At 37.0% G+C, this 61,787-nt stretch overlaps 1 protein-coding gene across 1 annotated transcript; it reads right to left on the reverse strand.

Moving 5' to 3' along the window:
* Nucleotides 1-541: 541 nt before the first annotated feature.
* METTL14 (methyltransferase 14, N6-adenosine-methyltransferase non-catalytic subunit) lies at nt 542-29,383 on the reverse strand. Its single transcript, XM_004426546.3, has 11 exons — nt 29,181-29,383; nt 24,833-24,921; nt 23,870-23,957; nt 22,655-22,735; nt 21,665-21,752; nt 17,620-17,710; nt 15,896-16,037; nt 11,094-11,186; nt 8,469-8,585; nt 7,126-7,336; nt 542-2,086 (listed from the first exon to the last, which is right to left on the reverse strand). Exons 1-11 carry the CDS (start codon nt 29,244-29,246, stop codon nt 1,782-1,784), a joined length of 1,371 nt encoding a protein of 456 aa, XP_004426603.1. The 5' UTR covers nt 29,247-29,383; the 3' UTR covers nt 542-1,781.
* Nucleotides 29,384-61,787: the final 32,404 nt, after the last annotated feature.

Genomic DNA, 61,787 nt, shown 5'->3' on the forward strand with positions numbered 1-61,787 from the left:
TTCATTCTCAGGTCAACTTTGACAAATACAGTTCTATCTCCAGATAATTTATAAGTGTTGAAGTTGAAAATACACCATCATTTCAGTAAAAACTCTAACCAACTGTGATATATCATATCTACATCAAGAAAGGCATTAGTCAAATGCTATGTGTACTACAAAGTACCAGATAATTTATAAGTGTTGAAGTTGAAAATACACCATCATTTCAGTAAAAACTCTAACCAACTGTGATATATCATATCTACATCAAGAAAGGCATTAGTCAAATGCTATGTGTACTACAAAGTACTAACAAGTTGAGCAAGTTAAATTCTTCAGGCTTTTAAGGATTTCAACCCTATTTCTATAATTTAGTCCTTATCTTTGAACTCAGTTTTTAGTGGGTAAAATATAACATTTTAGGTATAACATGAGCTAGTGAGAGGCACAGAATGGCCACTAAAATGCATCCCACACCAAAAGTAGAGTCCGATGTTACGTCAGTCCTTTTTCATTTGGTAACAAGGGCAATTCCACTGATAGAAAACAGACTCCCAAATTTCAAAGGTTTTAAGTTTCTTTAGAAAAATCATACACAAAATAAAAAATATATTTATCAAGAACAATGATATTTCATTCAGCAAATTCATTTAAAACATGAGTTACAGTATAGAAAGAAATGACAGCATAAAGTTTTACACAACTAACTGATTGCAAAACCAGTCCCTTAAAAACAACACACCATGTGGTTTTAATAAAATGCAACTGCAGTTCCATTTCCCAAGCTGTCTTCTTAAGTTGGGGGTTTTCTGTAATTAATTTTACATTAACTTTTCTCCATAACAAGTTTAAAGATATATGTCATTTCCTCATCAGCAAGCACTTTATTCCCCAAAATGTTTCAACCAAGCAACTGATAACCAGGTGTCTCTGTTGTTGCCTCCATTTCTTTTATTTTGCTAAGGAATATGAAACTGCTTTGAAAGTCAGTCCAAGTTCAAGTCCACATCAAAGTTCTAGCACTTGGATATGTGTCCTCGTTTGCTTCTCAGGAAGCATGATTAAGAGTCATCTGTAGCTATGCAATTGAGATTATGATGAGCTTTCTTTCCTTTCTTCAAGTCAGCCAACTAAGTTCCACCTCTTCCTCCACCCACCTCTGGGAGCTCCACCTCCTCTAGCAGATCTAGAGTTGGGAGGCAGTGATTTTATTCAAAGTCTCTCAGTTTCTTCTGCAGTCAAATTATATCTGAGTTAAAGATTTTTTTAAAAAGAAAGAAAATATGTCTCTTTTTATTATTTCATCAAGAAAATGTTTTTAAAACCCTACCAGAAGTTTACCATCTGTCCCAACTCCATTCTATCAAGGCTCCCAAACAGCTTCATTTGCTGTGACTGTGCGGCAGGATGCCTTTACCAACTACCATCAGCACTAGCGCGATACGACAGATTGGGTTGCCTTCACTGCTCATTTCAACTATTTCTAAAAAGCAAAAGCCTCTATAATTATTTGGAATCTATCAGAATAAATTCAGTCTCTGAAAGTGAAGGTATTTGTGTTGTTTCTTTCTGTTGGGTTACATGCACATGACAAAAGGCAGGATGACTCGATTATCCCAGACAAAACTAGACAGTGTGTGTGACAACTGCAAGGGAGGTTGGCTAAGATACTCCTGCAGCTTAGAGAAACTAAAGCAAAGTGCAGGCTGGAATTGAGTTCTAAGCTAAGTCTCCCAGTTGAAATTCAAACTACAATAAAGAAGGCAGAGGGCCATTAATAGGATCAGTGTCTTAAAAAATTATCGAGGTGGAAAGCCACCTCTGTGTGCTCCTCCACGGCCTCCCCTAAAGCCACCCCGTTCTCCTCGGAAGTTAGATCGATTTCTCTCTCGTCCACGGCCAGCAGAAGTTCCACCTCTTCCTCCACCCCTGGGAGCACCACCTCCCCGATCAGATTTAGATTTGGGAGGAGGTGATTTTGGTCGAAGTCTCTCAATTTCTTCTGTGCATCCGGTCAAGTAGGAATTAGGGGCACTGAAGTAGGATGCATATGTTTCTGCATTATAGTTGCTGTTTGTCAGAGTTGGTCCAACTGTAAGCCAGCCTGAATAGAGAGAAAGAAAGATTATTCTTTTTTTTCAATTCTCTCTTATTGATCCTTTAGCAGCTATTTCAAATCTCCAATGCATTCTTAAAGATGTCCCTATCACTCACCCAATATTGATCTTTTTTACAGTATGCATGGCACTTAATCATGGTCATAAAGATTTCATATGTATATATTTTGTCTCTCCTCCTAAATTGTAACTTTTGTAATATATTTCCCTCATTGTCTCCATTCATGTTTCACATTCTGTGAGAACAGCACTTAAAAAAAAATATTATACACTACATTGAGTTTGGGCTCAGTGAAAATTTAATAAATTTTATATAACTTTCCTACTTGTGGAAATAGTACCATCGTTTTCTGATTAAAATCTTAGAACCAACTTTTGCCTCTTCTTTTGCCTCTTCCCAACCACAACATTAACCCAGGTGATAGGTCCCAGAAATTCAACCACTACCATGTTGCTCCATTCATTCCCATCTTTCCACTTCTACTGTCACCCTCAGGTTTAAGCCTTATTTTTCTACTAGGCCAGTCCCCTACACATGTAACATACATATATGGTGCAATGCTCTCCCAACCTCTCCTCCCTCTAAAAGTGGAAAGCCTTTGCTTAAAACAAGTCACTTCTCTGTACAACCTTCTAGGGCCACAAAGCCCAAATTCATAAATATGGAATCTAAGGTCTTTTATAATGAGGCCTGAACTAACTTTCCAATCACATTTCTCATTTTGCTTTTTACGACACCTTCATTTGAGTAAAACAACGAACCACTAGAGTAACTGCTTCCATACCAATCTCCACCTTTGTGCCTGTCTTCTTTTCTATCCTGTCAACCTGTTGAAAATCCCACCCTTCAACATCCAATTCAAATATATATCTTACATGAAATGAAAATAATTTCTCTATCAGAATTTCCACTGCACACTGTACTTCTGTAGGTAAAAAGGTATTTTTGTCAACTACATTGCTAGACAACTTTGCTTATAATAAGGATGATTTCTGACTGATTAAACTGTATCTGAAATGGGAGGAACTACAAATTAACTGTAAATGCACAATAGATACATCATGCCTGGTAATTCTTATAACAGACACATCTTTTGGGGAACACTGGAAATTGCCTACGGAGTGCTACAAAAGACATGGGCTCCTTTAGGGCAGGCAGGTCAAGTAATCTCTAAGAATCATGTTCTTCATCTGAAAAATTAGGTCCACAATATTTCTGCCCCATCATCCTCAAGGTTATTTCTTAGAATATTAGATCCACCATAAAATGCTATAAAATGCAAAATATTTTACTAGGATCACATTCTAAAATGTAGTAGCCATTTTTATACAATATTTTGTTCATCATTTGAAAAAATCTTCAGTATCTAATACTGCATGTACAGCAAGATTGTAATATTTCAAGGAAAAAAATAGGTAAATTATAATGTGCCTTTTATGTATCATCTAGTAAATACCCTGATCAGTAGAGAAGCACCTATCAGGTCAAAGAGCACACTGTACACCTATGTCGTCTCACTGACAACCGAACCTATGAGATTTTTGCTTGTTCTCTTCCAGTTTGTTTTGGGGCACATATGTGGTGGTGTGGAACACAACACACAAATAAGGGATAAGAAAGAAGAAAACTTAAAGATGTAATAAAAATAGCTACTACTGTCTCTTTCATGCCATATTGCCTCTTACACACATAAAACATGCAAATCTTTGCAGAGTAAACTGCAACGGACTCTACCTCCCACCTGCAAATTCTTCACTGTGACGTTTTATTACAATTTCTAAAGGTATTAAGAACCAAGTAAATTTAAAATAGCCTGGCTGCAGTGTATTTGACACATATAGCAATTTTTAAACCTTTTAAAGCGATGGTAAATGGTATTCCTAAGGCATATATGATATACCTTAGACTACCTCCTTGAGGAAGAAGCGTATTTCAGGATTCAACTCAAATAAATTAAGGCCTCTTCAGCAGACCTCTCTCAATTGCTCCCAGTATTATTTACATGGTTAGCCCCTAGCCACTTATAATTCCCCAAGCAGATTCTCCTTCCGAATTCTGTTTTACTGTAGCTAATATTAAAATAATTTTTGCAAGAATGGGGAAGAGTAAAGAATAAGATGGTAATTTACAAGCAAAAAATAAAATCTGTACCTCTAAGACTTTGTTCAACTGATACAGATACAGATAGAAGGATATCCTGTACGAAAGATATAATGTGTAGTCTAAAGTGGCCACAGCTAAATGACTGAGGAAGAAGCCCATCAAATATCACAGTTATAAATGAAAACTGGCATCAAGCAGAATCTCTATTTTGGTTGCTGCTTATGCTTATACCTATAACTACACTTAACTATTCTGTCTACTCCTTAGGTTCTTCTACTCGTGTTTAAAAACAAACACTTTCATTAAAATAATGCTATAAAGCCATTAAAATGATTTTAAATAATATTTAAAATGTAGAAATATATTTGACACAATATTGAGAAAAATACAGAATGATGACTACAATTATGTAAAAATTTGTATTGACAGGAGGACTGGAAAATATTATGTAAAAAATGAAAATAATTCTTGGAGGTAGTGAGATTGAATCTTTCTTCCTCTTCAAAATTTTCTTTAATGTTGTTACACAGATTTTTCAATTAGTATTAAAAGATTACCATCTGTTTGATGTTTCCTTTTACTCTTCAAATAGTTTTACATTTTCTTTAAAGTTTTCTACTTCCTTTAAACAGCAGTTGCTACTAGAGATTGTTCCCAGACTCGGGAGCTATTTTTGGGTAGGACACATTAACGATGGAAGAGAAAAACCTGTTCCTTATTTCCTCAAACACCAGAGCCATAATCTTGATATTCAATATATATGGACATCTACACTTCCTGAAAAACCCACCCTCCAGTTGAGTATCTAGTGGTGTCACTGTCCTGTAAGCCAATGAAGACGGAACATTTGCTTGCCACAAGTTCTGCTGCCCAAATATTTTTCCTTTGATAAGAGAGTAAAATCATCCACAAAACTTCCAAACACGATGTCCATGTATATGTGCAGAGGAAGTCTAAACAACTCAAAGCTTGTTTATAGTTATATATATATATATACACACACACACACACACACTATCTATATAACTTAGAATGAACTGTATATATATATTGAGAAAAACTGGTTTAAAAAAAATAAGGAAACTATAAAGTTTAAACCATAGCATTCCTACCCTTTAAAAATCAATATATTATTTTATGTTACACTTTAATAATTCAAGGATGCATGCTGCAATCTCCAAGAAACCACTAAAGGAGTAAGAACATCTAACAAGCGAATAAAAAGAAAAATGGAACAATAAAAGAATACTTAATCAATCCAAAAGAAATGAGAGAAAAAGGAACACAGAACAGGTGATAACAAGGTAAAGCAAACACTAAGATGGTAATTTATGCCCAAATGTATCAGGAATTATGTTAATATAGATGGGCTAAACAATTCAATTAAAAGATGAACTGGATGAAAAACCAACCATGTGTTTATTCACAAGAGATGCACCTTAAATGTAGGATATGAAAGATCGAAAGTAGAAGGATGGACATAATACGCCATGCAAACACAAACCAAAAGAAAGTGGAACAAAGTATCAGAAATTTCAACAAATTACAAGTGAAATTTTTTGGTGTATGTTGTTTGATCACAATATTAAGCCAAAAAGCAATAACAAAATGATAACTTAGGCAACACAACGCTGAATAACAAACTGCTGTGAGAAAAGACATTTACTTGTAAATATAGGGAACATTCTCTCTAAAGCCAAACCATAGAGTACACATTTCACATACAAAAAATTTCTTTGTAAAGAGACTTCAGTTTTACTTTTCTCTTGATTATTTTACATAATTTTATGAAATTTGAGACCATCAGTTTCTACAACTGAAATATTTTCAAGTTAATGTGTTCATCAAAGCATACCCACCAAGAAATAGCTGATGAGCTGGGGAGGAGGAGAGGGATGGATCACATTATACAAACAAATTAAGGCAACTTTAAAGATGACTTTTTTTAGAATGAACCTCAGAGTTTCTTCTAAATTCTCAGGTACTCTAAAGGCCAATTATTCTACTGTAACTTCTTCAACTTTTCTTCTTTTTATAAAATGTAGACTGTTCAAAACAAACAAACAAGATTCTGGTTCTTTCCATCTTTAAACCCTGTTTCTAACATGGTAAGGCCAAACAGATTGATCTTACATATTGTGACTGAAATGATCCAATGTTTTGAAAAATTACTTTTATATTTTCTGAGAAAGTAAGAAAACAGAATGTGCTGTCATTTCAACAACACTTTGCAAATAAAAGCTGTGCTCTCTAAAAGAAAATCCTAATCCATAATAGCCTAATTAATTTCTACTCACTTTTATTTCCAAAATAGTAAATTCACATTATACTGATTTAGTAAAAAGTTAAAATTTTGAAAAGGCACCACCAACATACATGTAAGGAAACAAGCCAGATATTTTAGTTTCTAATAAAGCCAAGATCTATATTTCACAAATGTATGATTATTTTTGCAGGATTATTCAACCATTCATTTATGCACGTCTTCCTTCAACACAATCTTTACTGAATGATCTGAACGCTGGGAAGAAAGAAGTGAAAAAGACAATCTTTGCCTTCTATGAGACCACATGCTAGAGAAACTGACTATAAACATATGCCCAAATGAATCTACAATTCAGATAAGTGCCAGGAAGAAAAAGAAAATAGATTAAGGGGAAAGAGTGGCGGGAGGAGGGGTGTGGGGTGGGAAGCCGGCTAGTTTAGACAGGGTTGTGAGAAAAAGTCTATCAGGTACTTGAACGGAAGGAGAGAGGGCTCTGGAAGAGCACTGAGACAAGAATGAGCTCGGGACATTTGAAGCACATCAAGAAGAGAAAGCAAAAACATCATAATTTTATTTTATACAGCTCTGTGTGCTATTTCTTGACACTTACATCCCAAGAAAACAGAGTTTTTAAAAAAATTTTTCTGAGGTCCTACCTGGTCGAATTGTACTATCTCTTCCAAATAGATGAAGGCGTCTTCTACCAAGACAAAAATGTTCAATTATATGAAAAATTTCTACGGGCTTTTCTATATTGCCAATTTCAGGTTCTTCTGTGATAATTAAGTCAATGTCAACATTAGCATGAATGAAGTCCCCGTCTGTGCTACGCTTCACAGTTCCTTTGATCCCCATAAGGCAGTGTTCCTAAATAATAATAACAGCAGACTCATTAATCTCTTTTCATCAACAGTCATATTTCACTCCATTTTACATTTCTGATGTTCCCAATTCCAAAACAATCCTCATTTCTCTGAATTTTGGGATATAGTTCTATGGGCAAAAACACAATAGGAAAACCTAGATCTCTGATGTGGGAAGATTGCCAGGGAAGCCTGACATGAGAGTCTTAAAGGTGGGGCCCACATTTTAGAACTGAGTCAATGACCATGGAGCCTTTTCTTCTGCAACACGTGATGACAACTTGTTTTCACCAGTTATGGAAACATGGCACTTGACTTTGGGATCTTAAAATGATGTTATATTGGGCCTCATATGATCCAAGATCAAAACTATATACAAGGTATAAGCCTTTTTATATGAAGAGGGAAACATTAAGCATAGGTATAGACTTCTAAACACTCAAGTAAATGGGAAAATCAAACAATTTTCTTTTTTTTGACCTTCTCTATTTAATCTGGATGGCAGAAGTATGGATTAAATAAAGTTAATCTCTCACTTGATTTCATGAACCAATAGTGGCACGGGTGGCATATGTCCCCTTCAAAGGAATTTTCCAGTCCAGGAAATACTTAATAAGAAAGACCTTCCCACCAGTGGCTCCCTACAGAATGAAAGACTGGGGAACAGCTGGTAAAGCCTCATACTAGCGGGGCAGTCATACAAAGCAGGGGATCTCAGGTGTTCTTAGGGTTCTGACAGAGGAAAAAGAAGAAGGGAAGAGGAGAGAAATATGCCTCTAAGCTGACCAGCTATGAGTCTTGCTGCCATCTGTTTTTTCTGGGCCTAGAAAAAGGGAAAAAATTGGAGGGATAGGGGTGGTCAGAGGTACCAAAAGCCCATATCCGACTTAGAATTACAGCAGTTTAGGACATACAGGAATACATATTACGTTCTCTAGCACAGTGGAGGTTGATCTAACATAGTGAATAAAATACTTTAAAATTAACTTGGATGTATTAATGTAATGCTCAATGCCATTTGTGTAAGCCTAAGAAAAGGACCTTTCCACCAAAAATAATTAAACACTATACAGTCATTTGGAAAAGCTTCAGAGAAAATAATGAAAACAAAGAAAACGGAACAGTAAAGGCAATACCTTTGTTCTCTGGAAGACAGCCTTTGGATCTAAAGTCTTAGTCTTCCCAGGATTGTTTTTATTGGTTTTAATCCAGCAAATATCTTCACATCTTCTGTAACCCCACTTGCGTAAACACTAGAAATGAAAGAATTTAAAAAAGAAATCCTTAGCGAAAAGAAATAAACAATACTTAAAATAACCAACCGGCATTAAAAAATTTCCTAGAGGTTTGAGATACTAAATTCCAAGGTGTCACAGTAACTTTGTTTTAGTGCAGTAACAGAAAAAAAGCAATTAGTACTAGTCTTCAAATATAGTCAGTATACAGAATACATATACACCTTTTGGATATTAATATAATATATATGGTTAAATATCAAAACACAGAAAAGACTACATAGTACTCCAATTCTTTAATACTACTTTCCATTGTCATCAATAGAAAGTGAGGTTTAAATCATAAGAAAACATTCAACTCCTCTTTAATCATAAAATAATTCAAAAGATAATCTGATTCCTGCCACCTCGATTTTCTATCCTCTGACAAAGCTAAACACTGTTGAAAATGTTCTAATTGATAACTTCTTTTCAAATGAGAGGCTTATAAAATGTTATTTTTATATATTTCATACCAACAACTCAAAAAATTCAAAGACTTAAAATTGATATGTATATCTCTTTATCAGGTAACACTTTACTTTCATCTTTACATAATCTAGAAAATAGAGAGATCTGAACCTTAGTGTCCTAGAATCTGTTATATATGAACATATAACAAATACTAGCTAATATGTCAGTCAGAGTGGCATTTTGAGGACATACCATATGTAGGTGCTGCCTAGCTGCTGGGAATAAAACATGAATAAGATACAGTCTTTACCACCAGTTGATTTAAGAGCAAAGTAGGGGGACATAAGAAAATTGCGCAGTACAATAATGTTGGTACTATGATCAAGTACATATAAAGATATAGCAGAGCATAAAACATACATATTTTTCAGGAATGCTCCTATTGTGTCAAGTGAGATATACCTCAAAATGAAACTTGGATTTTTATTTTAAAATCTCAAAAATCAAGGTAAGTATCTGTTCCTGTCACCAAACATTTGTTTTGCACTGGATGCTCATTAAATGTCACAAGGGCCTAAACCCTATATGCCCTCCCGAATCAATTTGCCAAAACCTCATGAGTATTTCTCACGCTGAATTAATGGTAATCATTTTTGGCTAAAATCTGCTTTCACCAATATGATAAACTGCTGCATAAGCAAATAAGATAAAACCTCCCAATCACTTTCAATATAATTTGGAGGGTGGGAGGAAAGCCCAAAGCCAGACATTAGAGCTAAAAAAGGTAAACACCAATATACCTATAAAAACATATAGTATGTTTCTATTTTCTTAGCTTTTCCATAGCATCTTGGAGAGGTGCCAACAAAAAAACAGATACCCAACTGGAATACAGTTATAGTCTTACCTTGGAGTAAATAAATGATGCAAGCAATGATGTTATCCAACAGTCTCAAACTTGCTATTTATACAAACAATACAAAGTAATTGTAGAATTTTAGGAGTTGAGCACAAATTTATCTCAATATAATCCTACTTAAATTCTTCACCTGTCAAATGGACACCTCCTAAAATTACCAGGATTAAATGAGGCCATTTGCTATATCACAAGTAATATATCCTAAAAATGGAAAGTATTAAGTGAGGGAACTGACACCCACAAAAGTATCTCTTCACCCAAAGTTTCACTGTTGGACAGCAGGACTGAGACCAAGACTGAAGACTCGTAATACCTAGCCACAATGCTCCCGTTACTCCTGGATAAAAAGGCAAATGTTATTTTGTCTTTAGAAATCCAAAATACACCAATCAAAAAAAAAAAGTTCGGGGCCGGCCCGGTGGCGCAAGCGGTTAAGTGCGCGCGCTCCGCTGCAGCGGCCCGGGGTTCGCTGGTTCGGATCCCAGGCGCGCACCGACGCACTGCTTGGCAAGCCATGCTGTGGCGACGTCCCATATAAAGTGGAGGAAGATGGGCACAGATGTTAGCCCAGGGCCGTCTTCCTCAGCAAAAAAAGAGGAGGATTGGCAGATGTTAGCACAGGGCTGACCTCCTCACAAAAAAAAAAAAAAAAAAAAAAAAAAAAGTTCTGACATACTATTAAGTATAAGGTACTTAAAATAAATTGAGGTGTTATAACTTTTTTCTCACTCTCATTCATTCATTCAAACTATGTGTTCCAGATGCTGTGCTATTTCTTCAATTTGATTTGGCTTCCATTGGGAATTCTGGAGCTAATTCTATTCAGAAGAATTTTTCTTAGCTACTCACCATGAGCAGTAAATGACACTAAGCAGCTTGTTTTTGTGCTGTAATTTGGTTTCAAATCTCTATACTGTGCTCTTCCTGTGGTTGTAATAAATCATATTTTGATTTATTCATCCCTAGCGCTAGTTACCTAGGGACTACTGCCATTTGTACATTCTTTTCTGAACATTTTTTTTCTCCGGAATATTTTAGTACTATTCAAGAAACAAAGGACAAAATAATATTAACCTTCAAACTTCTTATGCAACACACTGTGTTATATTTTTTCTTATGAATTTAAATATCCACCTTAAAAAACACCATCTTACCACTCTTCCAAGGTCCAATCCCTCTCCAGAACCACACCAGAGAAAAATAAATGATCGAGGTGCTGCAATCTCATCAATTTCTAACTTCATAATCTAGAAGAAACCAAAACAATATTGCATAAAAGTATTTTGTTTCCCATTCACCCTAAATCCAAAAGAATAACCACTGAGATTTATCAGGACTTTCAGTAGATGTGTTCTTTAAATGTACTAATTTTCATTAGGAAATATAACGAAAAATAAATTTTATTCTTAAAACTTTTCCTACAGTTGTTTTCTTATTCTGTATTAAGACAACACATACACATGTGCATAGATACACTTGATTTTATATGGCAAGAGGTTACAGGACATATATTTATAGAATTATGGCATTTTATAAGATGTAGCTTTGAGGGCAACCCTTTATGATTTACAGAAAAAGAAACTGAAATAAAAAGAGGTTAAATTACCCCAAAGTTAGGGGCAAAATTAAAATGAAATATAGCAACAAATGTTTGGGGAAGACTTGGTTTCCAATATCTACAGAACAGTCCTAGATAAAACAAATCAGTATATACATTTTATTATAATGACTACTTTAAGTCCGACATGCCAAAAAAATATAGTCTATAATTTTGTTTGCTTTGTATGTGTTTGAGTGTATCACATTAAAAAAAACTTCTTCAATAATTAAATCTATAAATTTTGGGAATACAATATACTCATAAATGACTATAAAAGCAACCATTCTATATGGTAGTCTTTTTCTTTCAGTTTTCTGTCATAGTTAAGAAGTTTCAGAGACCATGGTTCAAGCAAATATTATTAGTTTCATTTATTAAGAAAATCTTAACTTTTACTTGAATAACAGACCCATTTAAGTTATTATATCATCTCTAACTTATCTAGGTAGAAAAACATTATTTGATAGCAATAACGGAAATAAGTTACAATGTGTATAAACCTATTCAGTTTCATACTTCTGATTTTTTTTTTTTTTTGTGAGGAGATCAGCCCTGTGCTAACATCCGCCAATCCTCCTCTTTTTTTGCTGAGGAAGACGGCCCTGGGCTAACATCTGTGCCCATCTTCCTCCACTTTATATGGGACGCCGCCACAGCATGGCTTGCCAAGCAGTGTGTTGGTGCACGCCCGGGATCCGAACCAGCGAACCCCGGGCCGCCGCAGCGGAGCGCGCGCACTTAACCGCTTGCGCCACCGGGCCGGCCCCATACTTCTGATTTTTTTTTTTTTTTTTTTTTTTTAAAGATTTTATTTATTCACTTTTTTCCCCCCAAAGCCCCAGCAGATAGTTGTATGTCATAGGTTCACATCCTTCTAGTTGCTGTACGTGGGACTCAGCCTCGCGCTGGACGGAGAAGCGGTGCCTTAGGGCGCGCCCGGGATCCGAACCCGGGCCGCCAGCATCAGAGCGCGCGCACTTAACCGCTAAGCCACGGAGCTGGCCCTGATTTTTTAAGTCTTGAAATCTCTCCTCATCTGATATTCTCATAGGAACATGAATAAATATGTAAGACACACACACACACACTCACACACACACTCCTACAAACGTTTATATGTGTTATAGCTAAAGATAAGTGACGACTCATCAGTGAGAAACATTAAGCAAATTACACTCTTAACATTGCCATTCTAAATGCTAGGTGTTGGTGTTTTCTTGAAGTGATTATATCCTTAACCAAAACACATAGACCACTACTGACTCTCCAATGTGAAAAAGAATACTTGTGAAACCCAAATACTTTTCTTATTTACATATATTTATTATATTTACTGGCACTTTCTTTAGGATATTTATCACATAAAGAATAAGAGCTTAGGGCTCTGGGGCCAGACAAAACTTTTCAATATGCCAGCCAGAGCTGTTCAGTGAAATTAACTGAAATCGAGAATATGCGTATAAAATGGAATTCCTTTATTTCAGAAACTTTCTTAGTTTGTCACACATAATTGGAGTTCTTGTGCCTTCAATGACCAACCTCAGAGACTGGCTACAGAAAATAAAGTTCGACATAACTACTAATCAAAGACATAATGAGATTTATTTTTTCAATTTTTTTTTCTTTTGACTATACTGACATAGATTGTTTTTATATTATTAATCACTTTTGATGAGGATATGGTGAAATAGATATTTCTTAAACACTACTGGAAGGAATGTAAATTTGTGCAACCTATCTGGAAAACTTTTCATCAATTAATATCAAGAGCAATAAGTCTTTAACTGGAAGTCTTGGGAATACTATATGCTATATACTTTTCTGAATTTCAACAATAAGCACAGATTACATCTATCGTCAGAGGAGGGTAAAAACTTTTTTTAAATCATAAGAGCCATGAAAATGTAAATAAAAGTGCCAGAGGTATTGAAGCCGACAGGAAAACCTTCAAGGAGGAAGAACTGGAAGTATATCTTGAAGAATCAATAATGTGAACAACGGCAACTACCATTAACTCAGAAAAGGAAAGGCAAGGATTCAAAACAGTTTCCTAGGCAACACCAGGGTTAGAGTTCTGTAGTTCCTTCCTTTCCCTACCTCTCCTCTGTGCTCAACGCCCCTGGTTACTCTCCTTAAAATTCTCTATTCCCTTGGCTTCCTTGACTTCATACTCTGTTGGTTCTCCTCATTCATCTCTGACTCATTCTTTTCACAGCTCTTGACATGTGCCTCTTAAATGTAGTTTCCCGAGGCTTTACTGTCAATCCACATTTTATCTTAATTGAGACACTATGTTAGGACAAATTCATCTATTCTCATAGGTTTAATGTGCTAATCTTCTAAAATCTGTATTTTGAGACCAGATCCGTCCGTCCTTTGAGTTTCGTATTCCTATTACAACCTCCACTTGAATGTCTCAGATACAACTCAAAACCAACATCTTCAACATTATCTAATCCTGCTAATCCTGCTCCTCTTCCTAAATTCACTCTTTCAGCTGGTGATAACTCACCCACTCATCCCAAGACTCAAACCTTTGAGTCATCCTTAACTCTTCCCCTCAGGCCAATCACTAGATCTCACCAAAGTATCTACCAAACATTACTGAATTTATCACCTCCTTTCTATTCTTACTACATCACCCTCATTCAGGGTCCCTCCATCTCCTAACTAGGCTACTGCAACAGTTTTTTCACTGCTTCCTTCTCCAGACTTCTTTTCCTCTAGTCCATCCTCCACACTAATCTGACCATCTTACTAAACTGGTTAAAGTCCTTCAAAGACTCCTAATGTCTTCAGGATAAAAGCCCAAGCTTCTAAGACATCATCTCAAGATAGTCCCAGTCTGTGTTCCAACAACATCACCTACATACAGACCTCCCGCACCCACAAACCAGATATTACCTTTGCCTCCAAAGATAATATCCGCTCTTGCTGTTCCTTCTGCTTGGAATCCCTGTCCCACTCCTTTCTTCATCTGGCCAATTCCAACTAATCAATTTATACTGTCATGTGTCACCTCCTCTTTGTTCATGTGCCCATCTCCTAGGCTTGGTCAGTTTTTCTCGGATCAACTTATGCAGTCCTCTATTATTATTTTTTTTTTGTGAGGAAGATCAGCCCTGAGCTAACATCCGTGCTAATCCTCCTCTTTTTGCTGAGGAAGACCAGCTCTGAGCTAACATCTATTGTCAATCCACCTCCTTTTTTTTTCTTTTTCCCCAAAGCCCCAGTAGATAGTTGTATGTCATAGTTGCACATCCTTCTAGTTGCTGTATGTGGGATGCGGCCTCAGCGTGGCCGGAGAAGCGGTGCGTCGGTGCGTGCCCGGGATACGAACCCGGGCCGCCATAGCGAAGCGCGCATACTTAACCGCTAAGCCACAGAGCAGGCCCTGCAGTCCTCTATTATTGAACTAACAAAATGATAATGCAATTACCTGTTTAGGACAATGTTTATACCATTAAACTGTGTGCCCCTTAAGGCCAAGTACTAAGTCTTATTCATCTTTGAATCTCGAGCACCTAGCACACTGCCTAGTACAGACTGGCACTCAATAAAGATTTATTTTTACTATTTATCAGTAAAAACAGATAACTTTAGGGGCCGGCCTGGTGGCGCAAGTGGTTAAGTGCGCGCGCTCCGCTGCGGCAGCCCGGGGTTCGCTGGTTCGGATCCCGGGCGCGCACCGACGCACTGCTTGGCAAGCTATGCTGTGGCGGCGTCCCATATAAAGTGGAGGAAGATGGGCACAGATGTTAGCCCAGGGCCGTCTTCCTCAGCAAAAAAAAAAAAAAAAAGAGGAGGATTGGCGGATGTTAGCACAGGGCTGATCTCCTCACAAAAAAAAAAACAGATAACTTTACGTAACTGAAGTTATCAGCTTGCTTAATTTTATTTAGGAAAATATAACTTCATCACGATGCTGAAATTATATATCCTTTTTCTCTATTTTAGTGTAAGTTCCTTGAAGTAGAAATCATATAGATATATGTATTCATACGCTGATATTTACTAAAACTAACCCAATGCAGAACAAGTTATCAATCATTCTGTCTGTTTTTAGACTTTTCTAGCTATATATCCAAGAACTCTCAAGACCAGAATTATGAGTCTTCTACAGACTATTTACTCACTACCTGCTCAACTTTTGCCTCAAAAAGAAGAATCAGACTAAAGATATTGTAATATTTGTTAATGTACCTTGGACCTTCAGCCACAATATATACTATGAATCTATATTTATGATTCCTAAAAACATAGGGGTGATATTTATAATCTTACTTTCTGATCAAATAAACATATATTTATTTGAAAAGTAAATAATTCATTACAATGTAGAAAGTTTCATCATACATCATCCCAAGTCCAGCATTTTTCATTAGCAGTGATGCCAGTCTCTCTGTAATATTCTTCTAAAGGGGGTTCCAGAAGAATCACATCAAACTTGGGAGTGAGTTCTCTGATGTCAAAGGCTTCTATATCTGCTTGTAAGTACCTATTTGATTAAAGCGCAAAAAGTGAGTAAGAGATTTTCAAATAACTTACATATGGTAATGAAAGAAATTTCTTAAATATTTCTTAAATAATATATTTATATACTAAATATAAAGAAATGTATTAAATATTACACTATTTACAAAGTAATCATGAGGTAATCACTGAATACCTTTTTATGAAAGGGCATCTTTCTTCAGTATAGACAGAGCATCTACCAGTGCTCTTCCCTAGGAGATGGATAGATTCACACTACAAAGTGAAATCATATTCCCCCACGTACATCCAGAATATAAATTTCTCTCATTTTTACATTGAAAATCCACACTCAGACGTGAGTAAGTCTCAGAGCACTTTCCATTATCATTTGAATTTTCTAAGAAATATCACATTATTTGTTTCTCAACTGTTTAGTTAGGTTAGAAAAACTATTCGTCTGTAAGTTTTAAGTTCCTCCCTCGGAAAAATAGCTTCTAAAGAAGGACATAATTCTCTTTCATTAGATTGTTAGTAAAATTGTTTATATTAATAGTCTTTTCTGGCTACCTAGTATAAATTATTACTAGGCTTTACTGAAAGGTTATTTCCACATAGTATGAAAGTATTTTAAATATAAAATACTTTATTTAAATAGAATGAACAGTAGAGTCTGCTAATATTTTTCCCCACATACTCAGACTTCTTTGTGGTTCTTCTAATCACTAACAGCATACATTTTAGGAAACTGTTAAACGTACAAAACGTTCAAAGTAAGCTAAATGTGAAATAAACAGATTCTCCAATTTCAAAGACCTTATACACAGTTTTGAGCAAAACAGTATTTTGTTTACTAAAAGTTAAAATAAATTTTTGTATTCTAAAATGTTAAGAATAGTATCCTTGGATGCTGAGTTATAATGAGTTTTTTTTTTTTTTTTGTGCAGAAGATCAGCCCTGAGCTAACATCCGTGCTAATCTTCTTTTTGCTGAGGAAGACCGGCTCTGAGCTAACATCTATTGCCAATCCTCCTCCTTTTTTTTTCCCCCCGAAGCCCCCAGCAGCTAGTTGTATGTCATAGTTGCACATCCTTCTAGTTGCTATATGTGGGACGTGGCCTCAGCATGGCCGGAGAAGCGGTGCGTGGGTGCGCGCCCAGGATCCGAACCCGGGCCACCAGTAGCAGAGCACGCTCTTAACCGCTAAGCCACGGGGCCGGCCCTATAATGAATTTTTATTTTCTTCTTTTCCTTCACCTAAGTTTCCCAAACTTTCCTCAAAAAAATAAATTACTTTTTGAGGAAAAAATTCATTTAAAAACATTTTAAAAAACTCAAGAATACAAAAAACATGAATGATTTTCTAAGAAAAAATATTTAAAGACACTTTAAGCAAATTATCTAGAAAATTGAAAACAAATTAAATGAGAACCTACTGTGTGCTCAACACTGGAGTTTCAAACAAATATATTTTACTATAAAGAAGAGATAGAGTGTGTTAACCTTATAAAGGTGCTGAATTTTTTCAAATAGAAAGTTACAGGATAAAAAAATTGACATTCTTAGCCTGAGTTGGGAACAAAGAGTAATTGAAAAACAACACTTACATAGGCGGAGTGTTAGATTTAGCTATTAACTCATCCTTCAGCCTGATGAGCTCCCTCAGTTTAGGATATTCTTCAAATCTGTCAGCCAAACCTGAGGAGGAAAAACAGTAAATTCTAAATTTTAATAAAATTGATGTTAGTATCAGTGCATTCAGAGGTTATGAGCCACTCAGGAAAACAAAACAGTGCAGACACACCACTTGATTCTCAAGTTCTTTTAAAAAAGTTAATTTTGAGTATTTCTAAACATTTCGTATATACATTTCATACTTAATGACCCCAATCCCATATGCAGGCAAAACCCCAGATGTTCTAAAGCCCAGTTCAAGTCAATAAACCATTTAAATTTCTCATATTTATTAAGTTAAATAATCTGCTCATAGCATCAAGTTTAGCCACTCTGTTCTCAGAAAAACAACTGCTTTTCTATCATGCGTTTTTCCCCCTTTCTTTTAGCTAAAAAAATTCTTTCTCCTAAAGAATCCAGTGATTGTTGAGATTTTTACTTAGCTTCTTAGATAGTTATCCAAAGCAGAGAAAATGAATAGTTCTTTTGTTTTCTATGGTTAGATACAGGAAGGGACAAAGAATAGTGCGAGGTGAGATAAATACTGCTGATGATCTTAAATTAATTGGCTATGCCTTGTGGATACAACCCCAGAACAAATCTAGTTAAGATAATGAGTCCCTAACAGTAGATTAGCTCTCACTCTGATTACTTATCTAAATTGAACTACCAATTCCAAGATACGATGCTTTCTCTAAGAATATTTCCTATATCAATATTTATAGTTTTAAAGATCTCACATCTCCACATTATTACAAACCAAATCCTCATATATATTTCTAGGCTTAGGACCCTGAAAAACGTCTACAAGTTTCACAAAGGGTACTTAAATTAGGAGACTCACTGTTCCCAGGTCCTCAAAAATATTTTAGATCTCTGAGCCTCAGAAGAGATTTTAGGTAAAAGAGCATTTAAACAACTGTAGGGATAAGTAGGGCTTTGAATATCAAAGATTCCTAAAAGCTCTTCTTTGCCCCACCCCCGGCCTGCACAAGAAGCACATTCACAACAACATAAATTATGCAAACATCTTAATTTAAAAACCAAAAGTAAATATATTAGTAATTTTAATATCAAAGAGCAAAAGTAAAAGATTTTGTAAAGCCTCCTCAATCAGTGGTTATAGATCTAATTTCAAATAAAGTAAGTTTGAAGATTTTATTATACTCAGGTTTCAATCACAGCAGTCAGCTCTCAACTATCTACAAAACAAAGGAGCAACTTTTTCTCAATGCATAAGAGTTTCCTAAGTACATTTTCTTTGCCTTGGGGAAGTAAGTGTCTTAAAAGCAGAAAGGTTGATATCAAAATCTGGTTATACAACTTAACATAAGTTTTTTTTTAAAAAAGCTTTGTTGAAGTATAATTGATATACAAAATAGTACACATATTTAATGTATACAATTTGATGAGTTTCAACATATGCATACACATGTGAAACCATCACCATAATCACGGTAATAGACATATCCTTCACCTCCAAAAGTTTCCTTGTGTTCCTCGGGGGGTGTGTGTGTGTGTGTGTGTGTGTGTGTGTAGTAAGAACACTTAAGTAAGATGAGACCTACCCTCTAAACAAATTTAGTAAAGCACTGTTGACTACAGTCAACAGTTGCTAACTACAGGCACTATGCTATACAGTACATCTCTAGAATTAACTCATCTTGCAGAACTGAAACTTTATACCAATTGAACAACTCCCTATTTTCCCCTCCCTCCAGCCCCTGATAACCACTGTTCTATTTTCTGCTTCTATGAGTTTGACTATTTTAGGTACCTCATAAAAGTGTATGTATTTATCATATTACATATACTATCTTAGGTACCTCTGTAAGTACATGCATATTTGTCCTCTGACTGGCTTATTTCACTCAGTATTATCATAACTTTTTATAGCTACATCTAAATTTTGCTCATGAAAACATTAAAATCAGTTTTTACTTCAAGAGTAATGTTGCTTACAAGCAACAAAAGTAAATTGGATTACATCAAAATTAAAATTTTTGCACTGCAAATGATACCATCAAGCAAGTGAAAAGACAACTCAGAGAATGGGAGAAAATATATGCAACTCATATGTCTGATAAGAAATTTGTACTGAGAATATATAAAAGAACTCTTGCGATTTAATAATAAAAGATAACCAATTAAAAATAAGCAAAGAGTTTGGACATTTCTCCATGCAGGTATTTAAATGGCCAACAGGCATATGAAAAGATGCTTAATATCATTAGTCACTAGGGAAATACAAGTCACTAGGGAAATACAAATCAAAACCACAATGAAATACTACTCCATACCCACCAGGATAACTATAATCAAAGAGACAGATACTAATAAGTATCAAAGATGAGAAGAAACTGGAACCCTCACACATTGTGAGTAGGAATATAAAATGGTACAGCTGCTTTGAAAACAGTTGAGCAGTTCCTCAACAAGTTAAACACAGAGTTACCACACGACCCAGCTATTCCACTTCTAGTTACATACCCAAGAAAATTAAAAGCATATGTCCACACAAAAACTACATGAATATTCATAGCAGCATTGTTTATAACAGTCCAAAAATGGAAACAACCCGCATGAATGGATTAACAAAATGTCGTATATACATACAATGGAGTATTATTTGGCAATAAAAAGAAATGAAGTACTGATACATGCTACAACATCAACGACCCTTGAAAACATTATACTACGTAAAAGAAGCCAGTCACAAAATACCACATATTATGCGATTCCATTTATATGAAATGTCTAGAAAAGGGAAATTGACAGACAGGAAGTCAATTAGTGGTTACTTAAGGTGGGGGTGGGTACTGATGAAAGAAAGGGAACGGGAATTCACTGCTAATAAGTACTGCGTTTCTTTAGGGGAGATGAAAATGTTCTTAAATTAGATTGTGGTAATGGTTGCACAAACCTGTGGATATACTAACGAAAACTGAATTATATCCTTAAATGGGTGAATTATATGGTACATGAATTATCTCAATAAAGCTGTTTTTAAAAATGCAGGGATCATGCCTTTGATAGGCTTATTAGCAGACTGGACACAGCTGAGGAAAGATTATCTGAGCTTGAGGATATCTCAATAGAAACCTCAAAAACTGAAAAGCAAAGAGAACAAAGACTGAATGAAAAAAAAGGCCAGAATATCTAAGGACTGTGGGACTACGAAAGGTTTAACATATCTGTAATGGAAATATCAAAAGGAGAAAGAGAGAGAGGAACAGAAGAAATATTTGAAAGAATAATGACTGTGAATTTCCCCAAATTAATGTCAGACATCAAACCACACACTAAGGAAGCTCAGAGAACACCAAGCAGGATAAATGCCAAAAAATCGTACAGCTAGGCATATCATTTTCAAACTATAGAAAATCAAAGATTAAAAAGAAAATCTTGAAAGAAATTGGAGGGAAAAAACACCGCACCTATAAAGGAACAAAGATTAGAATTATATCCAAGTTCTCCTCAGAAATATGCAAGCAAGAAGAGAGGAGTGAAATAGTTAGTGTTGAAAGAAAAAAAAAATCACCCAGAATTCTGTACTCTGTGAAATTATCCTTCAAAAGTAAAGGAGAAACAAACAGTTTCTTAGACAGACAAAAATTGAGGAGCTTTGTTGCCAGCAGATATGCCTTGCAAGTCATGTGAAAAGAAATTTTTCAGATATAAGGAGAATAATATAGGTCAGAAAATTAGATTTACATAAAGAAAGGAAGAACATCGAAGAAGGAACAAGTGAAGGTAAAATAAAAATGCAGACATAGTCACAGAACCACAGGAGGGAGGGAGGAAAAAAAACAGTAACATTGCTTGATGGAAAAGGAGGGTTGTACTAGAAATACCGAGAATGAAAATGGGAAGCCAAGCTAGGAAAATAATTTTATTAGAAATACTCCACAAAAGGGATAAATTACATGCATGTAATCAAGAGTTAGTAATAGTATATTCCCAACAAATCTGACATACCTACATCCCTGATGAAATTCTGAGGTCTATGTCCAGTGTCTACAAAATGTTGGCAGTAATCATTATGGGGATTTAAACTCTGTGTTCCCTAAAGAAAAAGTCAAAATTAAATTAACAGCATTCACTCTGATGGCAGATAGACCAACTCTGTACAGCAGTTCCCCCTTACCCGTGGGGGATACGTTCCAACACCCCCAGTGGATGCCTGAAACCACAGATAGTACCAAACCCTATATATACCCCATACATACCTATGATAAAGTTTAATTTATAAATTAGACACGGTAAAAGATTAACAATAACTTCTCTTTGGCATATCCGAGCTGCTAGCATCACTGCTCTTGCACTTTGGGGTCATTATTAAATAAAATAAGGGTTACTTGAACACAAGCACTGCAATACCGAGACAGTCGATTTGATAACCAACACAGCCACTAGGTGACCAATGGGCAGGTAGCCTGTACATTGTGGAGCCTCTGGACAAAGGGATGAGTCACGTCCCAGGTGGGATGGAGCAGGATGGCTCAAGATTTCATCATGCTACTCAGAACACCGTGCAATTTAAAACTTATGAATTGTTGATTTCTGGAATTTTCCATTTAATATTTTTGGGACGTGGCTGACCACAGAAAACTGAAACCGTGGAAAGCAAAATCATGGATAAAAGGGGACTACTATATTTTGTTTTTTATTATAAGGGCATACAAAATATAAGTTCATTGATAGATTAAAAAAAATTAGTAACATCTGAAAACACCACAACTAAAATGATAGTATTACTCATCAGTAGCTACAGACATGAATGCAGCATTACCTTATCCTAAAAAGCCAAATATCAGAAGACTATTTCATAAATAATTTTGAATCATCTTTTTAATAATGATCCTTCAATAACTGAAAAAAATCTAGAAAAGAAGTAAGTATTTAAAATCTTTTCAGGCACAGAGCTGAAATGTGAAAAGTTCTAAGATTTGAAAATTATTTATTTACCTTAAGAAAAGTACTAGAATCTTTGTAAATCTCTTCTTCATATGGCAAATTCTCTTCTTCCTGTTGCATTTCTAGTTCATCCTTGGAAGAGGAAGATTAAGTAGATATTTTATGTATAGGAGGAATATTTTATGTATTATGGTATCTTGATTATTAAAACCCAATATAAATATTTTATTTCCCTAAGATACAATAAATTTTTCAAATTACCATTGAAGTTAAACACTGAAGTCTTTGCTTTCTCATCATAAGATCTAACTAGTTATATTTATGATAAAATAAAAATTTCCTTTTCATTCTCATCAATAATAAATAATTGTCTATAACTACCAATTTTGTTGACTGAAATGTCTAGAATTATTTATCTTATATATAATGCCATAAATATTAGAATTTAGCTCAAATCATGAAAGATATGACCACCAACGGGGTAATTTTATGTCAATTAGATCAAACCATATGTAACTGCTATTTTTATAGATCAAAAATGTTAAGATATCGGGAATTGTATATGGTTTAACCTAAAACAATCACAAATACTTAAGTTACATATTAGCTATATCAAAATGCAACACACAAGACAATATTTATGAGATTAGGTAATTATATCATTGAACTTCCTAGAGATTTATTGAAACTATGCATTCTCTTCTCTATTAAATATAGTTGTACAATAATTAATTTAAAAAAATAGAGATAGGTTTTTTGTCCATCATACTTTCTTTTCAACTAAATATTGCAATTACAAATTTAGAAGTCGGAATTTTTTTTCTTAGGCCTCTTTCAGAAATGGTTCTACACTGCTGTCTAGCCCATGAGTTCTCAAAATATTTTAATTGTACTATCCTATATTGTTAACATGGAATAACACCACTCAAAAACGATAGTATTGTAGCCTCTCAAAATTTGATCCAATTATCCAAAGTTTCTGATATACATACCTCTTTACTCTTATTTAAGAATATTATTGCCTGGTGCTTACCAGGCATTATGCTGAATGCTTTATATATGTCACCTAACTTAATACACACACCTCTGGCGTTAAAATGAGGAAACTGATATGAAGGTCTTAATTTAACTGATTATACATATGCTACTATTATTTTAGATACTTTAAAATTCAGTTTTCCATCAAATTTGTTTTCCTGGATAAGAATCTATTATCATAAGGATTTATTTTTTCTTGACCATAAAACTGCCCCATTCTCTACTTGCCTTATATTCTTCCATTTTGTCTTCATCTGTCTCTCCTTCATCCTGATACTTACGTTTTGCATTTGGAGCAGAGGTATCATAGGAAGCCCTGAAAATTAAAACTTAAGTATCACGTACAAATATATACAAAATATATAAACACATCTATTAACAATATTAAATAACAGGTTATAAAAACAGAACAAGGCAAATTTTTCCTGATTAAACAGTATCTATTCACCCAGTTTATAAATCTAAAAAGTCACAAAACCTGATTGATAATTCTGTACTTTATTTTTATGAGAAAGCAACCAAATGAGAAAATAAGCTTTTATAAGGGATGTACAGCAAAAAGAAACTTCTATATTATCTATCATTCTAATCTGTCTTGAGCAAACTTGATGCTCAAATTGATAATTAGAATACTGAAAAATTCTGAAATGCTTTATAAACTATCAAATGAATACCACTTTTATAATTTTATTTATTTATTTATTTTCCCCCCAAAGCCCCAGCAGATAGTTGTATGTCAGAGTTGCATGTCCTTCTAGTTGCTGTACGTGGGACGCGGCCTCAGCATGGCCGGAGAAGTGGTGTGTCGGTGCGCGCCCGGGATCTGAACCCAGGCCGCCAGCAGCGGAGCGCTCACACTTAACCACTAAGCCACGGGGCTGGCCCCGTGAATATCACTTTTAGAGTAAAGCATGTTTTCTTCTATGAGAATTTTTAAAATATAATTATTTATTTATGGTATATAAGTTAATTCTTAGTCTAACATTCCATTTTCTAACTACTTTATAAATGAGAACTTATTATATTCAGAAAATAAGTATTTCATTATTAACTAACGATAAAAACCAGTACGTCTGAAATCTTTATTTTGATGCTTGTCATAAAATATACCTCATACCTAGGATTATTTGTTTACTAAAACAATGATCCTTGCACAATATTAACGTCATTAAAAAAAATTATTCAACTGACCTGCAAGTTTCTCTTGTTTCAGCAATTTCTCTCTGCTCATCTTTGCTATTTAACACAGCACCAATGCTATCAGCGCTTTCAGCTCCCAACTAGAAGGGGCAAAAATAAAAAATCAGATCACAATGCATTGGATAGCCTTCCAGCCATTTGTAGCAGCATTTAATATTTCAAGTATTAACCAACAAAAAGCAACCTGTAACAACCTCAGCAGGCAAATGGATTAATTACTATGCAGGAAAAACTGGAAATACCTTGGAACAAAACCATGTTAATTAAGAATGATTTTGAGGGGGCCGGCCTGGTGGCACAAGCGGTTAAGTGCGCACGCTCCACTGCGGCGGCCAGGGGTTCACCGGTTCAGATCCCCTGGCGCAAACCGAGGCACCGCCTGGCAAGCCATACTGCGGCAGCATCCCATATAAAGTGGAGGAAGATGGGCACGGATGTTAGTACAGAGCCAGTTTTCCTCAGCAAAAAAAGAGGAGGATTGGCAGATGTTAGCACAGGGCTGATCTTCCTCACACACACAAAAAAAGAATGATTTTGAAAAGCATTTTAAGCTCTCAGTTATATTTGAAATTAAGAAACTTAACTTTAGCCAATCCCCTACTTTTAAAGTAAACAATATGATTTAGTAGTAGCAGCAATAACAAAAAAAGCAGCTTGCTTACAGTGTTTATAGTGTAGTAGGCACTACATTACACATTTCACATCCATCAGCTCATGTATTATACCTCATTTATCCCATGCTGTAATAAATATCTATCCAGTTTCACTCAAGCCAAGTCTTTATATAATTATTGTAGGCACAATATTGAACTTTACTAATACCTAAAAAATGACAAGGCAAATTCTGGCTGGCAGTTGGGGAAATTTTGCAAAATACAACAAATGCATACAAATTACTAGTTGAGATAAGGCTGCCTACGTAGAGTGGGATCAGTTCATGGAAAACTTGAAAAGCCAAACCAAGAAGCGTAGAATACAATTTATAGGCCGTGAGGAAGCATTTAATATTTTTAAGCACAAGAAGGGCGTGAGGAAATCTGTGTTAAATAGTCCCTTTTGCTGAGGAAAGGGGAGAAGGCATATTAAATACCAGAGCTGCAAGTCCCCAGTCTTGATCTTCAACAGTTGCCACTGCCTTTTTAGACTATCCACTTCATGACTCCCCTAAGGTTTCTCCAAGAATAAATCTCTTCCAATACATCAACTGTTCCTGAAATTTTAACTCTTTCATAAAAATCTCCCTGACCCCTACTCTCTTTAGTCGGAAGACACATCTACTTCCCATAGTTGGAATGCTTTCTCACCTTCTTCCCATGACTGACTCTTCTCTCTTTAAGTCTCAGATCTGTACAAGTTATTTCCTCAAAGAAGGTTCTTCCATGAACACCGTATCTAGAATAGGTAGCCTCCTACCATTATTCTCCTTTTTACCTCCCCATTTCCTTACTCAGATCACAGCACTTAATACAATTTTCAATAATTTTATGTTTTACTTTTGTTTACTCCCTATTTATATTGTTTCACAGTCTCTATCATAACTTTCAATTATTTTGTGTACTTCAATTATTTTATCAATTTACTTTTGTTTACTTCTCCCCCACAGAAATGTAAGCCCCCTGAGGGGAAGAACTCTGTCTGTCCTCTTGATATCTGTATGTTTGGCAGCTAGTATAATGTCTGACTCACAGCAGATACTCAATAAATATATGAATGACCCAATGAGATTTCCTACTAAGGCCTAAATTAGAATCCAAGGTATTACAAGAGAACTGCTTTAAATCAAAATTTTGCTCACACATATAATTGTCTTCTCATGCTCCAACATTTTAAAAAAATTGTGGAATGACTGGAGTTAAGTAAATAATAGATTTTCCATTATGGTAGCACCAAATACATCATTTGAATAATTATGACAATTTGGTATCATCTGAAAGCATACATGATTTTTTGAAACAAAGCTCTAAGTTAAATGAAAAGCAGATGTAAATTGCCGGTGGTAGCATCAACTGCCATTATGGTCTGGACCTCCATAAGGCAGCCAATGTCTCCATCCAGAAGACAAACGCAAATCACACAGAGTTGTGCTCTACTCTAAGAGTCCATAAATCAACAAACATTTATTAAAAGCTTACTTTCAGCAAGAAACAAAGTTACAGGAAAAGATTAACCCAACGGGAATTAAATGCAAAGACTCTGCACTCCAACTGTTTACATTCTGTATGACAATAAGTAATATATAGAAGGAGACTCAACAATAAGCATACTGGAACTCAGAGGAAGAAGACCCTAAGCCAGGGAGATCGGGATAGGTTTCATCATAAAGTTCTGACCTGAGCAATGCCATAGAGGATAGACGGAAATTAGAAAGAAGGACAATTTTTAAAAAATCATAAAGTATTTATTGCACAAATCAGTAATAAACCAGTCTGTCTTGTTCATACAGAGAAAAGTAAGTGAAAGAAAGGCTGAAATCAGGTGGTAAAGTGGAAGTCTGTCAATGATCCTATCAGACATCCTTCCTTAGGTGGAATGGTTCCTATCCAACTAGAAGACCAGGAGGCAGCTAGGTGTACTGCAGAGAGCATGAAAAGGCGTAAAACTGTAGCTTGCAAACTTACCAGCTTTGTGGGCTTCAGCAAGTACCTTAAATTCTTTGAGCTTTATTTTCTTCATTGATAAGATGCAGATAGTATCTGACTTATACAGGCAAAGATAATCTATGTAAAAATCTTAGCAGTCTTGACACACGCAAAGGAGTTAAATGGCAGCCATTATTAAATTTTATGCACTAAGTAAGCTCTTTGAGGGTAGGGACTACTGATTATTCATAGCTGAATTCCCAATGCCTACTAAATGAGCCCCTAGCACATGTAAGACCCTCAACAAATAATTGTTCTATGAATGTATTTTGAGTTAAATAGAAGTTTGAATTCAAAACTAAAGCATAAGCAAGTTCCTTGGTGGCAACAAGGAGCTACTGAACATATCTGAAGATAACATGACAAAAGAAGCTGGGAAAGGGGCTGGTCGAGTGGCCTAGTGGTTAAGTTTGGCACACTCCACTTCAGAGGCCTGGGTTCGCAGGTTCTGATGCTGGCTGTGGACCTACATCACTGATCAAGCCATGCTGTGGCCACAACCCACATACAAAATAGAGGAAGACTGGCAATAGATGTTAGCTCAGGGCCAATCTTCCTAACCAAAAAAAAAAAAAAAAAAAAGTTGGGAAAAATAAGGCTTAGAAAAGATACCTGATTTGTCCAAGATCATAAAGTCACACAGACAGGAACAGATCTGATTCCAAATTCCCACATTTTTAACACTATACCATAAATCTTTTCATCACATCATAAAAGAGGATAGGTTTCAGATTTGCACATTTACTAAAACCAATATTTATTACTGAAAAAATAACAATAAGATGCCTTATTAAAGCCTATGAGCATTTCTCCCATCACTTTTACTGACCTCAATGGCAAAATGGAAAACACAGCCTCTGATTTTAGGTAGAGGTATGCAGCATCTGCCTTTTTTGCGTGTGTACTCTAATAATCAGCAAGTGTTAACACAGTCACACACAAGAAGCAGTGAAGACAAGCTTTGGAGAAATAAATTTGGGTTCAATTTTCTGGCATACCAGTGAGTGACCTGAGGCAAAAATTACTTAACTTCTAGAGCCCCTGTTTCATTATTCCATAAGCGAAGATAATGCTATTTGTATCAGGGGTTTATCCTGACTGACACAGAGTATGAATTCAAATATTAGCTGTGGGTAACAAGGACACTGTACACAGCACAGCGGACTGCAATATACAAGACGCAGAATCTAAAATTTACACTCAGGTTACTTCCAATGCAGTCTTTAGACACGATCCCCAGGCAAATACTGTAAACCTATTTCACAATGAAGCTACAATCTCAAGGTGCTGACTACGAGGAAAGGCAAGAGAGGAAAGACAAGACCACTTAACCAGTGAAGAGAAATTTAGGGGATAACAAGTCATTTTTCCTTGCGTGAACTGCAGTAATTTATTCACAAAGACCAAAGCTTTGTATCCCCATCATTGAGCCGTGCCAGACACTTGGCGGGCATTCCATAAAGGCTGCTGAAGACCAACTGTGGGGTTCAGTTGAGCAGCACAACGACCGCGACACAAAATGGAAAATATTCAGGGCACCGCAGGAGTTCAGAACAAGAAGGGTTGGTATGTCCAGGGATCAGGGTCGCCGGACCAGAAAGGACCACACCGCAGCAGGTAGGGAGGCGACAGAGAAGGGCAGGCGGAGGGGAGAGGGCGGCCGCGCACGCGCATTCGGGATCCCTCCCTGGGCCGCGGACCTGCTGCGCGAGGAGCTGTCGCCGTAGCTTCTGCCGCTCCCGGATCTCCTGCAAGCGGCTGTCCATGTCCCAACTCCTGTTTTCCACTACCCCGAAAACTTGACAGTGAGCGGATGAATCGCCGCCTAACTTTTCTTCCGAGTCTATCGAACACAAGAGTCTTCAAGAGCTACAGGCGGCGAGCATCCCTCACCTTTTCCGCAATGGGTATTTCCGGCGCGGCCGGAAGTCCCGCCTCCTCTCGGACGCCCGCGACGTGACGCAGCCTGGAAGGGGACCAATGAGGGAGGCGGCGGTGCCGCGGGGACTGGGAAGCTCCGGGCTCCCCCGAGCCGCGGATGTCAGAGCGGGTCCGGGGCGGGCCCGCCGTCTGGCTTCTCGCCTGTCCTCTCTTTCCAGGACATCAGCCTCCCTTGGTGTATCAGCACTGTTTCCGAGGTGTGGACCGTTTTGTTGATTCCCTCTTACGTTACTCCCCAGTTGCCAGCCCTGACGTTTTAAAAATTGCCGGATACCAGTTTTTCACTGAAAGCACAAACTCGCGCCAGATTGCCAGGTTTGAGCCCTGGTCTGCGTTTACCAGCTGCATCGCCGTGGCTGCTTAATCACCTCCGTAAGCCTCCGTTTTCTCGTTTGTAAAATGGGAGTAGTCAGAGTGTCTGCCTCACAGAGTTGTGAAGATTGAAAGAATCAACAGAGCCTGGCACATAGCGCCATAAAGTGTTTATTATTGTTAAGAGTTTTACTTACTTTTCCCTCCCTTCCTTATTACTTACTTTTTATTACTTACTTTTCCCTGGAACAACCACCACATGTGCCCGTGCTCTTTTCCACACCTCGCCAGCCCTTGAGAAGTTTCCTACTTTACCGTGATGCATTTTATGGATTCTTCTCTAGGGAACCGGATGGGTGATGGTAAAATGCTTCTTGGTTCGTGTCCTAGAGGTCAGAGGCTGGGGGACCCCTTTTTGCGCTTGTACATTTGTCTTAGCTGGAAATAACCTTGGGAAGTGGAAACAAATAGACTACTGAAATTACCGGGGTTTGGGGGCTGGGGGGTGCACGGTGGCGATTCTCCTCTCTTCATAAGAAGGCAGCAAAGACTAAAGTCTTAAGTTATTACCATTATTATCCACTGCGTTTGTCATCTTATTCCAAATTCAAAGTGGCAGAAAAGACATAATGTGGTCTCAAGTTTAAATGGAAACTGTGGCAAGTACTTGCCAACATTGTAACAAGTCTTTATTCTTTGAGAGTGGATTTAATTTTTGAAAATTGAAAATAGTATTAAAACTTTTAGGTCAAAACCAGGTAAGTCAGGGTAGGCAAAAGGGAGCAGTACTAGATTCTGCTAATTATCATGTATTTCTCAAGAACTAGCTCTAAAAGACAGTTTCAGAAGAGGAGTTCTAAAAAAAATCTCTTGAGTAATGGCAGGCAGAGCTATTTGAAAAAGTGTGCTCACTTCAAGGGGCATATAGTGTTAAAGACAATACTGATTTGTACATATGAGTTAGTGTGTTTCTTTAAAAATCAGTTACATTACCTGCCAATCGGACAAGTTGAGTACTGATTTGAACTATTTATCAACGATGGAAGTAGGCATTTGTTCACTCAAATATTTAGTGATATTTATTGAGTGTTTTATATAGCAGTCAACCGTGGTAGACCCTAGAGTGTGTCAAGTTTATAAGAGATCAAAGACTAAATAAGTCAGTTTTTCTTTGTGGAATTTACTACCTAAAGGAGGAAACATTTTTTTTCCTGGTCAAGTGCAGTGCAGGTGATTTGCCTGTGGTCTTTGAGCCCCATACTCACCTAAACTCTGCTCTGTGATGATGGTTGGGTTGGGTGTCTGCAAACTACATTTCCCAGCCTTCCTTGTCAGATGGCTGTTTGTAAGATTCTGCCGAGAGAAGGCACAGGCAGGAAATCAGAAGATGGAACATGGGAAAACTATTCATTTCTTTTACTCCCTGCTTCTGGCAACCATGGGAGTGACTGTGTCCTTTACAAAGTCCCAGAGCCAGTTGCAGTAGCCCTTCCTTAGTGGCCCTGTCTTCCTTTTTCCACCCTCATGCGGCACCCACAGCAGTGGTTTGCTCTTGAGCTCTGATATACCACCTTCGCCCTCTGTTCTACCACCTGTAGGACTGGCAGCCACTCCTGCAGCTAGGAATTTCTGCTTTAATCTTACGGTCCCCTTTTTGCTCTTCTAGCCTTCAACACCTGTGTAAACATTTCTCCATAGTAAATGCTATGTACTTAGAATTCTTGAAATGATTTCTGTTTTCCTGCCTGGAACGTGGACTGGTAAAGATGCAAATGGGATCTACCTTATACTATTTACAAAGCCATTGGAATCCAGCAGAGGGTTGTTGAAGTGTTCACATAGAAAGGGATATAACTCTGAAATCTATCTCCCAACCAATGAATGTTAAAACACTAGACCATGTCAGGACACCTGTAGGGTACTGTACATGCCTATCAGTAATGTCTGTTCATCATGGCGACGTAAGAGCTACTAGGGACTGTGTGTGTGATGGAGAGAGGGAAGAGAAGAAATGTGGAAAGTCCCCACGTATAATTCATACTCTTTGAAAAAGCAATTCCACTTCTGTACACTTATTTTAAGGAAGTAATGAGAGATCCACATAACAATGTTATGCATCTCCCCGTAAGCTCCTTGAGAATGACTCCTCCAAACCTAGACATCCAACTGCCTGTCGTAATATCTTATTAAAATGTTCCTCACAATCTCAAGCTTAAAATAGATTAAAACCTAAATTCATCATCTACTTCCATCCTCTCAAAAAAAAAAATCAATTCTACTCCAGTGCTTCCTATTTCAGAGAATAGGATCAATATCCACGCATTTTCCTAAATAAGGAGCACTCCAGGGCCGGCCCCGTGGCTTAGCGGTTAAGTGCGCCCGCTCCGCTGCTGGCTGCCCAGGTTCGGATCCCGGGCGCGCACCGATGCACCGCTTCTCTGGCCGTGCTGAGGCGGCGTCCCACATACAGCAACTAGAAGGATGTGCGTCTATGACATACAACTATCTACTGGGGCTTTGGGGGAAAAATAAATTTAAAAAAAATTTAAAAAAAAAGGAGCACTCCACCTCTTCCTCAGCCTCCTTATCTACTCTGTGACTGTAGCTCTGCCCCTGCCTCCAACCCTGACACAGGCTTCATTTCTGCAACCACAACCTGTGGGTGTTATGTATCCTGATTCATATCCTAATTGGTCTACTGCTTTCCAGTCTATCAAATTCTTCCTAGAGATTTGTGGAAAATTATAATTTTATCATTTACAACTCTGCTCAAAATTTTTTCATGTTTCGTCAATGTCTAGGTCAGTGCTGTCCAACAGAACTTTCTATAATAGAAATGTGCTACCTGCACTAACCAATATGGTAGCCACTAGCATTATGTATCCACTGAGCAACTGAAATGTGGCTACTGTACCCAGGAACTGAATTTTTTATTTTATTTTAATTAATTAAATTTAATTACCCATATTTGGCTAGTGGCTACCATATTGGACAACAGAGGTCTTGGTTCAACGGGATAAAAATCTAAAGCACTTAGCATTATATATAATCCTCTGCCACCCTGCTCAGCCTCATTCTATTCTTTATGTACTCAATTTTCCAGGCATATTCAAGTTTTTGTCTTTTTTTCCCAGATGTGACTTCTTTCTTGTACTTTTTACGAATTTATAATTGGGTAAGAGAAAATTCTCCTACAATAAAGAGATAGGCTCCAAAATGACTTTTAAAATATACAGCATTGGGTAAGCAGAATTTTTCAGGAAAGCACTTAAGATAGAATGAATGTCAGAATCTGCTGCTGACTTCTGCTTTCTCTCAGTGCCTTGTAAAAAGCAGACACTCAATAGATGCTTATTGATGAACGTGTTGATTGAGGCTAACTGTCTGTAACTTTTCTGGGATTTGTTGGAAAGATTGATTGTGAGTAGCTGTGCTGAGGAGGGATAGGAGACAGCCAGACAGCATTCCACATCTTCTACATCATCCTTGAAAATTCATTTATAGCAATTAGATGCAGAAGGTTTCCCGGTCTGTGCATTTTATTGTGCTCAACAGGACAACTGCTAAGATCTAGTGCAGCTGTGGCACAAGAGGATATTTAACAAGCCTCATGTGTCGAATAAATGGACTAAATAAGAAACAGGAATGACGATTGTTTTTCTTATCACTTGTCAATAGACTTTTTAAGGGTATTGTGAGTACATAAAAATATTTTTAAAGTATTGGTTTCCTGGAATATAAAGTAAGAAGAGATGTATTTCACAGACTATATGTCAATATCAAATGGAAATGTGTGGAGAAGTGAATGAGTTTGATTTATTTGGGGAATCTGCAGAAAACATCTGTGTTGTCTTTTCGAAGTATCCAAAATTGGGAGGAAAGTGAGAAAAGGCAAGATAAAAAGAATAAAATAATACCAAGACATTATAAGTAATGTCGATATATTTAACTGAGTAGACGAAGAAAAATATTTAAATGTTGGTTAATGTAATGTTAGTTTGCTGTGTTATTTGAGAAAATCATTTCTGCTAGAGAGTACAGAATAGGATGGATGAATCCCCTAGGATGTGTTAAGTACAGATAATGAGTGAGCAAGTAGCTTTTGAGACAGGCAGAGTTCATAAGATGTGCTAAATACAGATACTAAGTAACCCTGTAACCTGAAAGATGTAAGCTAGATAGACTAAATGAAATGAATGATGGAACAAACAGGAGTGTGATTTATAGATGGAAAGTAATGGAAAGACCATATCATGATCTTGCTACCTCTGGGCTGACAGCCATGTCACCCTTACACTGGCCACCCAAACGTGCTCTGCCCAAGAACTGCTGATAGTATCTATATCTGTTGGCAGACTCATTGGCAAGCTACGGCTATGGCCAGGTATATTTGCCACTGCTTCTTTTTAATAGAGCAAGTGTGTATCATTGGCCCCAGGCACCTTCTGTCTGTTGACCTCCTTGCTCAGATGTCAGTCTGTCCTCCAGTCATCGGTGAGGAAGGCTGATGCAGCAGAGAGAGAGAGAGGGAGACCATATGTACATTGCATAACTTGGGATTCATGTAGTGTGGTCCTTCCCACTTACATCTTAAAGTGTGGTAACTTACCCCATCTCTTTCCTCTTGCTTTAAAGGGGGGTGTGATTTGAGAATCTCCATTTGGTCTATGAGCCTGTCTGTTCCGTGGCTTCTAGGATAGCTTGGCTACCCCACCATTGCATCACAGTAATTTCCCATGACAACCAGAGGAAACTTAGAAAAATAAGAACATGGAGTTTTATAGCACAAGCTAAAGTAGTGTGAGAAAGGGAAAAGGAGACTCACAAATTGTATCCGTTAATAGACTGAAAGACAAAAATGGGCAAGTAGTGGACAAAACAAAAGGTAAAATATGGGAAAGATTTCTTCTTTCTAAATTGATTAATAGAAAAGGGAAGAAGACAAGAAGGAAAGACTCTTATGTTTTTTGACAGTGTTGCATATATGTCATTGATGCCAATTATACTTTATTGCTGATACCAAAATAACTGTTTCAGGGGTAAATACAACAAAATCCAAATGAAGGGAAATGCTCTTCCAACAAGTAGACTAATCCCAGAATTTCTTTTTAATTCACTCTACATAGCATTGTAATGGTTTTTGAAAAATGTTCATTACATTTTTAAAGCATTTAAACTATCAGGAGAAAAGTAAGAAGCTTTTAAAAATACTTATAGATAATTAGGAGGAAATGCATATATAGTACTACTTCCTATAAAAGTTTTTATTATTTCTATACAATTCCCAAAACATTCCCTGTAAATCAATTCCTATTTTAAAAACACTAATAATGCAACTATTTTAAAGATCTATGGGATAAAAGACTTAGTAAAATGAAATATCCCTTTGAAATGAAAGTAATTTATCCCTAATTAATCTCTTTTATAATTTATTTTCTTTAACAGGTCACTGTATCTCTCTGTGTTACAGAAAATATTGAGTTAAAAACTTGTCAAGATAAGTGAAATGCCTGTGTATGTAAGAGCATATAGGATTTTCTCTAAGAAAATTACCATACTTACATAAGAAATGAAATTGTTTATGAAGCAAATATTTCTTGGAGCATACTCTGTGGTTTTTAAAAGACTATAAAGTTTTGTGATGTAGCTCATTCAAACTAACAGCCTTAGTGCTTTACACTGTTTTTTTAATTTGTTTTTTTGTTTTTACAATTCTTACTTTGAAGTTGAGTATTCTCTCCCTCCAGAATTTGAAATGGTAAAAACCATTAGAAAAAGAAAGTGCATTCTGTGATCAATCAAAAATAAAACTACATTCAAAAAGAGATTGATGGGGGGCTGGCCTGGTGGCACAAGTGCTTAAGTGCACACGATCCACTGCGGTGGCCCGGGGTTAGCCGGTTCGGATCCTGGGCACGCACCGATGCACTGCTTGGCAAGCCATACTGTGGCGGCATCCCACATAAAGTGGAGGAAGATGGGCACGGATGTTAGCCCAGGGCTGGTCTTCCTCAGCAAAAAAAGAGGAGGATTGGCAGATGTTAGCACCGGGCTGATCTTCCTCACAAAAAAAATTAAAAAAAAAGAGATTGATGGGGGGCCGGCCCGGTGGCGCAAGTGGTTGGGTGCGCATGCTCCACTGCAGTAGCCCGGGGTTCGCCGCTTCGGATCCCAGGCACTGCACCAACGCACTGCTTGGCAAGCCATGCTGTGGCAGCGTGCCATATAAAGTGGAGGAAGATGGGCATGGATGTTAACCCAGGGCCAGTCTTCCTCAGCAAAAAGAAAAAAAAAAAAAAGAGGATTGGCAGATGTTAGCACAGGGCTGATCTCACAAAAAAAAAAGAGATTGATGTTATAATAGTATCATTAAATGCTGCTTATTCTTTTAATGATCTGTTTGGGATTTTAAATATATCTTTTTTTTTTTTTTTTGGCTGAGGAAGACTGGCCCTGGGCTAACATCTGTGCGCATCTTCCTCCACTTTATATGGGACGCCACCACAGCATGGCCTGGCAAGCAGTGCATAGGTTCGTCCCCAGGACCCGAACCTGGGCCGCCAGCAGTGGAGTGCGCGCACTTAACCGCTACGCCACAGGGCTGGCCCCTTAAATATATCATTTTATAACCAAAAAAAGCCAGTAGAAAATCTGTTCTTAGAATTTACAAAGTAGTAGTGGACTTTGAATCATTTAAAAAAATTATTATTATAAAGAAAGCCACTACTCTAGAAATTTGGATCAGAAAAATTATTTTTGTAAGTCTATACCAAACTACCGTAAATATGGATTTAGTTGTATACATTCTTTAAAACGTGATATATTATGGTAGCCAATGCAAATATTGTAATTTTTACAATATTTAGAATTAAATTTCTAAATTCCAAAGAATTAAGTTTTAAATGAATATAAAATGGCAATTCTTGTATATATGCTCAAAATAAAGATATTAAAACCAAATTATGACTAACATGCTAAATCTGTTTCAGATTATAAATGAGTGCATCCAAAAGAAATCACTGGAGTGGCCGTCCATTCTCTATTCCCAGCATTCTCCTCTGGGCTTTTATGTCAGATAACTCAGGAATGTGCAGAATTAGTATTCACTGGCCAGTTGCCGGTTATTCAGAATTCCCTCTGATTTGAATTCTCTACTGTTTTTTTTCTTCCATCCATTTATGGGTCAAATGTACAGTAAATCAAAGTGTGTTGATCCTGGTGAAATTTAGCAGAGAAAAACAGCTCTGGCCGGTGGCCACAGAAACTTGAAAAGCTTTACTGAAGGGAAAAAACTGGACATTTACTCATCCTGTGTAAGAACTGGATTCTAACTTAAATTTCCAACTGTAATAGGTTTGCAGTTCCTCTAAAGGCTGAACCTTGCATATGTTAAGACTTATCTCAAGCCAAAATAATGCAGTTTCACATTTGCACTTCTATATTACTGCTCAGTAAGTAAACTGGTTCAGGAAAACTGGAAATCGAATCATAAAGAAGCAACTCTCCCACATGTGTATTTAAGTCTAGATTGGTAGTTGCTGAAAACAGATATTCTGTTCATACTAGGGGGAAAAGCACATAATTCTGTATGTATGTGTGTATACACACATCCACATATGTACATATGGCAGTAGTATAACTTGGAAGAATTTTGTTAAAATGTTTAGGAAGATTACTTTTGTATTTATAATATTGAACAAGCAGGACTTGCAGTGTACATTTGTAAAGCAAGTTATTTTCTCCCACCATGCTTTCTGTAGGGGCTGGTTCTTTCCCTGTCCCTGGATGAAAACTTAAGCAGTCTTCATGCTTTTTCTGGTCTTTTTTAGATATTAGGAACAGTTATTTGATTGTTTAAGCTTGGGACCCAATTTAACAATCAAAATATAAGGTCAAAATTTATAATTATGGCTTTTAAGTTAAGGCTTGTCTCCTTGCCCCATCTCCAGGTCAACTGCAGGCATGAAGCTAGCAGTGCGGGAGTTGGAAAAAGGAGGGTACTGTCTGCTGCTTCTCTCTTTCCCCACAGGGATGCTCCAGCTCCACCTTGGTGAGGCCTACAGGCCTTCCCAAGGTTGGAATGTGGGGACGGAGGGGATTTAATAGAAGCAGCTCACAGGATGAGTTCTTAGTAACTGGGATGTCTTCATGACCTAGCACTGGCACTTTTTGGACTTGGCAGATGTTTAAAATTGACTCTTTTTCTCATGAACATTTTCATGGGTTCTTCCAAGACCCTGTCGACCCTCCTTGTGGGTTCCATGACAAGACCTAATGCATCTCTGTTCCTACTCGTCCTTGGCTTTATTTATTTACTTGGCTTCTTTGTGCAGAGGACTATTCACTCCTCTTGGCCATCCTTTTGGGCATAACCTAAGAAGACCCATGGCTGGGGTCTTAAGTGAGTGGCCCACATTTGGTTCATGGGAAAACCGCATTGTTTGCCCCAACAGACTCTGGGAGCAGTATTTTACTGCTGGAATTCAGGAAAACCAGAAATCCTATTACAAAGTCACCACTCTTCACAGCCACATTACCCCTTCTTGTCTCTGCCCTCTGAGAAACTAGCCAGCAATTCTCTAGCTCTTTAGATTTTCCAAATGGGAAGTAAACATTCCCCTCTCCCTCACACCTTAAGTTCTCCCAGTGGCCTCCTTAAAGCCTCCTCTCTAGGACTACCCTCTGCTTCTCTTCCTTGAGGAGAAGGGTGGTATCACAGCATAACAATTGTCATCTCCAAAAATTTTCTCCTCGAATCTCTAGTTCTCAATCATTTGAGACCTTTGAAGTGGGTAGTTTAGAGTCTTACAGCCAATTATCCTCTGCTTCTTCTACAAGTCCTACAGGGTGGTTGTGATCTTCACTTTGGAATGTTGTGTTTACTCTTTTGGGGTCCTAGCCAAAACTTCCACAAGTCCTCTTGTATATTTAAGTGAAAGATGTCCTTTTATACATATATATGGGAACCCTGTGAAATAGTTAAATTTCTTAAATTAAACTTTTTATTTTGAGATCATTGTAGATTCTCTTGCAGTTGTAAGAAATAATGCAGAGAGATCCTACATGCCCTTTACCCATTTCCCCCAATGGTAGCATTTTGCAAAACTCAAATAGAAAACTACAACCAGGGTATTGACATTGATGGACCATTTCCATCACCACGAGGGTCCCTCATATTGCCCTTATATAGCCACACCCTGTTCCCTCCCTCCCATCTCCTCCTTAACCTCTCGAAACCACTGATCTGTTCTCCATTTCTATAATTTTGTCGTTTCAAGAGTGTTATATAAATGGAATAATATAGTATGTAACGTTTTAGGATTATCTTTTTACACTTGGCATAATTCTCTGGAGATTTATCCAGATTGTTGCATGTGTCAATAGTTCATTCCTTGTTTATTGCTGAGCAGTATTCCATGATATGGATGTATCATAATTTGTTTGACCATTCATGTCCAATGACATGTCCAATGATACGACAGATGAAAGACATATAGTTTGTTTCCAGTTTTTGCTATTATGAATAAAGCTACTATAAACATTCTTGTGCAAGTTTTTGTGTGAATGTAAGTTTTCATTTCTTTGAAATAAATGCCTGGAGTGCAATTACTGTGTCATATGGTAGTTGCATGTTTAGTTTTTAAAGAAACCGCCAAACTGTTTTCCAGAGCATCTGTATCATTATATATTCCCACCAGCAGTGTTTGAGTGATCTGGTTTCTCACATCCTTGCCGGCATTTGATAGTGTCACTATTTATTATTTTACCCATTCTAATATATGTGTAGTGTGGTTTGAATAGCATTTTGATGAGGTATAGAACATTGCAGACACATTCCTCAGTTTGAAATGAAAAAATTTGCTGATATTACTAAAACCATCTCATTGTGATTTTAATTTGCATTTCCCTAATGAGTAATGATGTTGAACATCATTTTGTGTATTTGCCATCTATATGGCATTATTTGCCATCTATATATCTTTTTTGGTGAAATGTCTTTTCATGCCCATGTACTAATTGGATTCTTTATTTTTTACTGTTGAGTTTTGAGAGTTCTTTATATGTTCTAGATATTCATCCTTTGTTGGATACGAGGTTTTCAATTATTTTCTCCCAATCTCTAGCTTGTCTGTTGTCCTCTTAACAGACTCTTTCGCAGAGTGAAAGTGTTAATTTTGTTGAAGTCTAGGTTTTATTTTTATGGGTCATACTTTTGGTGTAAAGTAATAGTTAACATTTTATGTGTGAAAATAAATGTATCCTCTCTTTCCCTCACCTCCCATGTCCAAATCATTGTACACTTCCAAAATATAACCTAAATATGTCTACTTTTCTCCATTTTTTACAGCTGTCTCTCAGGTTCAAATCACCATCACCACTCAATTCATTTCCCTTCTTCCTTTCCTCCCCTATTTTAAAACTATGAATTATATCATGTGACTCTTAACTTAAAATCCTCAAAAAGTTTCCCATTAGGCTTAGAATAAAAGCCAAACTCTACTACAGCCTAAAAGAAGCCGCCCCATCTGGCCTGCCTAACTGCCTCTGACCTCACCTAGGTACAATAACCTGTGACCTCCTCCATCGCACCTTAGCGCTCTAACTCTGACCTCCCTCCATCTCACCCTGCTGCACTAACCTTTGTGCTCCCTCCATCTCTCCTTGGTGCTCTAACCTCTGACCTCCCTCCATCTCACCTTGGTGCTCTAACCTCTGACCTCCCTCCATCTCACCCTGGTCCTCTAACCTCTGATCTCCCTCCATCTCACCTTGGTGCATTAAACTACAGTCGTGCTCCTTTCTGTTTGTGCCTCTAGCACAACAAGCTCCTTTCCACTTTTGGCCTTTGCATTTGCAGGTCCCTCCCCCAGCGTTTGTAGGGCTAGCTTCTCCTCCTTCAGTTCTCTCCACAGTTCATATGTCAGTTGCTCCAAGGTGCCTTCACTTATGGCCCCATTTGAAGAAGCCTGCCTTTCTCTCGTCACTTTGTGTCATTACTCTTTTTACTATTTTCTTATTGCACTTTACTAGCGGAAGTTATTTGTTTACTTCATCTGCCCCCGCTTAAAGGTAATCTATCAGAGCAGTGGCCTTGCCTGTCATCTTCATCACATCTCACATACTCAGCACCTAGGGGTCACTCAGTTAGTATTTGTTAAATATTGATCACTTCCATTTCTTTTTCAAAAAGCAAATTTCCTGTTGAGTATTCAGCTACTGGTAGATTCAATATGTCCTCAAAAGGGACTATTTAAAATATTGCTAATTAGTTAGAGGAACAAAGAAAAGTGAGTTCTGATTTCTGATAACTTCAACTCCTGCTACTACTAAGTCATGTCCTTTATTCATGTTGCATGAAGTGCACAAGCATAATGTAGAATCAAACATATCTTGATTCTAAGCTGTAAGAGAAGGTACTGTTATTGTGTTGTCACAAGCTCCAAAAACCGTGGAAATTCCTATCCTTCGGCTTCGCCAGTAATTCTATGATTTACCCTAGGCAAGTCTGAACAGGTCTTTACAGCTTAGTGTCTTGTTCTGTTAAAAGGATATAACACAGTCTTACCTCATCAAGATGCTATGTAAAACAGTTTCTATTTATTGTTAAGGACTGTATGATTTTTGTGTCTATATTCGTGTGGAACAGCACATTTATTACATGATGACATCAAAAGACTTCATGTCACGTTCTTGGAGATACTAGAGGGATTATATTGCATGTGTCAAATTAATTTTGGGGATCGTATTAGAGATAAATTTGGAATTTAGCTAGACTGAACAATTGTCCCATATCATTTTTAATTGTGTTTTTAGAATAAGACTCTTAGATATCTCAGGATAGCCTCAAACCTTTAGTAGAAAATCAGTGAAATATACCTTAAAACTTATAAATTTATAAAGCTTATGTGTGTATGTTTAATATAAATAGAACATTTCAAACACATTCCATATTTTGAAATGAAAAAACTTTCTGATATTATTAGTATTCATTTACTTGAGACCCTGTGGAACTCAACAAAATAATAGAACTGGAAAAAGAATTGTCACCTTATCCAAGACGTACTTCTGATTCTGAAAGGATGATACTATTCATCTTTCTCAAAGAAACTGGAACTTGAAATATATAGTTTCATAAGATGCATTGTGTAGAGTTTTTAATTACCTTATAATTACCTTTATATAACTAGGAGTAATATTGTAATAGGCAGAATTCAATAAAATAAAAAATGTTATTTAATTTATAAAATTAGAATTTTTATTTATAAATACAAAGTAGGGTTTTTAAATTCTGGAGCCCTGAAAATGAACTAGCTTTATGACTTGGATCGAGTCATCTAACCATTTTGTTTCACTGGTTCCTGTATTGCAATTCGAAGGGTTCTCAAACATTTTGGTCAAGGACCCCTTTAACCTCTTAAAAACTGGGGCCTCAAAGAGCTCAGTTTATGTTTGTGAGAATTATGTCAATCATTACTTACAGTATTAGAAATTAAATGAGAAAAATTTAAGATATTTATTAATTCATTTAAAAATAACTATCCCATTATATGTTAGCATAAACAATATATTTTATGAAAAATAATGTTTTCCAAAACAAAAATTTTTTTTGAGAGGAGTGGCATTGTTTTACATTTTTTTCAAATCTGTTTAGTGTCTGGCTTAGTAAAGGATGGCTGGATTCTCATATTTTTTCTGTATTCATTTTGCTATGATACATTGTTTTGGTTGAAGTATGTGAAGAAAATCTAGCCTCATGCAGATATTTGGAAAGAGATTTAAGCCTTTAAAACTTTAATATTCTTTCCAGATAATTATGGATATTCTTTTTTATACTGCATGGAAACTTGACGTGGTAATTTCTCGAAGCCTAGTTGCTATGTGAAATCTAAAGCCATAGCAATGAATTTTCATATCAAAGAATAATGACTTCTGGAGGAGTTGCTAGAAAAAACTAATAAGAGATTATGCTACCCTTTAGTATACCGCTGCAGAATGATGTGGTGAGGGCTTTTTTCTCCCTTTATCTTTATTTGGCTGCTTTTTATCGATGAATATTCTTTTAAGACTTTAAAAAATATTTATTTTTGGTGCGTTTTCTCAAGGCTAGATAGTAGTAAGATGATATCTCTATATAGATGGATAGATAGATATCACAGTAAAATGATGAATACTGAATATCATTAATTTAATCTGGAATTCTGTAAGTCCCTCCAAACTACAAGTTATAAGTAGATTGGTGGGAGAGGAGAGAGGGCAGAACAATGATAGTGGTTAAATACAGTCATGGTAGTAGTAATAATAGAATAATGCTCTGATTCAATTCTGCTGACAGAATCATGGGAACCTCGCCTTTAAATCTTTCTTTCAGGATTAAGAAATATCCAAGATGTCTCTTAGATCTGTTTACAATCTAAGTCTTCTTAGCCCCCTCTTGGCAGCCTTCCTCCTCTGTTGCTGATAATAATGGCTTTCTGGGTCCTGTATCACCAGATTTCTGATCATATGTTCTTCCCTGAATTAAAGACACACCCTGCTCCTCATCTATCTGTGCCATTAGGGCAGACACATTGTAACTCTCCTCAAAATGGCTTGTATTCCAGTCTCCATTTTATTTTGAGAGTTTCTTTTCAATCTGACACTCTGGCTGAGAGGTTAAGGATTGGATCTTGTTCTCTGATGATTTAGGGACCTTACACCTGAGCCAGGGAACAGCTGTCAAAAGTAACTAGCCCACTCATTGCCCTTCCAATGAATTTTACAGTTCTTCATGGAAATAGATCCAGCAAGTCCACCTGCTTTCACTGTAAAGGTGGATGGTGAATGCAAAAGAGGTGGACCTCATTCTGGGAAACTTCCTACCCAGAATTTTGGTCTGCCTTGTTCTATCTTTTGGTTTCATTCTCTCTCAGTCGCAGATACTCCTGTGCCTGCTTTCTATCATTTTCTCAAGCCCCTTACCTGCTTACTCATGAGCAAATAATTTTGATCTATGCTCCAAAGGTTTAAATACTTCTCAGTGTCTCAGAATTATCTGAGGATATTTATAAAAGTTTTATGCTAAGGCTGTATCTGCCTCTTTCAAGATACAAAAGCTGGGTGTGTCTGGAAGAAGGGAGGTGGGAGTGACAGGAAGGAGGTGATGGCAGGAATGGCAGCCTACCTACAGGTGAAGAGAGCTAGGCATCAGGAATGGAGGTTTGGTTGGAGGAAGAGTTACCCTTTTCTCTCTCCGTTGTTATTATGGCCAATCATTCCCTATCCCATTGCCTCTGCAGGGCAGAAAACAGTGGCATCAGCTCAGTGCCAGCCCAGAGCAATGATGTGGTAGCATATAACAACAAAAAAGGCAAGCTGGCCGTGCCCTGAGCATTTATTCTTCCCCTCCATTTCCTTCACCCCAGCTCTGGCAGGATAATTATAGCTGAAGGAAACAGTTGCTGGAAAGAGCAGTGCCCAGGTGGGTCAAGGTGCTGGGAGGTTCCCTAAGGGATAGGATTGCCTGGTAGATAATGGAGAGGGTGGGATGGGGAGTGGTCAAGTCCACATTGCAACATTAAAGACAAACCTGTTTTAGAAGATTTCTGGGAGACAATGCATATCACCTATAAAGAAACAAGATTCAGATTGATATCAGCCTTTCATTAGCAACTCTAGATGCAAGAAGATAATGGAGGAATATTTTCAAAGGATTTTGAGAAAAAAACTTTTAACCTAGATTTTTATATCTAAGTAAACTACATTTATCTGTGAGGGCTTGATAATACAAGGAGGCAAGAAGTTTGTCACTCAGAAATCTTCTTTGAAAGCACTCTTGGAGGAAGTACTACATCAAGAGAGAAATAAATCCTAGAGAAAACAACAAAATATGTTTTTTAAAAAGGTGAGCAATAAGTTATTAAATTAAGCATTGATTCAAGAAAAAGAACAGTTAAGAAAAATATATCCAGGGCCGGCCCTGTGGCTTGGTGGTTAAGTGCGCGCGCTGCAATGCTGGTGGCCCGGGTTCGGATCCCGGGTGCGCATCGAGGCACCACTTCTCCGTCCATCCTGAGACCGAGTCCCACATACAGCAACTAGAAGGATGTGCAGCTGTGACATACAACTATCTACTGGGGCTTTGGGGGGAAAAAATAAAATAAATAAAATCTTTAAAGTCAAAAAAAAAAAAAAGAAAAATATATCCATATAGGTTCTGAATGAAAATGCTAGATGACACCAACATGGCTGGGTGAAGGGTTGAGGCAGAAGAGAAAGAAATGGGTAGATGCTAAGGTCCTTATCTTGTTTGGGGCAAGACGTACTTATTGATAAGCTGAACTAATTGTGTTTAACCCTATGGGTTTTTTTTGGTTGGTTGGTTGTTTTTATGAGGAAGATCAGCCCTGAGCTAACATCTGCCAATCCTCCTCTTTTTGCTGAGGAAGACTGGCCCTGGGCTAACATCCATGCCCATCTTCCTCCACTTTATATGGGACGCTGCCACAGCATGGCTTGACAAGCGGTGCCTCGGTGCACACCCAGGATCCAAACCGACGAACCCCTGGCAGCTGCAGTGGAGCGCGTGCACTTAACCCCTTGTGCCACCGGGCCGGCCCCAACCCTATGGGTTTTAGAAAGAGATAATAAAGAAGAAAAATAACACAATATATAGTCATGCGCTGCATAACGATGTTTCTGTTAATGACAGACCACATATACAACAGTGGTCCCATAAGATTAGTATCATATAGCCTAGGTGTGTAGTAGGTTCTGCCATGTTTGCACAACAATGAAATCACCTACCATTGCGTTTCTCAGAACATGTCCCTGTTGTTAAGGGACACATGACTGTACAACTTCCAAATCATCAGAAGATAATTTGCATTATTCTATGGGAAGTAGAAAAGGAAGAAAAGAATATGACAATTGCAAAACTCTAGTAAGGTGTCAGAAAAGATTCCAAATATTACAGTAATTTCGATTAATGTTGGGTTAAATTCACAAATTACAAGACAGAAATTTTCAGATTGGATTAAAAATACAACAATTTCTGAAATAAGAAATATATTTCCTAAAAGAGACTCTTTTTTTCTCAGAGATAGATGGGTCAGCTTTGTATCCCCATTGGAGTCTGCAGCACTGCCCTGCCGCTTTACTGGGCATCAAGAACCTACAGCCAGATCTTCCCCATATCTGTTGTCAAGATCATTGCCAAAGCTTCCTAGAAACCTCCATGTTGAGGTTGAGCTCTACAATAGAAAAGTTCTCTTCAGAACCCCCACTCCTAGTAGCATCTCAATTAGTACATATAAGGCCCTCAAGCTCTGGGAAACAATGATTTACATGGGGAAAAATGCCTCAAAGTCTATTGAACACATCAGTAAAACTATTGGGACTGCCAATAGATAAACAAGAGACTGGGTGTTATGAATAGGAGATGGACAAACTGATGACAAATTGGCACTGAGAAGGAATTTAAATAGAGTAATTGTCAGACCAAGTACACCCCTTGCTGTCAAGGCAAAAACTGCTGAAAAAGAGTCTCCCTCTCCCTTCCCATTACAGACTAATCTGGCCATTCAGATGTCATCTGGTCAGTTCCAGTTTCAGTGTGATCAAGGATAGATCTTATACCAGCAACAAGCTTACAACGCAGCATTTCATAATCCTTCCCAGTCAGTGCTGCAAACTTCAGGAAAGCCATGTGCAATGGAGCCGAACTCTAACAAAACCAAAAGAATCACATCATGGAGGAATAAGGAAAGATGTCACCAATCTGGGGCATGAGAGATTCTCCTCTAAATGCGCTAGAGAATAATGAAAGCCCTGGAGCTGCTAAAGAATATCATTGGAAAGACTGTGTACATGGGTAACATTGCCGACAGAGATGAAAGTACCTCTGATTCATCCAATGTTGTAAATATGACTGGATTTTAACTCTTCTGTTAACTCCAGCTAAGATTTCATATCTGAATAGCTATCAGACCTATACAAATTTTTCATCAAGGATGACTTGATGCTGTAGTGGTGTTGTCTATTTAACATCCTTTTGATGAGGATGACTGGGAAACTTGAAAGAAGTTCCCCAGAGTACAGTTTTCCAGGTGGTAGGAGTTTATCTCACAGTGACCGATCCTAAGCAAATTTCCAAGACTGTGATGAGAAGTCATGCCGTTGTCTTCTGCTCACAGTGAACAAGATCAGCTCTGTGACTGAGTCTTTCCAGGTGTGTTATTTGGTTCAGTCCAAAAGGTGGATTATCATGGTTTCCCATTACTCTGTTGGTACTGAAATATTATCATTGTCAACATGGGCAAAGCAAGACTGTCCCTATTCCAATCTAAGTGCTTGGTCAACTATAACCAAACAACAAAGAAACCAAAAATTCCCCAGACAAGCATTACTGAGCTGACTAAGACCTCTGCTCCTTTTCTAAAAGCAGGCAGCCAAAGATACCATTAACTACCTCTTTTGCCCATTTACCTTTTGATATTCTTAATGATTCATTAGAACTGCTGAATCAGAAACTCAGCTTGCATCTGGAACATGTTGGAGGAATGTAGATTGTGTGACTGGCTCAGAATCATTATACAATCTCACTTGTCTCTATGAAGCTATATACTTACCATGTAGACCTTAAAGTGTTTGTAAGCGAGATGCCCTGTGGCTTTATGTGGAGAAAAAATCAATAACCTACCTCAAATATGATTATAAAGGTCATATGTTAAGGGATAGAAAAAGGTATATCAGGCATGTATGAACCAATCCCCTTTAAAAAAAGAGCCATGATAGTGGCCGGCCTGCTGGCGTAGTGGTTAAGTTCATGTGCTCCACTTTGGTGGCCCAGGGTTTGTGGGTTCGGATCCCAGGCAAGGACCTATGCATTGTTTATCAAGTCATGCTGTGGCAGGTGTCCTGCATATAAAGTAGAGAAAGATGGGCACAGATGTTAGCCCAGGGCCAATCTTCCTCAGCAAAAAGAGGAGGATTGGCAACAGATGTTAGCTCAGGGCTAATCTTCCTCACAAAAAAAAAAAAAGCCATGCTAGCAAAATAGATTTTAAGGTTAAAAATAGTCTTTAAATAATTATATACCAATAAACTATAATGATAAGAACATATTAGCAACCAGCAATATAGCTTTGAAAGATATAAGGAAGCAGAAGGAATATTGGGAGAAATCAATACGTTGATTGAAGGTAGAGATTTTAAGTCATCCCTCTAAAAAACTGACAGATCAAGCCAACAAAAAAATCAACATTATACAAAATTATAACATGATCAATAAACTGAAATGAAGAAATGAAGATATAGAATCTTAAGTGTAAGATTATTTTCAAACACATGTGGGAAACCCACAAAAATTAACCAGGAATTAAGTCATAAAGAAAGCCTTGTGGGGCCGGCCTGGTGGCTTAGCGGTTAAGTGCGCGCACACTCCGCTGCTGGCGGCCCGGGTTCGGATCCCAGGCACACACCGATGCACCGCTTCTCCGGCCACGCTGAGGCCTCGTCCCACATACAGCAACTAGAAGGATGTGCAACTATGACATACAGCTATCTATTGGGGCTTTGGGGAAGAAAAAAAGGAGGAGGATTGGCAATAGATGTTAGCTCAGAGCCGGTCTTCCTCAGCAAAAAGAGGAGGATTAGCATGGATGTTAGCTCAGGGCTGATCTCCCTCAAAAAAAAAAAAAGTCTTGTGCATTTCAAAGAATCTATGTAATGTAAATTACATTCTTTCATCATTTAACAATGTAATTAAAAATAAGCACTAAAAAGGTGGCTGTAAAAAAATCCCAGAAGTCTAGGAGCTAAAAATAATTAATAGCCCTTGGATTACAAAGAAAAAGAAAAAAATTTAAGGGAAATTAAGAAATTCTTTAAGCTGAATGAGGACTTTAAATACATTTATCAGAAAATAAGAAAGATCGAGAAAAATAAAGCAAGCATTAACCTCAAAGAGTTAGAAAAGGAAACAACAGGCTAAATATATAGAAACAAGAGGGAGGAGATAATACAAATAAGGAAAAATCAATAGGAAAGAAAGAAATAGAGATGATAAACAATCAAAACCTTATTTCTTTGAAAAGATTTTAAAAAGTACAAATATCTGACAAAGCTGATCAACCAAATAAAAGAGATGTTAAATTTAAATTTAACCCCCAAAAGAGAATCAACTGTAGAAACAGATTTTAAAAATAACAAAAAATGAACTATATAGTAGTAAAATTGAAAAATCTAAATGAAAAAATAAATTTCCAGGAAAAATTTGCCTGAAAAGAAATAGAAAACTTGGATCACCCATTAACCATGAGAGATATTTATAATCATTCACCAGGCCTCCAGTCTAAGTAAAATCTGTTATGGTTAAGGTTCTTAATTTTAGTTAAACAAATCCACTCTAGCTGGTATAATCTGAAGAGGGTTTACTGAGGACTGTATATAAATCACGGAATTATTGGAAAGACTGAAGTGGTAGGCTCTCGCTGAGCTTTTCAAGAATGATCTCCAAAACCCAGCAGAACTGGGTAACCAAGGGAACTCGGGTCACTATTAGGGTCAGGAATTTGCTGCCAGCACTGTTGGCTTTAGTCTGACACCACCACTGCCACAATACAGTGCCACAAAAAATGAAGGCACTGTACCGTTTCCACGTGACTCCGTCATGAATCAGATCTCCCACAAGTGAATCTTATTGACAGAAATTAAATCACTTTCAGAATCCTGACTGCCAGGGAATCTGAAACATGCAGATTTTACCTTCTGTCTCTGCAGTTACAAAAGGGTTAGAATGAGATTGAAAAATTAATTCACAGGAACAGGTAGTTTTAAAATTTTGAATTCTTCAAAACTTGCAAGATAAAGATAATTCCAGCTGATATAAAGTGTTCCAGAAAAAAAGAAAATGAGGGAAAGCTGCTCAACTAATTTTAAGTCTCAATTCAAGTTAATTTATTAATTATAATCTTCAGACCAATACTAGCTCAGGAGAGTACAAGAAAAGAAATCTATTAGCGTATTTCACTTATAAACAAAATGTGAAATCCTAAATAAATATTAGCTGAATTCAGCGGTGTTTTAATAAACAAAATATGGTGATGTAAGTTTCATTCCAGAAACGTAAGGAGGTTCATCACCAGAAAAAATAACAATATAATTTAGCACATTAATGGTCTAAATGGGAAAAAATTACCTCAACATGTGCAGAAAGAACATTTGATAAAGTTTAACATCTACTTATGATATTTTTTGTGTTAGAAAAGTTAAGAATAAAAGATAATTTCTTTAATTTGATAAAAGCTTTTAACAAAAACCTACTAACACGTACTGGGAAAAAATTGTGACACATTGTCTTTATGATTAGGAACAAGAAAGAGAGGCTTGTTATCACAGCTCCCATTCAATATAGTGAGGGGTTCTTAATACAATAAGACAAGAAAAAACTAGGAGGTGGATAACTCTGTCCCTGTTTGTAGATTATTAAATCGTATGCTAGAAGACCTGATTAAATCAATAGACAACTATTGGAATTAATAGGTGACTTCAGAAAGGTTGTGCAGATGCAAGGTCAAGAATAGGCAACAACAACAACAATAATAATAGCGAATATTAAGTACTATGTAAGCACTTACCAAGTACTATATAAGAAACTTTATATTTTACTTATATTAATTCAAGTTTCATGTAAATATCAAAACGCTCTTCTATATCAGCAGCAACGAACTAGAAATTAGTATGCAAAATGTGATTTCACTCACAATAGCAACAAAAACTACAATGTACCTAGGATAAAACCTAATGAAGAATGTACCAATCCTTTACAAAGAACTTTTCAAATTGTGTTAAATGACGTAAAACAAGATCTAGATAAAGAGAAAAGTATGAAGTTCGTGGATGGGAAAAATTAACACTGTAAAAATATCATTCTCCATAAATTAATCTATAAATTCAGTGCAGTTTTAATGAAAATTTTCCAGCAGAGTTTTGTGAGGAACTAGACAAATGGTTTCTAAAATGTGCATGGAAGAATAAAAATGGACCAAAGAGAGGGAACTTGTCTTATTGGATATGTTAAGACATCTTATAAAACCATAGCAATAAAAACATATGGAACTGGCATAGGAACAGATAAAAAATTATGCAACAGAATAGGAAACCAGTGAACAAGCCCATGTTATATATGAGAATGTGGAATGCAGTAGAAATTAGCATCACAACTCAGAGAGGAAAAGAGAGATTATTTAGTATATGGCTCAATATGTGGGGAAAAGTAAATGTTAGATTCTTGCCTCACTTCAAATACGAAAATAAACTCCAAGTGGGGCCGGCCCTGTGGCTTAGCGATTGAGTGTGAGCGCTCCGCTGCTGGCGGCCCTGGTTCGGCTCCCGGGCGTGCGCTGACACACTGCCTCTCCGGCCATGCTGAGGCGGCATCCCACATACAGCAGCTAGAAGGATGTGCAACTATGACATACAACTATCTACTGGGGCTTTGGGGAGAAAAGGGGGAAAAAAGAGGAAGATTGGCAATAGATGTTAGCTCAGGGGTGGTCTTCCTCAGCAAAAAGAGGAGAATTGGCATGGATGTTAGCTCAGGGCTGATCTTCCTCACAAAAAAAATAAATAAACTCCAAATGGATTAAAAACCTAATTTCACAAGGCAACGTATTAATTGCCTTGTTAAAGTTAATAAAGTTTTATTAAAGTTAATAAAAAGTATGAGGCTATCTTTGTGAAGTTGGGATAGGAAAGGATATTTAAACAAGATTAAACAAGTACAAACCTTAAGGGTGGGTGGTAGAAATCGATGGATGTGATCATATTAAAATGAAGTATTTCTGTACAAAAAAGACGTGATAAGACAAACTTTGGTGGCAGATTAAAAGATGTTTTCAAAATTTAAAGTGGAAAAGTGATTAAGATTTCCTTAATCTATAAGGAAACAAACAAAAATTGGACAAGGAATAAAAAATAGATAATTCATGGAAGAGGAATCCTAAATAGCCAATATGTACATGAAGAGATGCTCAACTCTACTTGAAATCAGAGAAATTCAAATTAATTAAACATAGAATTGGTAAAAATTAAAAAGTCAGCTAATACCAAGTGCTGACTAGAGTGAGGAAAAATGAGAAACCTCATGCACTATTGCTGGAAGAGTAAACTCATAATACTTAGTGAAATTTATTATCCACATATTCTATGTACATATCATTCCCAAATCTGGGTTTGTACTGTGTACAAGTCCTTAAGGAGGCATTTATGAGGGTAATATCATAGCATTATTTGTGTTAACAAGAAGTTAAAGGAGCCTTGATATCTGTCCCTAGGAAATGGATAATCAGAACGTTTGTTGTGTACATACAATGGAATACAATACAGCAATAAGAAGTAGTTAACCATTTTTATATGTAGCAATGTGGATAGATCTGAGAAATATAGAATTATTTCTATAGGGCAAAACTACTTATGTACATTCAATACACATACACACAGAAAAAAATAATATATTATTTCTCAGGGCTTTATTTTCAGACGCCTAAGAAAATATATTGAGTATATTAGTGTGAACATATACTAGTGGGAAGGACCATGTAAATGAGAATGGGTGGGACAAAGGAGAAAGAATAATGAAATAAAATGAGAGGGGCATTGCATGGGCTTATATTGATAGTGGAATATGAAATCTGTGTATTTGAGAGCCATATGACTCATGGGTAATTAACATGTTTGTCCTAATTTGGGGGAAGAAGAAGTAATGTCCCCAGCAAAAAGATGAACATGTTTTAAAACAGATTCTGGGAGGATTTGAATGGCCTTACGTAGAACACGGATGGATATTTGATTAATATGAATTCTTGCTTTAAATATATTCTTCCATCAAAAGTGTTAGAAATTAATCTGAAATTTGCCTCCCCTAATCAGTCTAGGAAAGGAGTGGAAATTTGAAAATGTGGTTATTTAGTATTCAAAGAGAAGTGCTCTGTAAATCTGGAAAATACAAAGATACTCTGTCAAAAGACTGCCTTTTGTTGAGTTTCATGTAATCTATCAGGCAGTAGTTTAAAAAGCATCAATTTGGGGCCGGCCCCGTGGCTTAGCGGTTAAGTGCGCGCGCTCTGATGCTGGCGGCCCGGGTTCGGATCCCGGGAGCGCCCCGAGGCACCACTTCTCCGTCCAACGCGAGGCCTATGGGCCTATGACGTACAACTATCTACTGGGGCTTTGGGGGGAAAAACTGAATAAATAAAATCTTTAAAAAGCATCAATTTGTTTTGTTCTGATAGTATTATTTCATGGCACATACTCACTGACTAAACCTTTTATTCATCAATAAAATTTTCCCTATCATTAATTCTTGTGTGAACAATGTACTACAAATTATAGTTTGTAGATGCTGTTATGTCATGCTTAATGTATTGCATTATTCAGTTGCTTTGGTGTTCTTGGTATTAATCTCAGGCTGTTATTATAATAATGTCTTCTAAGGTATTATGTCATTTCTGTCCATATTGTACTTTAAATCATAGCAATGTAAACTATATAATCAAATGAAGGTTGAATTCTATGGACTATAATATTCAAAGGGCACTACTTTTGATAGCCTAACCTCATTTAGAAGCTTTCATGGATGTATCTCTTGGTTTAGAAAGAAAGTGTCAATATAACCACCTTTTCCTATGACTCTTTCATATTTTAGGAATAATATGATTTTCATTATTAATATTTTAAACAGTATCCTTTAAATCATAGTTAAATAGCTCTGCTAAAATGTCTCAGATCTTGTCAAAATGTTCCCAATAATGTGATTTTTATATATATATTTCTTATTGTTTCTGAATTTTGTTGATTTTTTTATTCAATATTTCATGTTCCTTTTGAACTTACGGAAAAGTGGGTCAGTATACAAATGTTCTGAGCATATTAATGTTCTTCTTTCCAACCTTTTTCATGCCCTGACAACATAAAATATGATAATATCTGTAAGGCACCCAGAGAAAACCCTGTAAAGCTGCTTGTAGCTGGAGGCAACTGCCCTGCCCTGCGGGTCCTACCCCACCATCCTGGAGCTGAAGGGGGCGCTGTCTCCTACACACTTGACAGCAACCCCACTGGGAAGCTCTGAATTATGCTTTGGAATTTTTCAAAAGAAAGAACTTTTTTTCCAGCCTCTAGAGATAAGATTAGTTCTAGAACATAGTGTGACCTCTTCTTTTATAAAGGATTTAGAAGGAATAAAAGATGGTAAAGTAGTATGGACCTTCAAAGAGTGGGGAAAACTCACAGAAGATCTCTGGAGATTTGCTCACCACTTATTGCTACTAGTAGTAGTAGTAGGAGTAGCAGTAGCAGTAGCAGTAGTAGTAGGCATGATTTATATTTGGAATTGTGAATTCAGTGTCTGTCTGGATTTATCAGTATTTGATGGATGCTGGTAGTCCAGCAGGCATAGAAAGGTGACAGGCAAGCAGGAGAGGATCCTTGGAAGTAACTTTGGGGGGATGGGGAGCAATAGGAGACTACATTGGAGGTGAAACAAGAGATTATTTGAGAACAATGAACCATGAACTGCTCAGACAGTCTTTTAACGTCCAAGGTAATTGAATGAGACCCTGAGTAGGTATCGATTGGACAGTCTGCATTTCCCAACCTGGGTTCTGCAGGACATCTTTGTGAGATATTCGTGGGTGTTTGGAGGGAAAACAGATGAATCTCTTTATCAAATAAATGCCAGAAATTCTGGAGTAACCAAGTTACACTTGATGCTTGACTTCTGAAGGTCTTTAATATGCTGGCATTCTTTGTGTGTTTCTAGGAGGAAACTATAATGTGCACCCTTTCTCAAATGTGTTTGGCCATGTACACTTTATTTTTTCTCAAAACACCTATTAACCTCTGTCAGGAACTAGGGTTTTTCCTAAGATAACAGTAGACTTACCTTCCTGCCTTAAGGTGCATTATTAAGAACAATATATACCAGCTTTGAAGACTACAAACTGATGGTACTAACCTATCCTTAAGCTGGTTCGGTAGAAGTGGTTTTCCTTTGTTTACCTTTATTTTGTCTTCTATCTCTAGTCAATATCTTTTAATGCACACTGTTGTAATACAAATTGATCTGTGACACATTTATCAATTTATGTAGTTGATTTCATACATTTTTGACAATCCAATCAATCTTTCTAGTAGTTGGCAATTTTTCTCCACTCTGGGAGAAAGTTGATGGGAAATTACATATGGCTTTTATAGCCTTCCAGTGTTACTTTTGTGAGCAACATTTAATTTTTTTCTAATATGATTAAGAAAATGTAGAGAATTAGAAATTAGTAAAACTGATTAATTTACTTGGTGAACTTTTCATAGTTTATAGTAAATTTGATTAAAGTCATTAACCCAATTGTTTTGTATTTTTGATGATTTGTTCTTTATGTTACAGTTTTCTAAATTTTCTGTAGTAAGAATATATTATTTTTATAGTGAAAAATCAGACTGTTTATTATATTTTGCTATTTGATATAATATAAAATATAAAGTCCTGAAAAACTGGAAGGAAATGTGCAAAATGTAATTGATTATCTTGGAGTGTAGGACTTGATGTGATTTTATTCTATTTTTGTGGGTTTTTTCTATAATGAACACAGGAAAAATTTTAAGAATGCGTAAGTATCCTGGATAAATAATGGGGAGGTGCCTTTTTAATTTAATTTTATATTTGCAAATCTTTTGTCTAAATAATCAGAGAAAATATCCTAAACTGTTTTATTTCACTTACTGGTATAGAAACATTCACAAGGAAATCAGATAAAGATCACACTTGTGGAATCGAGATAAAGAAACAAAAAACACTCTAAAATTCTTTTCTTCTTTATCTGGTGGATGTTGCAGTTGTTTACTTAATATCTTTTCAAAATTATTTTGCTGAAGGCTCACAGATTTCACTCCTGAGAGCAGATAAATAAACATAGTCAAAGACCAAAAGCATTATCGTGTCGGCATTGTGTCTTGCAGTGCTTCAGGAATTAGCTTGTTTAAAAGTAATTTATCAAGTACATGAGAAGTCGTAATTTCAGTATGACATTTCAAAAGTTCCACCCAGTTAGGTATTTGTTGTTGTAAGAAATATCACATCGTTTTGACCCCAATATTTTGGCCCTGAGGAAATATTGAATACATGTATTATAATCAGAGTATACAAACTTGTATACCAACTAAGATAATTTTCCAACCAGTAAATATTGCCAGAACAAATGCTATAAGCCAGTAAGTTCCTTGATCATTTTTCTATATAGCTTAGCTAACATTTCCAGTTTTTCTACCTTTATTTTTACTGAAATTATTCTCACACTTTATAATCAATATTTTTAATTCATCTAACCTGCTTTTCTCCAAATAAAATGAACCAAAATTTTATTGTGAGATTTCTTTTTTGTACCCATTATATCACTGCCATTTTTTCTGGCCTAAATTTTATTTGATTATTCTATATAATTGATTATTTGAGAAGATAATCTTGAGCAAGGTCACGCAGTGCCTCTTCTCACAGGATGTGAAAAAATGTGAGAGACCATGGAGAACTGTCTCCCAACAACAAGGCAAGAGGCAGAGAGGCTGCAGTTCTTCTCGTAAATTGACTGCTAAATTCTGGAATTGAGAGGCATCAATTCTTTTTTTTTTTTCCTATTTCTGTTTCCTTCTGTGTATTCCTTCACTACTGTTTCCTGCATCTAGCATAATGCCCCAGCACCTAATGCAGTGCCTGGCATATAGAAAGCCCTTATTTTTTGAAAGAGTAAAGGAAGGAAGGAACTCAGTTTCCTGTCACTGCCATAACAAATTACCACAAACTCAGTGGTTTAAAACAACACAAATTTATTATCTTATGATTCTGTGTTTCAGAAGTTCAATGTGGGTCTCATTGGGCTAAAACTGAGATGTCAGTAGAGCTGTGTTCCTTTCTGGAGGCTCTAGGAGAGAATGTTTCCCTGCCTTTTCCAGCTGCTTGAGGTCACCAGCATTGCTTGGCTCATGGTTCCCTTCTCCATGTTCAAAGCCAGCAACATAGCATCTCTCTGACCCTGCTTTCATTGTCACATCTCTTTCTCTGACTCTCCTCTTCAGCTTACTTCTTCCACTTTTAAGGACCCTTTGATTACATTGGGCCCACCTACGTAAACCAGGGGAACCAGTTAGCTAATTAGCAACCTTAATTCTATCTGTAACATTAATTCCCATTTGCCACGTAACATAAGATATCAGCAGGTTCCGCGGGATTCAGATGTGGACATCAGAGTAGTGCCCGTTCTGACAAGTCAGCTCTAACTAGAGGGCAAGGTCACCTGGTAACAGCAGAGTAATTTAGGTGAAAGAAACCACTGACAAGGATGTTATGAATGTGGCAAGCATGCTGAGTCTTGCTTTTCCAGTAAACACGGTAATTGCATTGTGATTTTTTAAAATACCACTAAACTGATGCATGAATATATTAAAATGATTATCCCTTGTTGGTAGGATTGTGGATTATTTAAATTTAAATTTTCTTTTTTTTTCTGCATTTACTAAGTTTTCTACAATAAGCAGGTTTTGCTTTTATAATGAAAATAATTAATTTTTCAGAATTTTCAATCTCCATGGACTATGAAAGTTATAAACAAACAGAAAAGAAATAAGTGAAGTGACACATATAAAATTGATATAAATAACAAAGGATATAAATGAGTAAAATTTATATAAATAACACATAATGACCACAAACTCAACATAAGTTAGCCAATGAGCATACTAGCAACACTGGGTAACTGTGGATCACATTTTAAAATATGGTAAAATTACCAAGTCATCCTACTACCACACTTGGCACAAGTTATTAGTAGCATCCTATTTCTTTTCTGAATTTCTAGTACAGGTAAATGTACCATACTGAGGCATTAAAATAACTTAAGAAATTAGACCAAGTAAATAAGAATTATAAAGAAATTGATGAAAGATGGCTTAAGATATGTTCAGAGGACAGGGATAAACTCAGCGCACACCTAGCTTCCTAGTGCTTCTGTCTCTATAGCAGGTTGAGTTGTGAAGGGATAGGGAAGTAACCAGGCAGGGCTGCTCAAGATGCCCCAGCCAGACTCTGCCTGCTGGCCAGGGTCACTGAAAGCCCCCAGCTGCAAGTCCTGAGCCACTCCTAACCAAGCGAGAAATCCACCCCACCAGCTGGTGAGACTTGGAATTAGTTCTTCTGATGATTGATCCAGTACTAGGCATGCTAGGAATATATGCCCAGCACATGGAAAATTGATTTTCTGCCTCAGTTTCCCTGTTGGCACTCCTTTTCGTGCCTATAATTAGAGTTCTGCCCAGAACTTCAGCCTGTCACGGATGGGCTAGATCACAAACACCATGCCAGCACCAACCCTAGAACACTGATTCAGATATGTCCAGAACAGCCAAAGTTATGCCATGGAGGGTATGATTTTCCAGAACCACCATGCCTTTCTTCAATCTGGCTATAAACTTTTTTTTCATTGTAAAAGCCATATAATTACATGACAGAACCTTAGAAAATAAGGACAAATTTTTTACACAGTACCACTACCCCAACACGGTCTTCTTAAGAAGTTTAGTATAATTATTCCTAAAAGTTTTGTATGTATAGTTGTTTTTATAAGCATGTAGAGCAAAGTTCCCAGCTTCAGAATAAACTGTGCTTAAGACAGAACTCAGACACATCTGGGCACATCTCTAGGTCCTGCTGAGACCTGCCAGGAGAGAGAATCTAGGATTCCCTCCAGCCCTGCTGACCCACAGATGAGTTCTAGGGAGAGAGGGCAGCGAATAAATATGAAAACCTTTGTTACCAAACAACTGAGGAGCAAATAAAAACCTGATCTCGTTACTGTTTGAGACCCAGGTATCAGAGTTTATCACTAAAGTGAGAGAAGAGTGATTCTCCCAACTTCAGCAGTGAATGCAGTGACTTCTACATTAAGGACTTGGCAACAGCTTCCTGGGACACTAACACATGGAAGGAGGAACAGTAGAAGGCAAGATCTTACAAATGAGAGGACTAATTAAGATATGGTAAAATATGAGTTCTTGAACACACCTGAGATGACCTCTGGGAATGTGCAGAAATGTTTGGGGCTTTTGAAGGGGGACAGCACGCCCCACAATCCAGGATAGAAGAATGTTATTGTGAACCTGTCATTCTGCCCCTAGACTGGAATGGCTTGAAGGAACCCAGGTCCATTTTGGAGGCTTGTGGAAGAACATAGTATCCTAGTGCATTGTCTATGAGCTTCAAAGACTACTTCCTCCCCTAGAATTAATCTATATATTTGAGACAATGGTGGGGACCTGGTTAGAAGCCTGCATTGCAAGCTCCTGGAAGGCTGGTACTGTACCTGCTTCATTTTCTATCCCAACACAGGATAGTGCTGCACACAGGTGACATAAATGCCAAATGAAGGATTACATTACAAGCATTACATCCAGTTACATGTGGAACATTCAGAGGTTATCTCTGATTTGAGGAAACCAGTGAGCTCTCTGTGACAAGGCCAAAACTAAAGAGATCCTGCTAATTGTTTTAAGCTCTTTGAAGATAGGAACTGATCAAAAATATGCAAATTTGTTTGTGTCTTAGTGCAGACAATCTATACAACTGTGATAGAGTGCTGTGGGTGGAGGTGGCAGTTTTACTCTGAGAACATTAGAAGAGGGGCTCTTTGGGACAATTAGGAACCTGAAAATCAGAAACAGGTTAGGAGTTGGGTATGCACCCATGAGATTATATGAGTCAGAGAAGTAAATTCAAACTCAACATTTTGGTGGCTTAACGTAGTAAAAATACTTGCTCCCTGGAGTGCAAATTCATACACACTGTCTCAAGAGTAATTTGGTCGTGTGCTAATAACCAACTTTAAATGAATTTACTCATCTGCTTCTCTCAATAGTCCAGAGTTAGGCGCCAACATTAACGCCATCCTATAGATGGGGAGCTGTGAGATGAAGTGACTCATCCAAGAACGCACAGCCCATGAGAGGCAGGGTGAGGCTTTAAATGCAGGCAGCTTAGCTTTGGAAGCTGAGCTTCCAACCCGTATGCTGATCTGTCTGTGTGGTAAGAGCTGACAGCCCTCTGAATCATACTTCTGTCTTTAGGAATTTATTCTAAGGACAAATAAACATGTTTCTAAATGATTTCTGTAGCAACCTAGACTATAGTGGTGAACAGCTGCAAGCATCCAAAGCGAGGCAACAAATCCTAGTTTTAAGTCTCCACAGGTGCTACAGTCAGTAGATCTGTCACCTACTACGGGACTTTAGAAAAGTCGCTGGCCCCCCCCAGACCTCTTCCATAGGATTGGAGCAGTGATGTGCCTACCTCACAGGAATTTACAATAGGAAAATACTGCTTTCTGGACAGCTAAACTAAAGACGTGACTCACAAAAACTCAATTTCTTTGAAAATCTCCAAATTTATGGTAACATATTTATTCAAATAAAGCCACGTTTTGCTACTGATACAATCAGTTCAATCTTTAGTGAATTAAAGTTTGGGAAATCTTGAGGGAAATTGTAAAGAGTGAAAATTCTGAAATAATCCACAGCATCTCTGATGAGACACTGGATGTCCAGCCTGCCTCTTTCTAATGTCTATCTGTGTTTTACGTAGATCAACAATCTATGACGGTAGAAGTTCTACTGCTTGTGTCCACTGAGACAAGGCCTACTATTGTTGCACGTTAGTTCAAGATACAAGGTTGCTTTTTTAGTTTTGGTTTCAGAAATTATCCTATCTGCTTCTACACCATTTTAACATCGATATTATTGTTGAAGTTCCACCACCAGGGCATAAAAGGAAATCTACGGCCTTGAGGCAGCAATGTTTTAGATGCAAGAGTTGCTTTGCATCCCTCCTTTCTTACACTGGCCCACCAAGTGAAACATTTAGTTCTCCCTGTACTGGGGGAACAAAATGAAGGACAGTGCTTTAAAACTTTTGTCTTTACTGTAACTAATTTTTACTATTATATTGCCTTTCTTTTCAATTTAGAAAAATAATAGGAAAAAGAATTACAGGGGCAACTATGTTTCTGTTTATGTTTTGAACAAAGCAATCTATTGAGTCTGACATTTTCTAGAAACCACCCACATGGTTTAAAAAAAAAAGTTTGCTGCTGCTTAAGGTTCATTTAAAGAAACTTCAGAATACAAGGAAATGCATGACAATTATCTTATGATTCCTGCAAATTTGGTAGGACTCATTTAAGGTGAGAATGACAGTAAAAATTTTTGATGCCCAGCGTGAAACAACAGAACCTAAATCAAAAGGTCCCGATTGCCTACAACACTGGCAATAGCATGTGGGAACAGGCAGTGTATTCTGGAACATACTGCTCCTATTTTGAATTTTTGGACAACTTTTAAGTGAGAGTTCTTTCTCCATAACCTTCTGTCTGAGATAGATGCAAACCATTGTTTGATCCTAGTCCAGATTTCACCCTTGGCCCAGGGTCACTGGGTTGCTAATTGAAGATAGCTGGTGGCAGATGCAAGGGAGACAACATTGCACAAAGGAGAGTGCAGGCTGTTTGGGTACAAAGGAAGAGAGAGACAGAAAAGTGCTCAATATGTATTTATGGATGTGTGCACATCTAATTTTTGTTATTCAGGGAGTACTGCTTCTTAGAAGGAAAGTACCACTATTGGTCAGGATCCAGTCAGGAGAATAGGGCCCACACCAGGTAGTTCAATAGAAGGAATTTAATGTAGGAACCTGTTACAAAGGTCCTGAAATCTGGGGCCACCATGAGTTTCTGTCCATAGTGTTGTTACCATCAGGGTGTTTCTTTCATTTAGGGAAGAATGAAGTAAACACAGATCTTTTTCAGTTGTTGCTTTCTTAGTAATATTATTTTCCACATACATTTTTCAAACTATCGTTAACACAGTTATTCTAAAACCCTTTCCTTTTACTTTTCCTATTATGCAACACATACTCCAAAAAATACCTTTAAAATTATAAAATTCAACAATGCACATTTTAGAAATAAAAAATGTAAAGAAAAAAC

Source organism: Ceratotherium simum, chromosome 12 (genome assembly GCF_057802395.1).
Source record: "Ceratotherium simum simum isolate JZ-2026a chromosome 12, ASM5780239v1, whole genome shotgun sequence".
Lineage (NCBI taxonomy): Eukaryota > Metazoa > Chordata > Mammalia > Perissodactyla > Rhinocerotidae > Ceratotherium > Ceratotherium simum.

Excerpts from the sequence above, each read along its gene's own strand:
- METTL14 (XM_004426546.3), bottom strand. The coding sequence starts at position 29,246 with ATGGACAGCCGCTTGCAGGAGATCCGGGAGCGGCAGAAGCTACGGCGA. Across the intron at positions 16,038-17,619 it reads AAATCTAACACTCCGCCTAT|GTACTTACAAGCAGATATAG; the intron begins GTAAGTGTTGTT and ends TTAATCAAATAG. Across the intron at positions 7,337-8,468 it reads CTGTCTTCCAGAGAACAAAG|GAACACTGCCTTATGGGGAT; the intron begins GTATTGCCTTTA and ends ATTATTATTTAG.